This window comes from Plecotus auritus, assembly GCF_963455305.1.
Source record: "Plecotus auritus genome assembly, chromosome: 2".
In the NCBI taxonomy this organism is placed as follows: Eukaryota; Metazoa; Chordata; class Mammalia; order Chiroptera; family Vespertilionidae; genus Plecotus; species Plecotus auritus.
Window position 1 is genome coordinate 186,186,908 of NC_137771.1, and position 64,048 is coordinate 186,250,955.

Consider the following 64,048-nt stretch of genomic DNA (forward strand, 5'->3'; position numbering starts at 1 on the left):
ACACCCAGGTTGCAGGTTTGATCCCCAGTCAGGGCCCATATGTAAGGCAACTGATCAATGTTTATCTCTCCTCTCTCTCTCTTCCTCTCCAAAATCAATTTTTTAAAAATTGAACATACCATATGACAAAGTAATTTCACTACTGGGTACTTATCCAGTAGAAATATAAGAGGTATACCAAAATGTAGCATTGTACATAATAGATGAAAAGTGGAAATTATTCAAATACTTATAAATTGGTAAATAAAGAAAATGGGATATATTCAAACAATAGAATACTATCAGCAGTAAAAAGATGATTCTGTGTGGCACCTGCTTCTTCCTGCTCTCTTACAAATTGGAGTCTCCCTGGATTGAAAGCAAGTGAGGAGTGATCTACTGGCTTCTAAACATCAAGCTGAAGATTTTGGGTGATACAGACAATAAGTAAGTGGCCACTGGAATTATTTTATTTTATTTTATTTTATTTTATTTTATTTTATTTTATTTTATTTTATTTTATTTTATTTTATTTTATGTGTGTGTGTGCTAGAAGTGACAAGGGTGAACTGACCTTGAGGACAATGAGACTGTAGTGGTAGGCAGGACAGATTGGAGACCTGACTGGGGAGCTCAGAATGCCAAGTAAGTGGAGGCAAGGGGGTCCAGGAAGCTGGAGTGGAAAGGGACTTGGCAGAGCCATGCTTAGAAATTTTACTGCTGGGGGCCAGGGCACAAAGCTTGCTTTTGTGCATTTGGGGAAGAGGGCAGGTCTACACACAAAGCATTGCCTGCCTTTGACATTGGTATGCTTGTCCCATCCCTTTTCTTCAGCCCTGGAAATTTCAGTGTCCTGGGTCAGAGTCCCAAGTTTGTGACCCTAGATGGGGTCCTAAAGAGAACACAGTGGATATCTGTCGTGTTTTGTGACATCCAATAATAGTCATTGAAAATACTTTCTGTGTTTGGGGAATTTTCCACATGAAGGTTCCTACTGGAAGCCAGTAGATCACTGTCCTTGCTTGCTTTCAATCTAGGGAGACTCCAATTTGTAAGAGAGCAGGAAGAAGCAGGGGCCACACAGAATCTTTTTACTATGAATATATCCCATTTTCTTTATTTACCAATTTATAAGTATTTGGATAATTTCCACTTTTCATCTATTATGTAGAATGCCACATTTTGGTATACCTCTTATATTTCTCCTGGATAAGTGAAATTACTTTGCCATATGGTAAATTCAATTTAAAAAAATTGATTTGCGAGAGAGAGAGAGAGAGAGAGAGAGAGAGAGAGAGAGAGAGAGAGAGGAGAGAGATAAACATTGATCAGTTGCCTTACATATGGGCCCTGACTGGGGATCAAACCTGCAACCTGGGTGTGTCCCGGCACCAAGACACAAACCCTCCACCTTTTGGTGCAGGGGGCAATGCTCCAACCACCTGAGCCACACCAGCCAGGGTGGTAAGTTAAAAAAAATTTTTTTTGTGAAGATATTTTTTCCCATTGATTTTTAGAGAGGGAGGGAGGGAGGGAGGGAGTGAGAAACATTGATGTGAGAGAGATACATTGATAGATTACCTCCCTGCACATGCCCCCTTGGGGCTGAGGATGGATCCTGCAACCCAGGTATGTGCCCTTGACCAGGAATCATACCTGGGACCCTTCAGTGCACAGGCCAATGCTCTAACCCTTGAGCATACCAGCCAGGGCAGTAAGTTCAAATTTTAAGAATAATTTTCACAGTTTAAATTTCTATTTTACATTCCAATCTGCAATGCCTGAGGGATCCACTTTCTCCAGCTACTCACTCAAACTTCAGAAGGACTGTCTTTTTAAATTATAGGCATTCTGGTGGATATGCAGAATTATCTCATTGAGGTTTAATTGGCATTTCCCTAAGGACTGTTGATATTGAATTTCCATATAAAGTTTAGGATCAATTTATCAATTTCCATCAACTGCTGGCATTTTGATAGGGATTGCATTGAACCTATACAACAATCTGGGGAGAACTACCATCCTACCAATATTGAGTGTTTCAATCTATGGACATGAGTCTTTAAATCTTCTTTAATTTCTCTCAGCAATATTTGATAATATAAATATTTCACTTCTTTGTTAGACTTAAGTATTATTTTTTATGCTCTTGTGAATGAAATTGTTTTCTTAACAATTTGGATTGTTTATTGCTAGAATATAGGAATACAATTGATTTTTAAAATATTGATCCTGTATCCATTTGCCTTGCTGTATTCATTTTTTAATTATAGCAGTTTTGGGCAGAGGGTAGGGGAATCCTTGGGGTTTTTTTACATAGAGGACAATGTCACTGAGGATAGAGATGATTTTTACTTCTTTCCAACCTGGATGACTTAAAAACATTTTTTTGACTGGACAGAATCTCAGTACAAGGTTGATTAGAAGTGATGAGAGCAAATATCTGCATTTTTCCCATTTTAGAGACAAACATTCCATCTTTCATCATTAAGTATGATGTTAGCATCAGGTTTTTGTAATCAGGTAAGGAACTTCCCTTCTATCCCTAGTTTGTTGAGAATTTACACCAGGAATGGTTGTTGGATTTTGTTACATGCTTTTTCTGCGTCTGTTTAGATGATTGTGTGGTTTTGTCTTTTATCCTATTACTAGAGGCCCGGTGCACGAATTTCGTGCAGGGGGCGGGGGGTGTCCCTCAGCCCAGCCTGCACTCTCTCCAATCTGGGACCCCTCAAGGGATGTCCGACTGCCCGTTTAAGCCCGATCCCACCTAAACGGGCAGTCGGACATCCCTCTCACAATCCAGAACTGCTGGCTCCCAACTGCTCACCTGCCTGCCTTCCTGATTGCCCCTAACCGCTTCTGCCTGCCAGCCTGATCACCCCCTAACCACTCCCCTGACAGCCTGATTGATGCCTAACTGCTCCCCTGCCAGCCTGTTTTCCCCTAACTGCCCTCCCCTACAGGCCTAGTCACCCCTAACTGCCCTCCCCTGCAGGCCTGGTCCCCCCCAACTGCTCTCCCCTGCAGGCCTGGGTCCCCCCCAACTGCCCTCCCCTGCAGGCCTAGTAACCCCTAACTGCCCTCCCCTGCAGGCCTGGTCCCCCCCAACTGCTCTCCCCTGCAGGCCTGGGTCCCCCCCAACTGCCCTCCCCTGCAGGCCTAGTAACCCCTAACTGCCCTCCCCTGCAGGCCTGGTCCCCCCCAACTGCTCTCCCCTGCAGGCCTGGGTCCCCCCCAACTTCCCTCCTCTGCCAGCTTGGTCACCCCTAACTGCCCTCCCCTGCAGGCTTGATCACCCCCAACTGCCCTCCCTTGCAGGCCTGGTCCCTCCCAACTGCCCTCCCTTGCTGGCCATCTTGTGGTGGCCATCTTGTGTCCACATGGGGGCAGGATCTTTGACCACATGGGGGTAGCCATCTTGTGTGTTGGAGTGATGGTCAATCTGCATATTACTCTTTTATTAGATAGGATTAGAGGCCCAATGCATGAAATTTGTGCAAGGGCCTTGGCCCCACTCCCCACCCCCCATCGCCACCATGGCCTGGGGGCCTCTGCCACCTCTGCCATGGCCCCCACCCACTGCGGCTTTGTCTGGAGGAAAGATGTCCAGAAGGAAGGATGTCAGGAAGGATGTCCAGTCTAATTAGCATATTATGCTTTTATTATTATAGACTAGAGGCCCGGTGCACAAAATTCGTGCATGGGGGGGTCCCCTCAGCCCAGCCTGCACCCTCTCCAATCCGGGACCCCTTGGGGGATGTCCGACTGTCGGACATCCCTCTCACAATCCAGGACCATGGGATCCTAGCTGCTCACTTGCCTGCCAACCTGATTTCCCCTAACTGCCCCCCCTACTGGCCTGGTCACCCCCAACTACGCCCCCCCCCTGCCAGCCTGGTCGCCCTAACTGCACCCCACCGGCCTGGTTGCCCCTTCTTGCCCTCCCCCGCCAGCCTGGTTGCCCCCAACTGCCCCCCTGCTGGCCTGGTTGCCCATTACTGCCCCCCCCCACACTGGCCTGGTAACCCCTAACTGCTCCCCCCGCCAGCCTGGTCGCCCCTTACTGCCCCCCCTGCCAGCCTGGTCACCCCCAAATGCCCCCCCCATCAGCCTGGTCGCCCCTCACTGACCCCCTCTGCCGATCTGGTTGCCCCTCACTGCCCCCCCCTGCTGACCTGGTCACCCCAAACTGCCCCCCCGCAGGCCTGGCCGCCCCACACAGCCTGCTGTTCGGTCGTTTGGTCGCCCCTCACTAACTCTCTGCCGGCCTGGTCGCCCCACACAGCCTGTTTGGTCATCTGTTTGGTTGCAATGGTCACTTAGGCTTTTATTATTATAGATTACGGTATTACATTAATTAATTCTCAACTATTAAATCAACCTTGCATTCCTAGGTAATTGGTGATGGTCCATAATCTTTTTGATACATTATTTAATTCAGTTTGCTAATTTTTATTGTTGTTAATCCTCATCCAAGGATATTTATATATACATATATATTTTTTTCATTTTAATTTATTGATTGAGGTATTACATATTTGTCCTCATGCCCTCACCCCCCTGTTGTCTGTGTCCACTGGTTAGGCTTATATGCATGCATACAAGTCCTTTGGTTGATCTCGCCCCCTTACCCCCACCCTCCCCTACCTTCCCTCTGAGGTTTGACAGTCTGATCAATGCTTCCCTGTCTCTGGACTTGCTTTTGTTCATCAGTTTATGTTGTTCATTATTACCCATAGATGAGTGAGATCATGTGATATTTATCTTTCTCTGACTGGCTTATTTCACTTAGCATAATGCTCTCCAGTTCCATCCATGTTGTTGCAAATGGTAGGAATTCCTTCTTTTTTAGCGCAGCGTAGTATTCCATTGTGTAGATGCACCACAGTTTTTTAATCCACTCATCTGCTGATGGGCACTTAGGCTGTTTCCAAATCTTAGCTATGGTAAATTGTGCTGCTATGAACATAGGGGTGCATATATCCTTTCTCACTGATGTTTCTAGCTTCTGGGGATATATTCCTAGAAGTTGGATTACTGGGTCAAATGGGAGCTCCATTTTTAGTTTTTTGAGGAAACTCCATACTGTTCTCCAAAGTGGCTGCACCAGTCTGCATTCCCACCAGCAGTGCACAAGGGTTCCTTTTTCTCCGCATCCTCACCAACATTTGTCGTTTATTGATTTGTTGATGATACCCATTCTGACAGGTGTGAGATGGTACCGCATTGTCATTTTGATTTGCATCTCTTGGATAATTAGTGACTTTGAGCATGTTTTCATATGTCTCTTGGCCTTCCTTCTGTCGGTCCGTTGCTCATTTCTTGATTGGATTGTTTATCTTCCTTTTGTTAAGTTGTATGAGTTCCCTGTAAATGTTGGAGATTAAACCCTTATCGGAGATAACATTGGCAAATATGTTCTCCCATGTAGTGATCTTTCTTGTTGTTTTGTTGATGGTCTCTTTTGCTGTGCAAAAGCTTTTTATTTTGATGTAGTCCCATTTGTTTATTTTCTCTTTATTTTCCATTGCCCTAGGGGCAGTATCAGTGAAGAAGTTCCTTCGGCATATGTCTGAGATTTTGCTGCCTGTGGATTCCTCTAGTATTTTTATGGTTTCCCGTCTTATGTTTAAGTTCTTTATCCATTTTGAGTTTATTTTTATGTATGGTGTAAGTTGGTGGTCTAGTTTCATTTTTTTTGCATGTATCTGTCCAATATTCCCAACACCATTTATTGAAGAGACTGTCTTGATTCCATTGTATGTTCATGCCTCCTTTGTCAAATATTAATTGGGCATAGTGATTTGGGTCGATTTCTGGGTTCTCTATTCTATTCCATTGATCTATATGTCTGTTCTTGTGCCAGTACCAGGCTGTTTTGAGAATAGTGGCTTTGTAATACAGCTTGATATCTGGTATTGAGATCCCACCTACTTTGTTCTTCTTCAAGGATATTTTTCCATTGCTTTTTAGAGAGAGTGAAAGCGGGGGGTGGGGGGGGAGAGAGAGAGAAACATCGATATGAGAAAGACACATCTATTGGTTGCCTCCGCACTTGCCCAGACCGGGAATCGGGGATTGACCCTGCAACTCAGGTGCATGCCCTTAACTGGGAATTGAAACCACAACCATTCGGTGGGAGGTCTGATGCTCTCTCCACTGAGCCACACTGGCCAGGGCTCAGTTTGCTAATATTTTGAAATGGTTTTTGCATCTGTGTTTGAGGGATATTCACCTGTAGTTTCATTTTCTTTGATGTATTTTTGTTTGTTTGTTTTGAATCAGGAAAATACTGGTCTTGTGAGATTGACATCTGCCTTGCTTCTACAGACATGTGTAAATAAAAATTTGTATTATTGTAATTTCTGCATTTATTCAACTGTTTCTTTTTCCTTTTGAGAAACAAATTTCATAAGTTATTTTTAAAAGTAGAAACCAGATCTTATCTACTGCTTTGGCCACCAAAATAAAACCAATGTTCCATCTGAGAACCTGACCAGAGTCCTCTAGTCACACTATGTGTCTGTCTATTGCAGACATGAGCAGAGACAGATGGCATGCCAGGACCTACATATTTCAAACTGCTAAACTGATCACAGACAGGAGAGGAGGAAGTTGCCACCTTCTGCTTCTCTTCTGCAGCATGGGGGGATTGCAACATGTCTTCTGAGTATGCATTCACTATGTATTAACTTTGTATCATGGCCCTTTGAGATTTGGGGAAGAAATGTGATCACTGTGTGTGTGTGTGTGTGTGTGTGGCCAATCAAGCTGGCTCTACTGGTCAAAGTGTTTCCAGATGTCAGAGCCACATCAAGTGTCAGAAGAATCTGTGTTGATATGATGTTTGGAGGGCGCTGATGATCTAACCTGTGTTTGCCTCATCATGTAACCCTAATACTTATTGTGATCATGGCTGCTTTGGGTTATCTTACAGTCTATGAGATGTGAAGAGCAATCACAATGCTCTACTTGAGGGGGCTTTTTGATTAAAGAGACATCCAAATGTAACAGGAAAGAACTACTCCTTTCCAAACCTCACTACTTGTTCTGAAAACCAAGTCAACTCAGCTTGAGACTCATGGCTTGTTCACTCCTTAGCAGTCTGTTCGTATGAGCAACCACAGCTTGTCAAGTGCCTGTCTCATTTACTCTTCACACAATACCTTGAGGTGGGTATTTTACAGATGAAGGGACTGGGGCTCACATTAAGAAATATGCCAACATCACCCTCATAACAAATGGTAGAATTTGGCTCAAGCACAGATTCAGGCTATTCGAAGCCCATGCTCTTCTACTGCACACAGCCTCCCCTCTACCCATAGTCCTGCTGGGCTTCCCAGATGCAAGGCTTGTACAACCCTTTTCCACCTCTCATAGTTTCCACATTGAGTTCCTGGGGTGTGTGGGCAGGGATGCCGGGACTGTTTGGTTCTTTCACTGTATTCCTAGGGCTTCTTACTGTTGTGACATGTATTCACTGACAGGTGTTCAATGAATGTTGAAATAGATGACTGAGTGAGAACAATGATACTTCCTGGAATTAAAAATAATCTTTTTATTGAGCCCAGTCAGTGTTGCTCAGTGGTTGAGTATTGACAAATGAACCAAGAGGTTACTGGTTTGATACCCAGTCAGGGCACATGCCTGGGTTTTGGGCTCAATCCCTAGTAGGAGGCATGTAGGAGACAGCTGATCTATGTTTCTTTCTCATTGATGTTTCTATTTCTCTATCCCTATCTTTTCCTCTCTCTCTAAAATCAATCTATACTAATAAAAGAGAAACATGCAAATTGACCATCACTTTGTGATGCCCACCAGCCAATCAGGAGTGAGTATGCAAATTAACCCAACAAGGATTGCAGCAGCCCCGCTTCCCAGCCGCTCCGGGCCTCTGGGCAGCACGCATGCAGGTGCAGAGCGGCTGGGCGGGGCAGGACGTCTGCTATGAGGGGGGGGAGGGAGGCGGAGGGAGCTACAGGAGCAGTGTTCTGGCTGGAGCGAAGACTGAAGGCTCCGGCCAGAGCAAAGGCCTGGGTCCCGGGTGCCAGAGGAAAACCAGTGCCGGCAGCCAGGGGAAGGAAGGCCTATTGCATGAATCTTCATGCAATGGGCCTCTAGTAAAGACAAATTTTTTAAAAAATATTTTTTTTATTGATTTTTTGGAGAGAGATGGAGGGAGAGAGAGAGAGAGAGAGAGAGAGAGAGAGAGAGAGAGAGAGAGAGAAACATGGATGTGAGAGCAAAACATAGATCGGCAATTGAACCAGAAACTTTTCAGTGTACAGGATGACAGACTGACAGACACCTACCAACTGAGCCACACAGGCCAGGGCATATTTCCTGGAATTTTTAGGAAAGCTTACATTTGAATTTGGAAGCAAACCAAAAATTTATCTAATCCAAAATTTCCAGTCAGGGGAATTGAAGTTCAAAGAAGACAACACATATGTGAAAAGAAAATAGCAAGGGATCTGAACTTCAAATAATGTAAAGATAACATTGCATGAAAAAAATGTCAACTGCAGAAAATAAAATTAGAAACAAAAAAAGAAATGAAAAAAATTTTAAAGAGAAAAAAATGTCAACTTCAGGGACTTCATAATTGACTTAATATTATTTATTATTGCTTTTGAGAAATCATTCACCTGAAGGACTGGAATCAATTCTTAGACTCTTCTCAGAATCAACCAAATAACACACACCTGGCCCAAGAACCTGGGCTCTGAGCCATACATACATTTCACCCAAGGTATGTGGCCCCATCACATGTGCCCAGCCGCTCTGAGCGGGGTGTTTTCTTACACATTTCACAGCTACGTTGTTACTCTGTAGGGCTATATGCCATCCATCAGGAATGAAAATAATCCCTTCCTCTCCCCTGACCCCTCCCTCGGGGTGTTCTTTCCAGCCAGACCTGATCTGCCAATTGTGCTGTCACCAACACCTCCCCAGAGCTCACCTGTCCGGCCTGACCATAAGACCTTCAAGCTTCCTTCCTCTCCACGCAACCCCCATCCCACACACCCTGCTTCCAGGTCATGTCAACAAAATCAAGAGACCTCTTCAAATTCTCCCAAATTTGTTATTTTATTTTGAAGTAGTGATTTTTAGCCACAGCATTTTCCTTTCTTTCACGTTTGGTCCATTAAGAGCGGCCATATCACATTTTATCTCTAATGAACTTAGCCTAGTCATCTTCTTTCTCAAATATCCTGAGGGGTTCTCCCTGATCTCCAACAACAGATTGACCCATTTAGGCTTCATAATTAGATTCTTTCATTGACTTCTTCTTTCTGTGTATTTATTCTCAAATTGATAATCTCATAATATTCATATTTTGTTATTTTTGTCTTTCTCTTTCACAGTGCTACAGGCTAATCTGACCCTGCTATTAACTTTTTTAGTTTCACAATATTCGTACAGAAACCTTCTCTTGAACCAAACTCTTCTCTCTTCATCCATCCCAAATAATTTCTTTGAAAAGGGTAACATGTCTTAAAGAAAATGCCATTTACTTATTTACTGGATAACCCTGAAAAACACACCTCAAAACTCCAGAGTACCTGTGGGATATGTTTCAGTGCTTTATATATGTCTTATTTTGGTTGAACAATTCTTACACAGAAATCACATTTAACAGGAAGACATGTTCATAATCAGGCACATTATTGGTGCTTGGTAGACAAATTTGCACTGGTAATTTTCCTAGTTTGCTATACACACTGAAAACATTTATCCCAGATACATGTTTTCTCCAACTAAACTGCGCTAGTTTCCTGAATGCTAAATATTTTTATGCATACTATTGATTATCTGTAGATATCCCAGCTTTTCATTTATTTCCTGAAAGTAAGAGTACTTATTTACTCCCATTTGTTGAGCATCTACTCCAGGCCAGCCACTGCCCAGGCCTGTGCTGGTCAATATAGTAGCAAGTACCATATGTGATCACTGAGCACTTGGAATGTGACTAGTCCAAATGAACTTTAGGTGCAAAACGCACCTCAGATTTCAAAGACATGCTATGAAGAAAGAATGTAAGATATCTGAATACTATTTTATATTGAGTACATGTTGAAATGCTAGTATTTCCAATATCTTGGGTTAAATATTAAAAACAAAACAAGTGAAGCTTGTTCCTTTTTACTTTATTAACGTCACTACTAGAAAATTTTAAATTTCATATGTGCCTCACACTGTGGCTAGCATTATATTTGTCAGACAGTGCTTGCTTCGGTGCTTCATACACTTAAAAATGAATGAATGAATGAATGAATGAGTGAATGAGACAAGCTATTCTTTCCTCATCTTTAAGGACAGCTCATAATAGTCTACTGGGATAAAATCAAATAAACTTAGGGTTTAATAGAAAATAATACAATTCAACCTCATTTTGTAATTGAGAATACTGAGTCCCAGAGGGTAGCCTTATGCATTACCCTCTGAATAAAGAGAGAAAAGCAAGGTGTTGATTCAATACCAGCATTTTCTCTGTCATCACCAGTGAAAAATGCCTTGGTGAGGATACCAGAAGTATCCAGGGACAAACAGCCTGGATTTCAGAGTACTACTGAATCATCCTCAAAACAACCTCAAAGCCATTACGATTTCAATGAATTCACTCTTTGCAACTGATTAGAGCTGTCCACGACAGACAGCAGGCTGAGCCACAGTCTCATGTAGGAGGGACAAAGCTGGGCTGGGCAGGGAGGTCCAGGATGAATACCTTTGGACAGTGGGACATTGTGACATCATCAGTGATGGGCTTGGTTTCTCATCGCTGGCCCTCCAGTCTTAGCTGTTACCGCAAGTCCATTCCTCTACCATGAGTGTGGAGCAGCTAAAATCAACAGACCCACATGTACCTTGAGGTGACAGACTGGCTCTGGTAAATATTCCCATTTTCCTATTTAGAAGGTGACCCATTGAACACTGCTTTTGTTGGCCCTTTTGTGTGAAGAGGACAATGGTGCCCAGTTTCCTAGGGACAGTCCTTGAGGTTTATCCCTTTGTCCTGATTAAGGATTCCTCTTCAAATGGTTCAGAATGTGGGGGAGAAAGTCCCAGGCAGTCAGTCGTTTCTTCGGCTTCACCGGTAACGCTTGTCAGGAAGGGGAGAGCCAAAAGGCTTCCACTATTCTGGTGAGTTTGGCATGAATTTGGGACTCTAGCTCTCACGTTAGATTTCCTGCAGCTACATTGGGCTTACCCCTGCCCCCGAGGTCTGCTTCACCCTTTAAAACTTTTTACTCTTACGTATTTATAAATAGGCAAGCTTGACTTCAATAAGCACATTTATGTAAATGTTGGGCAAAACTGAGTTCACCCAAGTTAAGTGTGGGAAGGTGGTGGCTGTGCATCCCAGGATAATGCCTTTGAACTGTAACTATGTACACATAGTTACCCTGCAGGCTTAATTCTAGCTGGATGAACTACCAGACAGGTTAGCAGTCTGTCTTATCAGATCACTCCTGCTCTTTCTCTTTGCTAAAAGACAGATTTTAAAAGTATGGAATTCTTGGTTTTACACGGTTCCTTAAACAGAGCTGCAACAATTTTATCAGTGAATATATTTAGCCTAAATGGATTTTTAAGGATCTCAGGTAACAGTTATTTCAAATAGTTGCTTGTTTTACCTTGAAAAATTACACTCTACAAATACTTTGTACCAATTTGTTTATATAGCTAGAGGTGTACAGTGAATATATATGTGTGTATGAGCTATGTGATACATATATGTGTGTATATGGAGATATACAATATATATCTATGTCTATCTGTAGAGAGAGGGAGAATGAGGATAGTGGATTTTAGTTAGAAATTTCCCTCTTATTTCTTATTATTGTATTGAGCTTGTAACCATAGAAGATAATCTTTATGAGTTTTGTGTTTAAAACAATCTCAAAGCCTTAATTATCTGAAAATTCATGATGAAAAAAGTACTATGAACATGTTAATGAATAGTCTTTATTTAATCAAATCTTGTAATTTATGCTTTATCTTCAGGATTTTTCCATTTTAAAAATAATCAGGATAACTTTAATAAATGTTTCCCTCACTCAATAACAGTGATTGAGTAATAAGTCTCCATTTCACATTCACTACCATAGCTTGGAAGTGCAGTAATGGATACAGTTGCTACTACATTTACCATCTGACCATATGGTATAATATACATCTGCCAAGGAGGACAGACATTCCATTACAATAACAAACAATGTAGGCATAGTCTTAAGGCATATTGACAGACATCAGTTAGACATCTTCTTCCTTTTAATTTATGCAACCATTACCATGTAGCATGTATGTGTCATATATGCCAGGCATTCACTTTGACACTGAAAACTTGAAGATGTGTGCAACTGAGTCTCTGGCCTGGATCAGTACACAGTCTGGCAGGGAAGGTGGTCATGTAGGCAAATGATTATCATATGATGTCATAAGTGCAACAAAGTATATACAAGGTGTCACAGAAGTGCTAGAATCAGGAATGAGGTCAGGAGACACAGAGAAGGTGGTGTTTGAATTGAGTATGAGGACTTGGTAGGAAATACAGAGTGGTGGTTAAGAGAATAGACTGTAGACACACTACAGTATCTGGGTTTAAATCCCAGCTCTACTACATACCAGCAGAGGAGCCTTAGGCATGTTATTTAGTCTCCTATGCTTTAGGGCCTTCTCTGCAGAATAGGTATATTCACTGGGCATAGTTCATAGGATCAAAGTGAGGATTATGTGAGGTAGTCTGTATCATTGATTTAAATTAGTCCATGGTACATGGAAAGCCCTTGGTCAGTGTTAGCAAGTATGCCAAGGATAGCAGAATGAAAGCAAGGAGACATGAAGGAGTAGGGCACATTCGGATTGTTAAAACTGACATCTGAGGTGCTGTGGAAAGTGGTGGGAAATGGCCAGGTGAGTGGACAGATTATGGGGAGAAAGCCTTATAGGCCACACTATAGAGGCTCAAGTTTATGGAGCCACTGGAGTATTTTAAGGAACAAATTCAGATTTGTATTACAGAGAGGTGGGGAAAGAGTAGAGGCCAGGAGATTAGTCAAGAGGCTACTGATAAGATGAGAAGAGATATGGTAACAGCTTGGCTGAGGGATGGGGAGGGTAGAGTGCAGATTCAAAGTTATTTAGGCGGTAAAAGTGAGTCTTGGTGACTGATTAGATTAAGGAGGATGAGGTAGAAGAAGTTGTGGAGGACTCTTACATGTCTAGTTTGGATGATTTGGTAAAAAGACAGGAGGAAAAGCAGGTTTGGATTTGTCAATATTGATGGACTTCTGGAATGACCAAAATGAGCTGGAAGCCAAGATTTAGGACTTCTCAGATAAAGGCAGTAGTTGAGCCCTAGCCAGTTGCTCAGTGGTTAGAGCATCAGCCCGAGGACTGAAGAGTCTTGGGTTCGATTCCAGTCAAGGGCCTCTCGGTTGCAGGCTTGATCCCTGGTCTCAGTCGGGGCACGTTCAGGAGGCAACCAATCAATGTGTCTCTCTCACATCGATGTTTCTTTCTCTCCCACTCCTTTCCACTCTCTCTAAAAATACCAATGGAGAAAATATCCTCTAGTGAGGATTAACAACAACAAAAAGGTAGTAATTGACATTGTGGGAATGTGAGTGAGAGCACCACACAGGTTGTATGCAGGAAGAGATTCAGGGATGGTTCTGGAAAACCCAGCAGTTGAGAGCCAATGAGAGTTGAGTCAGCAAAGGACAGTGCTCACAGGGGAAGGGGGAAATGTGGAAGAAAGTGGATCATGGAAAATGCTGGAGAGGAAACTTGAGGAAATGTTTAAATGCAAGAGAGAGGTCAAATAGAATGTGTACTAAGGACTGTCCACTGGAGTTGGCAATTAGGCAAAAGCTTAAGAAAACTTATGAGCTAATATCTCAGTGAAATATAACAGTGCAGGGAAAGAGATACAGTGAATATTCTTCATTAAGACCCTAGGTATAGTTGCTATTTCAGGTCAAAGGCCATGGATGTGGCCCAGCTTCGGCCTTGTTGCAGGAGGCAGATCTGGCCTGTCCTCACAGAGCTTATTTCCCAAAGCCTAGCAAGCAGTGTGGTGTGTTAGGATGTGCCCACTAAAGATTGGTGGGAAGAATGGATGAGTGTCTGTGTTGGCAGAGTCCTGGGAACTCCTGATATTGGTTGGCTCCAGGAAGCATTAGGAGGCCCCCAGGAGTTGCCCAAGTTCTACTGCCTTAATAAGAACTTCAAAGTCATTTAGTTATACTGTTGATCTGGAAGCTTATACCTGGTTGTGTTGAGGGGTTGGGGGGGGGGGGGAGGTGTTAGAGATGAGGGTGGTAACACCTCCACTGAGGTTGATTCTGTTCTGAAACACCTTAACTTTGGGCTGATTCCTGGTTGTGATTTTCTGACGTTTGCTTTATTATCTCTTATTTCCTTCCTTCGTGTATGAAAGGTGTCTCATCTCTCCAGTAGGATAGCCAGTTTCTTACGGGCAGGGACCACTCCAAAGAGCCTTTTGTACTGCCTGCAGCATACTTGTCCACTTGACCCCAGCTCAGAATCCTGGCGCCCTCATCCTCACGAGACTTAGAACCAAGCCTGGACGGTTCACCCACCCTGACGTCCGTCAGTCGTCAGTGAAAAATGTGTTCATTACTTCCCAAAACTTATCCTAGGAAGGGTGAACTGATTGGGAATTTAGAGCAAACAGCTACGCTGATACTGCAACTTCCCCCACTAGCCGCATCCAATGCGTGGGGTGTTGATCGCCCAGTCCTCCTCGCCTGGAACCCCAGGACTCTGCTCACGGTCTCGCCGTGGCCACTTATGTCTGGGAAGAGCCTGCGCCACACTAAAGGGCATTGCAGCTCCCGCCCGGCTGGACTGAGGTCTCCTCCAGCACGTCCACGTGGGGGACCTGATGCCTTCCAGATACTGGAACTGGGGGTGGAGGGGAGAGGAGAACGTGGGGTGAGGCTTTCACTATTTTCTGCTTCTTTTGTACGGATGGGGTGGTTTGGGATGGAGCTAGCGCTTAGTCCGATCCCTTCCAGTTGCCCCCCGCTGCACAACTCATTGGCCGCGGCTCCCGCCTCCCGGAGCCTGTGTAGACCCGGCCGGGCGGTCCGCCGGCGGAAGGAGCGCAGGAAGCGGGTGCCCAGCGCCCCCTCCCCGCCGGAGCCCGCGGGCGGCGGGAGGATGTCGGCGCGCGGAGGGCGTGCGTCGCCCCCTGCCCCGCCGGCGTCCCCGTCCCAGCCCCCCCGCCCGGGAGACCCCGCGCCCCGGGGAACCCCCGCGCGGGGCTCCCGCCCCCCGCCCGTCCCTCCGCCTCCCAGGCCCCGGGCTGCCTCCTCGGGCCGCGCCGGGCCGGCCGCACTGCGCATGAGCGGGAGCCCGGCGAGCCCGTGAGAGGAGCCACCGCCGCCGCCGCCGTCCATTCGCTGCGGAGCCGGAGGAGGAGGGGAGAGGCCTGGAGGACACCAACATGGTGAGGCACCCGGCCGCCCGCCCGCCGCCGCCGCCGGGGCCGCGCCGCCGCGCACCCGCCCGCCCCTCCGCCCCGCGGCGACCCCGCCGCCCCGAGCCCGGCCCGCGGCCTGCGCTCCGCTCCCCGGCGGCTCGGCTCCCGCCTTCCCTGCCTCCTGCGCCCCTTCCCGCCGGCGCCGCCGCTACGCGAGAGCCGAGGAGGCGGAGCGGAGCCGGGCCTAGTCGGGAGCCCGGGAGTTTGGGGCGCGGAGCGGCCCCCGGTGCCCTCGCCGGGCCGAGCGCGGGGGGAGCGTTGGGGGGGGGGGAGGGGACGGCAACGGCCCCGCTCCTGCCGGGCCGCTGGCTCCATTGTGTCTGGCCCGGACCGGGTCGCGGTTCCGGGTGCAGAGCCTCCCCCCTCCCCGGCAGAGGGAAGGACTTTGCCGAGCTCCCCTCCGCCGGCGCCTGCACCGCGGGTCTCGGGCGGCTGTGATTGGGGCGGGGGGTCAGCCCTCTCCTTTCTCCATCACCTCTCCGCGCGTCCCCAGCTGGAAAAGGAGTTTCTCTGGCCCGTTGGCGGAGATGATATTTACTTCTCCGCGGAGAACCCTGGAGACCGCTGGGCTTGGGGGACCGGGGTGGGGGGGGGGGGCGGGGAGTACGGAAGTGCAACCTGTTCTAATTTCATGAAATGAGGAGAAACAGACTTGCTAGCTTTTGAGCACATATTTTATGTGCTTGGGGTGGGAGGAGTGATTGCTTTATTACGCCAGTTAAAAAGACCACTTGTGATTTTTTTAAAAAACAGTTTGTCAAGTGATCTCCCCCCCCCTCTTTTTTTGTTTTTGTTTGTTTTGGGGGAAAAACACAACACAATATTTAACGTGGTGGTCAAGTTATGTTTACATTTTGGTGGTGATGTACCTGACTCTGTGGGACTCTTTGTTTTTCAGAAGCGATGCTTGTCCTTAAAGCCTGAGCATGAGTTGAATTCCAGGCAGGTTACTGTATGAATAGACAGTAAAAATGATATTGTTGTCCGTGGGCTCATGGGCAGCATAAAGGCCTCTTTGAGGAGGGTGCATGCGTGTGTGTCTGCGCTAAGGGAATGCCCCAGTGTCTTTTGTTTTTAGTTGGTCTTATTTCTGCTGAATGACACTTACTTAGCCCCAGCTTCCAACTTGGCAAAATTTTGGTGTCATATAGATATGTCGCTTAGTTTGCCATATATTCAAGATTTATATTCTAGGGGAAGTTCCATACAAACTTACTGCTTATAAGAAAACTTAGTCATAAAGTACAGGTCAGTGTTGGGATTGATAATACAGTGTTCAAAGGTCCACTAGGGCGTCTAAACAGTTTCTAGTTTCTTACGTATTATGACTGTCATAGACATTACTCCTCAAGTTCCCAGACCCTTGGCATGTAGATGAATAGTAAGCCTAAAGCGAGGAGATGTAACTCCCTGTAAGCACTGAGAGGGCATTGAAAAGTGTTCTGTTCTTAGTAACCTCCCAGCCAGCAGCATCCTGTTGAAAGCCAAGGTCCTGATAATGCGCATCACCTGTTCAGGAATTCAGGTTTCTCGTGTGCTTCATCTGAGAGTTCAGCTTGGATTGGAGCTTGTAAGCTTCTGTCCTTTTGTTAATATTAAATAGCTAGTTTTGGATCTTAGCCATAACTCATCTAATTATACCAGTAGTGACAAGATATTACTAATTTAAAACACTTCTGTGGCTGAACTCAGATCATGTCACTAGAATTGTCTTGGTAGCTCTAGTTAGTTTAGAAACTAAATCACCGTGGGCCCTAATAGAAGTTAGGCCATAAGAATTTTCTGGTTAAAAATTGTTTTATAAGTTCCTTATAATTGTTTCTCAATGTAATTTTTGGACTCATTTTTTTTTGTTTTGTTCTGCTGTGTGTGTAATACAGCCCATTGCTAGGACACGTGTTGTCAATTTGGGGGCAAGCTTAAATGATGGGATAATCTGAAATATTTTGTATAAGAAAAAAAATTGTTCAGATAACTTTAAAAATAATTCAGAAAGTAGACAATATTCTGTTACTCCTGAAAATCTTTTAAAAAGTGGTCAGAATTTTTGGGTTTTCTTATTTGTAAGATGACATAATTGGATTTGATGATTTCTAAAGTTCCATTCAACTATAAAATTTTGGTTCTAATGATTTATATATATATTTTTTATTGATTTCAGAGAGGAAGGGGGGAGAGAGAGAAAAAGAATCATCAATGATGCCTCCTGCACGCCCCACACTGGGGATCGGCTGCAATCCGGGTATGTGCCCTGACTGGGAATCAAACTGTGACCTCCTGGTTCATAGGTCGAAGCTCAATCACTGAGCCACCCCCATGATTTTTATTAGAGGTGTGAGAAGTGTGTACTGTAGACTGTGTAACCTACTAGATTTTTGATTCACAGTATCATAGAATTTTTAGACCTAAAATGACTCCAGAGATCATCTATTTACTCCCCCTTCACAAAAGAAGAAATTGAGGATCAAGGATGTTTTGAAGTTCAAGGTTGCAAAATTGTTTTGTTGTAGAATTGAAACTATTTTCTCCTGGCTTACTATTTCCCCCAGTATTTGTGATACAATCAGTCTTCTGACTCACATGAAATCTGTAGAAATGGTTGAAAATTGGATTTGAAAATAAAATATATTAAACATGAAAACCCAAGTATTATTAATGGATATTTTAAATAACAAAATTTAAATGAATGAATGATTAATGATGTTAGTTACTGTTTTTTAATTTTTTTAAAAATGTGCAGACTTTGAAATTTAAGATTGTATTTTGAACAAATACCAGCGTTTATAAGTCCGAATGACTATAGGCCTGTTCAAGATTGTCTCTTTAAGAACTTGTTTTACATTTGTTTGACTATATATATAAAAGCAAATTAAAGAAGGGCCCTAATTTTGATGATTATTTATTAAATACCTATTATGTGCCAGGTACTGTTCAAGGCACTGGGGATATATATATATATATATATATATAGTTTGTGTAATTGAAAGATGATGTGTGTGTGTGTGTGTGTGTGTATGTGTGTGTATATATATATATATGTTTGTTTAACTGAAAGATGAAAATCCCTGCTCTGGTGAGAGCTACATTTTAGTCAGCAGAGACAGATAAACATAGTATATCTTTTTCTTCCTTACTATGTTAGAAGGTGTTAAGTGCTATGGGAGAAAAGCCCCGCGTAGGGAGGGGAATTGAGAGTGCTGGGATGCAGTGGAAGTGGGGTTACAAAATGGTGTCTTCACTGCTGGTGAGGTGAATTTTGAGCAGACTAGGAGGTGAATGAGTGAGTCCCACAGAAATACGGTGGGGAGAGATTTGAGGAACATTGAGATCAGTGTTGCTGGAGCAGTTTGTATGGGGCTCCCTCTCCCCCAGACAGTGTCATGTTAGCATTGGAGTAGATGAGGTCTGAGTGATGAGGAGTGGAGATGGGCATGGGTGGGCATTGAAAGGATATTGGGTTTTTATTCCAAGACAAATGGGAACCCACTGAAGGATTCTGAGTGGTATGATGGACCTTGTTTCTGCTGTTCCATAGTGTGCTATTGCAATATTATAATAATTATTTTTAAAGCAGTTTTTGAAGACAAAACCCATATTATAGTTTTCTTTACCATGAAGCTTCTGTGAGTTTTGAATTCTCTTTAAAATGACTGTCCAATATTCAGTAAAAAATAGTTGACTGTTGAGTTTCACCTAGTTAAAACAGCACAGAAATATCTTTCATAGATTGCTTTTGAATATGTTCTAGTAGTTTGTGTATAGTTTAATGGCTACATGCTGAAAACTGGGCCATTGGGGAGAAAGGAGGATATTAACATTTATTGAGAACATACTGTTTGCTGGTTTATTTACCACCGTTATTTTATTTAATCTCCACTCCAGTTTGTGAGGTATTTACTGCTACTTCCTCTTAACATGTGGAAATGAATATTTATCAGTTCTAAATGATATGACCAGCGTAAAGAGCGAGTATGTGGCAGAGCAGGGATTAGAAGCTTGGTCTCTCATTACACACTTTACCCCCTCCTCTTAAACAAACAACAAACAAAAAACTCAGCAAGCACCCTTTTGGTACAGTTGTGGAATTTTTTTATTAGTTTCACTCTGGTTTCTTCCTTATATTGGATAGTTGTTTCCATACATAATCAAGTTATCTCACTTAAACATTTAAGTAATTGAAAAATTAAAACTTTTGGTACATACAGTAAAAAAGTTGAATGTAAAATAAACTCATTGCAGTAGTGGTGTTCTTTTTAAATTTTAAAACAGCTGAGCTTATTTGAGTCAAGTGGCCTCAGAGATTAGGTCCATAGTGAAAATCTGTGAGAAATCCCCCTTTTAAGTTTCAGTATGTATTGTTCACCCTGTGATAGTGTTAGCCATGACATTTGAAGAAGAGAAATAGTTCCAAATAGGATTCAATTGCTTTGTGGACACAAACAAGCTCTTGAATAACCTGCTGACTGTCTAGTTTGCCTAGTCACTTTAGGTGTATACCCCCCACCTAAGAAAAAGCAAAAACAGAAGGGAAAAAATGTACCTAAATCATCTTTTATCACTATGGAACCCATTTATATAATTAGTGCGTAATCAGTGATTAGGCTGCTTGTTTTCATTGTAAAAATTTAAGAGATTTAAAGAGTTTTTCTAAAGAACTTAACTTTGGAAAAGCACTCTTATAATACACTTTTCAACCCTCAACACTGAACAAGTGTTCAGCAACAGAGATAAGTTGACATGGCCCATTCCTTTGTTATATTTTTCATTTCAATAAACACTTAGAGGCTTGTTTATTATTCATAGGATTCTTATATTTCTGGATTTACTAAATATTAGAATTAGGAGACTTCATTTTTTCAGGGATCATTTATTCTCTTTATGAAACATTGCGTGACTGTTGAGTGTTAGTCATTATAAGTTCTTTAACTATGGAACTTAAAACTCTCATTTAATTCTTTATTTTCTTGTTAGTAACATTGTATTTTGATTTTTTTTTTAATCCTCACCCGAGGATATTTTTCTATTGATTTCTTAGAGAGAGAGGAAGAGAGAGGGAAAGAGAGAGAAACATTGCTGTGAGAGAAACGCATTGATTGGTTGCCTCCTGCACGCCCCCAACCAGGGCCTGGGCCGAGAGGAGCCTGCAACCGAGGTACGGTGGGCCCTTGACTGGAATTGAACCTGGGACCCTTTGGTCTGCAGGCTGACGCTGTATCCACTGAGCCAAACCAGCTAGGGCTGATGATTTTTTTTTTTTTTTTTTTTTAAAGAAAAGATGTCTTCCCTGGCTGGTTTGGCTCCGTAGATGAAGCTTTGGCCTGTGGACCGAAGGGTCCCAGGTTCCATTCTGGTCAGGGGCACATGCCTGGGTTGTGGGCTCATTCCCCAGTGTAGGGTGTGCAGGAGGCAGCCGATCAGTGATTCTCCTCATTGATGTTTCTATCTCTCTCCCTCTCCCTTCTCTCTGAAATCAATAATATATATATATATATATATATATATATTTTTTTTTTTTTTTTCAAAAAAAGAAAAGATGTGTATGGAGAGGAGCTCCCTTGACTGCTTGTTAGAAGTTGAAGCAGTAAGTTTGGAGGAATCAATTGAAATGTGATAACTAACACAAGTATTTTAAGGAGGTAATTTCTATCCTATTATCGTAGATAATCTGGAATTAACAAAAATAACTTTTTAATAGTCAAAACAGTTTTCTCTGAACCAGAATCAAAACATTCCATTTACATGGTAGTCATCTTTTGAATAATCTAATTCTGTGAATGGGGAAGAGAAAAACCTTTAAATTTCCATTAACAGATTTTTTTTAAGCCTGTGAGAAAAGTTCTTTAAAAAAAAGTACAGATTGTAAGTTTGGATCTTACAAGTATACTTTCTGAACTTTTTCCCAGGTGAATTGCCATAATATAAAACATCATTGGGGATACTAATTGTATAGTATACAGTAATTATATATTATTCCATATTTGACTTCGTATAATAGTAGTATAGCACCTCTTAAAGAAGAGTTCATTTTGTCATTCAGAGTGCAGGAAGTTTACAGATGAACGATAAGAGTCACAGGCCAAACCATAAGTGATGTTTCTAAACTGCAGATTGTCATTTAAAAGAATATGGAGGGGTTTTGTCTTTCTTAATATTTGAAAATTTACACATTTGCTTATATTTTCTGGCCATTGCCTGTACATGTATTTGTATTTTCCTCTGGGTTTCAAGTCTTCTCATTGGAAAAGGAAACTTGACTCATTGCTTCCTCTGCACATTTAAAGCTATACATTATGGTCATCTTTTAAAAAACAGACTTACCGGACTACAAACACATTTTTCTTCCTGTTGAATTACTTATCTTAAAAATAACCTATCCCTCTCTTTTCCCACCCTCTTCCCTCCCAGGAAACTCTAAAAGGGAAGTTCCATCCTAAATTAGCCTTTTTAGTTAGGTTATAAGCTTAATGGGTACATTTTATTCAGAATGCAGATTGTTTACATTTGAAAGGGGAATGGTCAATTGAATATTTAACTTTTCTATAAAACTACGTGAAGAAATATTCCAATTCACCTCCTCCCCCCAGTGCACACACACTCAGTATTTGCACTTTTGCCCTTTTCCTCTTTTACTTGATGACAGTGTAGATAGAATAAATGGAAAGACCATGCCTTGAAGTTAGGCACCAGGCTCTGTTGCTTTTTAGATAAGTCTGTGTCCTTAGATAAATTGAGCTGTGAGGCTTGGTTTCCTCATTTGTAAAATGGAATCAAAGATAACCACCTTGCATAGTTGGTACACAGTAGGAGTTCAAATACATATTAGCTGCTAGTTTTCTGATTATAGTTATCATTCTTTCTTTACCATTTACACAATTACTTTTTTTCTCTGGAGTATTTATTATTATTTGGTCATGCACTTGTAAAGAGGACTTACTATGTGCTAGTTACAGTTCTTAGAGTTTAACCTGAATTAATGTAACCTTCACACCCTGTTTACAGATGAGGAAATTGAAGCACTCAGAGATTGAGTAATTTTCCCAAAATCACACAGCAATTAAGAGGCACAGGTAGGATTGAAATGCTGCCTGTCTGGCTTGAGCGTCTGCACTGTTCACTAACCATATACTGCCTCTGTACAGGTGAAAGGGAAGAGGATTTCTAGCTATTCCTCAGATTCTTAGCCTGGCTTTCTTGCAGAACTTTGCTTGTTAGTTGAATTGATTTTTTCCTGCACTTTTGACTTCAGACCTTTAATCTATGGGAAGTTTTTTTTTTTATAGATGAGTGGTTTGGGATATTGTAATACTTGGCTTTACTGAATACTATGTATCATATATGGAAAGTATGATTTTCTGGACTTAAACTAGTTCTTAAGTTTCAGATGAAGTTAAACTTAATCATATGGAAAATACAGAGCTTTTAGTGAGAATTATGAGTGGTCATTACAGTGTTTTGATTGTTAGAACATTGCCTTTTGTGAGCTATATTCATCAACTCCTGAGATAACTAGAATTAAGTCAAGGGTGAGAAGATGAAAATTTAGAATAATAGAAATAATAAAATGTGTCTTAATTTTTTGCTTTTAAAAGTATCACTTACCCATTAAAATTATTTCATTTCAAATTGTCAGGATTTAGTTAACTAGAAAATCATTTACCATGTTTATTATTTTTCTTAAGAGAAATACGTATGTGAGAAATTTAACTTTATGATCATTATTATTTTCTTACCATAAAGCCTTTCTGAGTCCATATTTTATCACAGTAGACTTTGTAGATTCAGTGGTAAGATATACTTGACTACTTACATGATTCTTGGCTACATTCAAAGTATTTGTCTGATTTTTTCCCTAGATAATTTTAAATGTGATTTTTACATTTCTTGAGTGAAAAAATTTACAAGCATGTGATAGATTTAAGTATTAAATTATATGTATTAACAACCTTTTTTTTTTATTTTGGAAAGATGAGCAAATAAGTGCTTTTTATTGTCCAGATTATGGTGGTACTTCTAATGTTGGTAATCTTTAATACAATTATAAGTAGCTTTCTATTACAAGAGACAGCATTTCTTTCCTCCCTCATTTCCTTTCTCCCTCTCTTCCTCTTCCCTTCTCCTTTTATTTTTCTAAAATAAAAAATAATCAGACTATATCCTGTATTTTATACATTTTACTTACCACTATTGAATTTCCTTGAAAATTTAATATCTAGATAGTTTTTATATTTGAGTACTGAATATTGTATTACCTAATTTTATTTAGTGACCACTCTAGTTTCTTTTAAATAGATCTTAAAGTAAGTGGCATATACTACAATTGAGTGCTGAATCATTGTAGTTGTCATATCTTTTTGGTCTTAGGAAGATTCCTCACTGGGTTTATAGTAGAAATAGAAAACATCCATCTGTTTCTTTTCCACTTCAGTTTTCTGTCCATCCTCTCATCTCCTATAAAATAATTATTTGCTGACTAGATACCCTTTTTCTCTTCTTTAAGTTGATAAAAATTACAGCCTTTGGTACCATACTCTCAAAATACCTTGCCTGGTGCCCCCATATGGCCGGGGAAAGGGGTGGGAGTGTTACAGCTCTCATAAATAGGCTTGGAGAAGGGCAGGTCAATGTAGTCCACTCCAGCTTTACTCGAGGACAACCTTTCAGATCACAGAATTGAATACATCCTCTTCAGTAGGACAGTGGGTGTTAAGATTTATTCTAGGCACAGAGAGTAAATAGAGAAATAATAAGAGTATATGATAAATACAAGAAGGAGGCAGAGGATACTGATCAGACTTTGAAGGACTGGGATTGCTTATTACTACTTGGCCTCGCAGGAACCCATATTATCAGTTCTCTGCCAGGTATCACTCACTAGCTTTTATGGTGCTAGAAATGGGTAGCTGCAGACTGTTTTCTGAAAATATATTTATATTGCCCATATACTGAAAATTTAAACCAGTTAAAATAGTTTATATATGTATATACATAGACATTATTTAATACATATACTTTTTTCCAAATAAAATATGACCTGGAATTAAATAATTCACTTGTATAATGTTGTTATTAGTTTGTGTGCGTAAGATGATTTTTTTATCTTTGTTCCCCCAACTTTCTAATACCTTGCTCTCTGACAGGAAGTCATTAGGAGAGTGAACAGCTCTTTTTGGAATTAACTTAAGCTGTGTTTTTCCTTCTCTTCAAAAAAAGTGATTCAAGTTCCAGGGAACAGTGCATTAGATTTAATACTTTATGATAAAACCCCAAATAATCCTGATTGTTTTGCTGCCTCCAACAACAATTAAGAAAATGGGGGGAAAGTTACACACCTTTTGGTGTGTGGGATGAGGCTCGAGCCAACCTAAACACTTGTATCAGGTTTAATTAAAAATAATTTCCAGGATGTGGCCAGTAATACTTCTCAGTTAATCTCCAACACTTTGTACACTATATAGTGGTCACTGATGACCATAGGGACCCTCAGTACTTCCCTGTTCTTCAAAGAAGGATTGAAACATATGTCACGATACTATATCTTCCCAGGGAGAAAGGTATAGAAATTTAAAAAAAAATAGTTTTTACTAACAAAAATTGAAATCAAAGTGGTTTCCTTTCAATTAAACAGTATATTAAATATCTTCCTTGGGATTTGATTTCATTGTGGGTTTGTTGCAATTGAATTATGTCTTGAGGAGACACTTTTCAAAAGGGAAGAATCTTAGACATTTAAGAGATGTGTTGTATAATGGGATATGAGTTACTGGTGTCCAGAGGTGGTAGTTATTAGTGAAGTAACAGAAGGTTATTGGAGTTATAGTTTCTCCAGTTTAATGAACAGAGGTTGAAATTTTAATCTAAATCTTAAGCAATAGCATATTTACAGAGGGGAGTATGGCTGGCAGGTCAGACTCCAGGGCATAAACGTTTTTCATGTTTGATTTTTGTATAGTGTTATTTTTACTTTGGGATAGGTGGAATTATATTTTTGGTAGTCTTTTTCCTGAAAATTTCAAAAGGCTTATAAATCTGTACATCAAATAATGTGGTTTTATAAGATTACCATGACTTGGATTTATAAGACCTTTCTGTTCTTGTCCCATTTCCACTAATAATACCCTGGATAAGTTTTGAACTAATTCTTTAAACTTCTGTTTTCTCATCTGTACAATCAGGGGGTTGAAGTTTGTGATCTGTCACTTTGGGTCAGATAAAAGATTCTGGGGTTCTCAGATGGTTGCTTATACCACAGGACTCTGTATCTATTAATGTATGCCATACATCCTTTTCCCTCCTTCATTTGCTGTAGTAGTAGCTCAGGAAAAACCCAAGTTGGTTTAAAAAAAAATTTTTTTTTTAAGAGAGAGAGAGGAAGGGGAGGGGGAGAGAGAGAAAGAAGCAAACAAACATTGATCCGTTGCCTCCCATACACACTGGACTGGTGATCCAGCCTACAACCCAGGCTATCTGCCCTGACCGGGAATCGAACCTGACACTTTTTGGTGTATGGGATGATGCTCCAGCCAACCTAACCACCTTGGCCAGAGCTAACCCAAGTATTTTGCTGAGAGATAGTATTAGGAATTCCATAGGAGACTAGCTTGGGTGGGAGAGGAGGGAGAACATGGTCCTTAATAGTGGGAGAGAGTGCAGGGCCTAATTGCCTTGTTTCATTTTGCTTAGGGTTCAGGCCAGATGAGAAATGAATCAGTATCAACATAAGGCAAGTGAGAAAAGGCTATTCTTACAGTAGAGAGGCTTTTTGGAGAGAGGCTGTGCTAGGCTCAGGCTAAGGGGAAGCAGTGGTTCTTTCAGGGGGAAAGGGAGAGTCCTGTTTACCTTTGTTGGAAGGATGCATGGTAGTTGTTCATATTTCAAGGGCTTCTGATTATGAAATTTTATTGGTAATTATCTTGGTTTCTGAACACCACCAAGAAAATAGAAGCTACTCATAGTCTGTTACTTTCTCACATTTGCTATAAAATAGCAAGAAAACAAGGGAGGAGAGAAGAGAGTTGGGAGGAGAATTATACCCTATGTTTTTTATAGTGGGTTTTAGGACTGCAATAAACACCTGTTTATCTCATTGTTACCCAGGGTCATTTGATTGTTCTGGCTGGCTAGATAATGTCACCTTCCCCACCAGTCATTATATGTATATCCCTTTAGAACTTTGTGCTTGGTCAAGGTTTTTAGAGTAGTTATATTTCCCTTCTACAGCCTTTATACGTGCTCTCAGGATCCACTTTTAGAAGAAATGCAGGATGGTTGAACTTCCTTTGCCTCTCTCCTAGTTTCTTTTAGAAAATGATACTAAATTTTGTGTTTTAGATTTCTTAAAGATTTGTCTTTCTGATTAATTGTAGATCAAAAATAAATCTTGAACTAAACTGTTTTAATAATTTATGAGGAAAAAGTATTGCTGAGTGATTAGTCAGGCATATAGAAATACCACTTTACTGTTCTGTGATTTTTACATAGTATTTCAGTTTATTTTCTGGTTTCAATAGAACAAGTTGAAATCATCGCAGAAGGATAAAGTTCGTCAGTTTATGATCTTCACACAATCTAGTGAAAAAACAGCAGTAAGTTGCCTGTCTCAAAATGACTGGAAGTTAGATGTTGCAACAGACAATTTTTTCCAAAATCCTGAACTTTATATACGAGAGAGTGTAAAAGGATCATTGGACAGGAAGAAGTTAGAACAACTATACAATAGATACAAAGGTGAGTGTTTACTTGTAACTTTAAATATTTTGAACCAGGTGTTCCAAAGTTACATGCTGCTTGTGAGAAATAATACATAGAACATATATATAGGTATTTATATATATGCATAATACATAGAACATATGATATATGTGGATATCTCAACAGAACTCTGTAGATCTTAGAATTACGTCAAAGAGATCTAAGATAAATTATTTTTCTCTTTCCACTATTATTTTTTCTTAGTCTCTTTATTTCTTCCCCCATAATAGAATTTGAGAATGGGGGCTGGGGGTCTCCCCTCCGCCCCCCCCCCCCCATTTAATGAAATTCAGCTGAACTGATTTTAAGAAAACCTGCATGATAATTTTAATAACCTTTAAAGAACTTAAAAGTAATATGCTCTTTAAAATATTTAAATAATACAAAATAGATGAATGAAGAAAGTTAATAGTTTCTCCATTTTTTCCTTATTTATTCTCCGGAGGGAACCAGTACTTAATTCTGGTGTGGATCCTTCAATGTCTTTTTTGTTTATGCAGAAATATGTATACAAAGTTTAAAATTTCTTTTCAAAAATGGGATATTTTATGCATAACTCATTCCCCCAAATCAGAAAAGTCACTTTTTTTTTGTTAGAGATGTTAGCAAAGCACACTTGGCAGCAGCGTATGAGTGCCTCTTTCTCCTTGTATTTGTCATTATTTAAAAGTTTTTCTGTCTGATAAGTAAATATTGGTAGTTGGTATTTTTCTTTAATTTGAACAACAGATATTTATATTGTTGAGATTAGGGTTTAATAGCTGAGTTTATGGTTTTTCTGATACTCTCAAGAAGTAATTGCTGTGGTAGAGTGAACTTAGTTTTAAGGAAAAAAGATTTTTTTGTATAGAATACTGTTAATTTAGAATGCTTACTTAAAATATGGATAGGTTCAGTAAAAATCCTTTATCACTATATAGACTGTCTGATTTTCTGAATGTATATGATTTGGGACATTTTTCATAGGAATAAATGAGACTTAAAAATTAAGTGCCCATCTGTATATAAAAATGGGTGGGGCAAAAGTAGATATGCAGTTGTTTGTATGGAAAATAACAATAATTAATACAAGAATGAACTCTGTTTTGTGTATTCACAACTGTAAACCTACTTTTGCCCCACTCTGTATTCTCCTGTTCATCTTTCTTTTAGAGTTTATGTTAGTATGTAGCATGAAGTGTGAATCCATCTTTTCACAATTTATTAAATTTGTTGGGGTGACATTGGTTACTAGGGTCGTATAGGTTTCAAGTATACATTTGTATGATACATAATCTGTATATTGCATTGTGTGCCCACCACCCAAAGTCAAACCATCTTCCGTCACCATATATTAGGCTCCCTCTACCCTCCACCACCTCCTGTTCATATTAAGAGTGCTATTTTGAGGGCACATCGGCTTTGAATATTACAGGGGAGATACTTAGTAATATTGCTTCATGTCTTTGGTCTATGTCAGTGGTCGGCAAACTCATTAGTCAACAGAGCCAAATATCAACAGTACAACGATTGAAATTTCTTTTGAGAGCCGAAAACCGACTTCTGCACATGGGCCTCGAAGTTTCAATCGCACTGTACGTGCACGCCCGCACGTGGTATTTTGTGGAAGAGCCACACTCAAGGGGCCCAAGAGCCGCATGTGGCTCGCGAGCCGCAGTTTGCCGACCACTGGTCTATGTGATCATTTATTAATGGAGCATAAAGCATTACCTTTTTAGTTTTAGAAATAGTATAATAAAGTACAGCATTAACTTAATATTGCATTGTTATTTGTGAAGATCCTCAAGATGAAAATAAAATTGGAATAGATGGTATACAACAGTTCTGTGATGACCTGGCCCTCGATCCAGCCAGCATTAGTGTGTTAATCATTGCGTGGAAGTTCAGAGCAGCAACACAGTGCGAGTTCTCCAAGCAAGAGTTCATGGACGGCATGACAGAATTAGGGTGAGTACATAATTATCAAAGGAAATTAAGTTCATTACTATGAGAATTACTATGGAAATGAATTACGAGTTTTTTAATGTAAACAAATTTGTCAGCCCACAAACATTGTTATAAATAGAAATGGGCTAATATGCTAATTCCTTCCCATGTTATCCAGTTTTCTGGGTTTGTCAAGTTATCTGTATAGTTAGAACAGCCTATTCCATTTGCATTGTACTTACATTAAAATAAAGTACTATTTTAATTACTAATAAAATTACTAATATTTAACATGATATTGAAATGAGCAAGTTTTAAGGTATTTCATAATGTGAGGCTGCAAATTCTGAATTTATGAACAGCTCTTAGAATTTAAAATTTTACAAGTTGCTAATCACTTTTTGTTCAGTTTATCTTGACATCTGATTAGCTTAAATGACTTGGAATAAATAAATTGAAAAGCCATGGGTAGAGGTTTTACCTAAGGCCTCTAGTTGTCTGTATTTAATGAGGCTGCAAAAGTACTCAGTCTGTGGATAGGTAACAGGCTGCCCTTTGTTTTCAGTAGGTGACTATCAAATAATAATAGCTAACATTTGTTGAACATTTATTTTATTTCAGGAACTGTAAGTACTTCACCTACCTCTTCACAATAACTGTGTATGAGAAGTATTTATATACCCATTTTAGAGATGAGGAAACTGAGGTACAGAGAACTAGAGTTAGGTAGTATTAGAACCAGGATTTGATCCCAGGCATTCTGACCTTGAGCCTGAGGTGCACTGTAATCAATCAGGGTCCAGACAAGACACACAAATATATCAGTACTTTGAATAGGTTAAATTTAAAATACTGTTTTACTATGTAAAAGGGTGAAAGAAAGCTTTGAGGTATAACAGAGGTTGCAGTTGCAAGAAACTGCCACCACCCCTGGAACTGAGGGAAATGAGTAAGCAAGGAACCTAGAAACTTAAGAGATCCTCACAGGGATCTCAGAGAGGGCATGGCTGCCGCAGAACACAAAGCCTGTGATGCCTGCCTTGTCGGCCACTCTGATGAAGAAAAAACTGGCTAGAGGCCATTTGCTGTGGGGCCATGTGAGCTGCCACCATGGGCAAACACTGCTGGGACCTTCCAGCACACTGGAACCCTTGCTCTCTGCAGAAAACAAACTGGGATAAGAAAAGTTCCTTTCCTCTTTCAGCCTTTCATTGCCCTCTGTTGGTAGAACCTAACAGTGAGCCTACTGGCAAGAAAAGAAAATCTCACAATTTATAGTCCATTACAGATAGTCACAATTTAGGGCAAAGAAGAGTGGGTTTAAAATTGAGAGGTAATAAATTAATAACTGGCCTAGACACTGTGTTCCACAGCCAAAGCCAGCCCCATCCTGAACTTGCAATTTTCTGTGCTAGGGCAGATGTTATGACGCACTTTTTTTTTTTCTTTTGAAACTGAATTTATAACATGATGAACTTCCAAATCAAAAATTTAATTTACAAACAATGATCTGGGAGGCATTATAAAGAACATAGAAGGAAAATAAAAGCAAAAAGATCAGAAGAAAAAGTGGAGTGATTACTTTTGTAGACTCTATATAAATACAATATTTCTATCTTAAGGCTATTATATGGAAAATAAGACTGGTACTTGGACCCTTTCAACTCCTTAGAAGTTGAATAGTTTGCAAAAAATAGAACTTACTGTGGATTCTAACTTCAGTTGGAAATGCTAGGGTGCTCAGCAGATACTTAAACTTTATATGTAACAAAAAGTAACTTTTCAAGAAGAGTGCATTCACCAAAATAAGAAATTATGCTTTCAGTTAGTTTGGAAGCTAGACATGTGGTTTGTTACCATCAAAGGAATATCTACTACAGTTTAAACTGGTGATTGTTGTTGATTAGTGTACATTCTCATCTGTTCACGACAGCTGACCTCTACATTTCAGGTGTGTTAATAGTCCAGTGAGTTATGTAATTAAAAGTAATGACCCATTTCTTTCCACAATAGTAATTATTTCTAACATTTAATCACTCCAGACCTTTTCTTCCTCTAACTAAACCCATACTTGTTTATGTAATGTAAAAAGAGAATGACAGCTGTCTGATTTTTAAAAAGTTCTATGAAATAAAGATAAGCTATCATAGGAATAAGTTAAGTCCTTAATTTATAGTGAAAAAGTTTATCTTTTATAAACTTAATTTTACAATGTAGATGTGACAGCATAGAAAAACTAAAGGCCCAGATACCCAAGATGGAACAAGAATTGAAAGAACCAGGACGATTTAAGGATTTTTACCAGTTTACTTTTAATTTTGCAAAGAATCCAGGACAAAAAGGATTAGGTAAGAATTTTTAAAAATTATATTTGGTGTTTCAAATACATTGACAGTGTCACTTTTGTTTTGTAATAGAAAGTTACGTGTTTTGAGCAAAAAATATGAAAATACCAGTTCCTGAAAAGCAGTGAGAAACAGTGAACTTCTGGTTACTTGACCAATACTGAGCACATTCAGAAATAGGGTTGGTTACCCTGGATATCACATGTGAACCACTGATTTTTTTTTTTTTTTAAAGAAATGTACAGAAAATAAATAGTTAAAATTCCCCTGACATATGTACGTCCATTTGTTTATTTCCCAGAAGATATTGTAGAAACTTAGGATCATAAGTTATTTCACTATGGATCTGTAAAATAGCATTATAGGATTTGTGAATCATAAAATGATTTATTTGGGAACCATAAGAAAGAATAAAAAAAAGATGATTATCATTCATAATCTTATCCTAAAATAACTACTGTTAACAATTTAGATTAATCTATACTGTATGTAATATCCATACATTTGGGGATGGCATAGAGAATATGGAACTAAAAGCTACAGTGTAATTTACAGTTTACCCAGAAAGATTGGACAGTAGCAGATAATATAAAATAACGTGTGTGAGGGTTTTAGATAAAAGTGGAAATGAGTAAAAGCTGGAATGGTTGGGACATGCTTCCGGGGAAGATGGGATGTGACTAAAGGGTTTGGCTGGGCAAGGGAAGATAGAAGGTGTTCCAGTGAGAGGGTAGTTGTGAATGAGGGTCTGAAACTTGAGAAATAAACTTGGCTTTGTGGAAGCCAGAAAATGTTGACTTGATTTTAGTGCTTGTTTGGAGATTAAATTGGTGAAACACATTAAGGCTCAGTAACCACAGGCTTCTTTTAAAAACAGAACAGAAAGGTTTAAATTGGAATCTGTGGGCAATGGGGAGGCACTGAAGATTTTGATGATGGCAGTAACTTGCATTTAACATGAGCTTTCAGTATGCCTGGCAGTGTGCTAAGAACTTTACATACACTGCCACATTTAATGTTTAACAACTTCATGAAGTTATTATTTCATTCAATAATTCACCACTTGCAGTGTCCCAGGTACATAATAATAGGACACTAGCCATTTTTTTATTCTTACTTTGCAGATAAGGAAACTGAGACTCGGGTAGGTTAAATAAGTTACCCATTGAAGTGAGTTTGTTTTTTTATTTTGAATATACAATAGTTGAAGAGGCTATTAGGAGTCTCTTGTACTAATTCTTCTTTATATTTTAGATTAGGGGGGTGGGGGAGAAAGCACTGAGAAAAAGATATGTGAATAGGGATTAGACTGAGGAAGTGATTGAACATTAGTGAGAAAGGGATGAATGTAGAACATTTGTATGGAAGAATTGGCCTAAAGAGTGACCAAACCTGAAACTGATTAAAGGTTTATAAAATATCTGTAAAGCAAAATTCTAAACAGTGAAGCCTCATTTCCAACTGATTCTTCAGTTTAGGTTGGATATTCTCACAGAAAAATTTCTCATTTTGCAGATAGAATAAGCTGGTATACCTAGGGTTGGTTTCTCTATCTTCTGTCTGTGGCCACCAGTTAACTGGGCTGTTCTTTCTAGTCTTTTGCTTTCCACATGTAAAAACCAATTAAAGTGTTTAATTTATATGTATACACTAAGATAACTATTTTTGTTATGTTTAGAAATATAACAATATTTTGGTAAGATTAAACAAAATGTGAATATCGATGATTTAAAGGGGATGAATCTTTTTTACTTATATCCCCTAACCCTTACTGGAGTACAAAATAAATAATATTTTTGGGTAAATATGTAGTTTTGTTATTGAATCTTAGTTTTCATTATATGATGAAAATAAAGCAAAACTAAACTTTTATAGCTAATTGTATATAATATGGTAAATTGGATTTTTAGGTTACAGAAAAAATTGAGAAAAAGATTATGCAGAGGAATTAAGTTTAAAAATTATGTTTATTCTTTTATCTAGTAGGTATTGAGCTTAAGAAAAATGTGATACTGTTTAATGAGTATAATGTTTTTGTTTTGCAAGATGAAAAGAGTTCTGAAGATTAGTTATACAACAGTGTGAATGTACCCAACACTACTGAATTGCACAGTTAAAAATGTTTAAGATGATACATTTCATGTTTTGTATATTTAACAACAATTTTCAAATTTATTTTTAAGCTCCCCCAAGCCATAGAATGTACAACAGAGTGAGCCCTAATGTAAAATGTGGTCTTTAGTTAATAATATACCTATATTGGCTTATCAATTACAAGATGTTAAAAATACTGGATATGGGGGGAAGAGAGGGAGAGGTTTTGGGGAACTCTCTGTACTTTTCCCTCAATTTTTTCCATAAACTTGAAACTAAAACTAAAAATGTCTTAATTAAAAAAAGAAAACTGAAATAAAAGTAAGTCATAGTTTCGCTTTTTGTTTTGCAGTGGTGTTGGGTATCAGAAAATGTAATGACTTGTTTAGTTGAAGAACTTGATTAAAAAGAAAACAGTTTTCTTGACAGCCTTTCCAAGGGTTTACAAGGTTCATATATTGAAGTATTTGGCAGAGAGTAATTAGAAGATCATAGGAGTGGAAGTGAGATCCAAAACAAATTGGCAAAGAGTAACAGTGACAGCATTGTGGTTTATTCATATGCTAGAGGCCCGGTGCACCAAGTTCGTGCACTGGGTGTGGGGGGGTGTCCCTCAGCCTGGCTTTGCCCTCTCGCAGTCCGGGACCCCTCGCTCCTTACTGCTCGCTGCTCCTTAACGCTGCTGCAGAGGCGGGAGAGGCTCCTGCCACTGCTGCTGCACTCACCAGCTGTGAGCCCTGTGGGAGCACACTGACCACCAGGGGGTAGCTCTTGCATTGAGTGTTTGCCCCCTGGTGGTCATTGCGCAACATAGCGACCGGTCATTCTGGTCATTCAGCTGTAACAGTCGCTTAGGCTTTTATTATATAGACTAGAGGCCCGGTGCATGAATTTGTTCAAGGCCTGCCCTGATTGGGGCCGATTGGGCCAGGCCGGCCAGGGGGAGGGGCCGCAGGTGATTGGCAGGCTGGCCCTGCCCCCAATTGGAGTAGGGGGTGCTGATTGGGGGCTGGGCCGGCCAGGGGGAGGGGCTGTGGGCAGTTGGCCGTCCATGCCCCCTGGTTGAACTCCCATTCGAGGGGACAATTTGCATATTAGCCTTTTATTATATAGGATTATTATATAGGACTAGAGACCCAGTGCGTGGAATCACGTGACCCCGCCCACCCGTGCGCACCCTGCCCACCCGCCCGCTGCCCTGCCTTGACACCGTAACCTCTTCATCCAGAGCTCAAGCGTGCCTGGCCCTGCCCCCGACCCCTCCAGCCTTCTCTGGCTGCTTCAAGTCCTGTCCTCGGTTCCGTGAGTTGCCTTGGACTGGTCCCGCCTCCTCCAGGCGCCTCCCCACTTCTGCCCTGTCTCTGGAGCAACACAGGAGCTCCGCCCCATCATGGCGCTGGAGTAGAGCGTGGAAGCCTCGCCTGCTGCAGGGTTTTGAGCGCCGCTTCCTGGCAGCGTGCGCTGTTCTCCTTCCCCTGGCAAGTGGGCGGCGGGCACGCTGAGTGCAAGCGGTGGATGGCGAAGGACTGGTGAGGGGGGTGCTATGGGCTCTCACCCCTGCCCTCCCCGCCACGGGATGGTCCCGCCTTCTCCGGGCGCCTCCCCGCTTCCGCCCTGTCTGAGCAATGTAGTGGCTCCGCCCCACCACGCACACACACACAGCCTTCTCCTGATTGGTTGTTATGGTGTGAGGGCATCATGACCATTAGCATATTAGCTCTTTATTATGTAGGAGAGCTGTGCGAGTGATAGTAAGAGCTGGTGTTTTTCATTTTTTGTCATTGTCTATAACCTTATTTCTTGTGACAGTAGGATGGGGTGCTTCCTTAATCACCATCTGCTTCAGTCACCTGCCTGCCATTTCTGATAGTCTTCTGAATCTTAAATTTTTGAAAGGGACTTCATAAGTCCTCTGTTAGATCTAAAGTAGCATTCATACCTGATGTTCATTTAACTTTTCCTTTTGAACATAGGGAAAGTGGGCATTTTATTTTAGGAAGTGTTCCATTCTCTTCACAGGATACTCTTATTATCACACAGTTCTTCCTTACAAGCTAACATCTTTGTCTTTATAACTTCCATCATTGGTCTTATTTGTCCTCTACTACACACAGAGGAAGTCTAACCTTAAAAGGTCACTATCACCCTTCTCCTTTGTTCCAGGTCAGTATCCCAATTATTTTAACTATTCATTTGAGGAGACCTTTATTATTCCTGTTACTGTACCCTGTAGACACATTTCTAGTCTCTCAGTTTCTCTCAGAATAGAGCTCTTGAAGCTGAACATAATACTTCAGACAGAGACTGTTTAATGTAGAATACTGTGGGTCTCTTATTTCTTGTGGGACTGATTATTTATTTGGTCAAAAATTACATTTGTTCTTTAACATCCCTGTCATTTTGAGGACCATCCTGAACTTTAATTAGACTAAAGTCTATAGGTTATTCTTGTAAACTGTGATTTTCAGTTAGAATCCTACACCTGTTAAATGATTAAAAAGTTTTTAACATTGTTAAACATTTACTTTAATATTTAGGAATAATTTTATTGATTGTTCTTAAAGTGTATTTCCATCTATAAAATCCTCTTTGGCTCTTGTAACAAACCTTTGTGCTAAATAAAAAGAAACCTGTTATCCTCTTTTCATGATGAGGAAAATCATGTCAGAGAATCTGACTTATTAAAAGCCCATAACTTTAGAGTTATGTGAGAACTATGATTCAACCTCAGATCTGACTCCAATTTCTGCATTTTTAAAATTACACTATGTTGTTCTAACTGTAGATAGTTCTAAGTAAATGAAAACATTTTGAATAGGATTTTTAATTACTATTCTGTCCTCCCTAGTGAGTTGGCAACATTTTGTTTGCTGTAGGGACAGTGTTTGGATCCGATCTTAATTCATTTTCAGGTTCTTCTGGCACTCAGTTGATCATCTTTTATGAAATCACACATTGGCCTTTTGATTCTATTTGAAAGAATGACACAGGGATTACCTCTGCATTTTTAATTTTACTGTAAGGGATTGTCTCCTTTTCTCTGCATTTTCCTTCTATTCTAACTGCTTTTATTTCTTTCTATCTTACTATTGAATTTGTTCTTTTCAATACTGATTCAGAATCTGTAATAAATTTTTTAAATTATTTTAAAAAAGTAATAGTAAGGAACTCATATTTACCAGGCTCCATTTAAAATGTTTTATATGTATTAACTCATTTAATCCTTAACAACAACCTGTGAGACTACATACAATTATTTTTATTTTAAACTGAACTAGAGACATGAATTCAGTTGCCCAAGATCATTAACTAGTGCTGGAGTTGAAATTTAAGGGGCTGAAACTATGTTAAATAAAGCACTTCTCTCTAGTTAGGCTCTTCTCTCTGTCACTCAAACATTTCTGTCTAAAGGCACTTTTTCCTGTGCTTGTGGCAGTTAACATTTTATCTCAGTTCAACTTAATTTTATCCCTGTTTCAACTCTTAATTTTAACTTCTTTTTGAGTGTTCCTTTTTCATTCAACATTTATTGACTGCTTACTCTGAGAGCATGGTGTCAGGAGCATCTTAAGTCTGTCTGTCTGGGTGAGTTTGCACAGTCTTCATAAAGATTGAATTACACATTTTCAAGGACGAAAGAAAAAGAAGTCATCTCTAATGTGGAGAGAGATGGAGCAACTTTGAGAAACTGCAAGTAAATTCATTTGACTAGAGATGGTAGATTTTATCTGACGGCAATAGAAAATGAAATCATTGTAGAGTAAAAAACATGTTTCAATAAAAATTTTTGAGCTGTTTTAGGCTTATAGCAAAATTGAGCAGAAAGTACAGAGATTTCCCATATGCCCCCTTTCACACATGCTTAGCTTCTTCCATTATTAACCTCCCCCCCACACCTCCCAAGCATTATCACCTAAAGTTCACGTTTACATTAAGGTTCATTCTTGGTGTTGTACATTTTGTGGGTTTGGACAAATATATAATGACTTGTATCCACCATTATAGCATCATGCCCTAAAAACACTCTCTGTTCTGCCTACTCATCCTTTCCTCCATCCTAACCCCTGGCAACCACTGATCTTTTTACTGTCTCCATAGTTTGCCTTTTTCAGAATGTCATACAGTTGGAATTTTACAGTATATAGCCTTTTCAGGTTGACTTCTTTCACTTAGTAATATTAATATGCATTTGTTTTCCTCCATGTCTTTTCACAATTTAATAGCTCATTTTGTGTTAGCACTGAATAATATTCCTTCATCTGTATGTACCACAGTCAATATATCTGTTCACCTTCTAAAGGACATCTTGGTTGCCTCCAAGTTTTGGCAGTTAGGAATAAAACTATTGTAAACATCTACGGGCAGGTGTTTGTGTGGACATAAGTTTTCACTTCATTTGGGTAGATACTACAGAGTGTGATTGCTGGATCTTATGGTAAGCATATATTTAGTTTTGTAAAAAACTGCCAAACTGCCCTAACCAGTTTGGCTCAGTGGATAGAGCATCAGCCTGCGGACTGAAGGGTCCCGGGTTCGATTCCGGTCAAGGGCATGTGCCTTGGTTGCGGGCACATCCCCAGTGGGGGGTGTGCAGGAGGCAGCTGATGGATGTTTCTCTCTCATCGATGTTTCTAACTCTATCCCTCTCCCTTCCTCTCTATAAAAGATCAATAAAAATATATTAAAAAACAAACAAACTGCCAAACTGTCTTCCAAAGTGGCTGTATCATTTTGCATTCCCACCAGCAATGAATGAGAGTTCCTCTTTCTCCACACCTTCGCCAGCTTTTGGTGTTATCAGTGTTTTGGAGTTTGGCCATTTCAAAAGGTGTGTAGTGGTATCTTGTTGTTTTAATCATTGAAGAATTTAACATGGAAGTGACACCAAATTAATATGCCTGAAAGCTTCATTTGAAAGCACTGTTGATCCTTTAAAAGGAGTAGGGGCAGAACTAGAGGGAGAGACTGGTTATGAAGCTGTTGCAGTGATTTAGCTAGACACGAAGAGGACCCTAGTATAGGCCCTTGCCAATGGAGATGGAGAAGTCAGAATGAGAGAGCTTCGACTGGAAGTATGTGATGAAGAAGAAAGGCGTTTCCCTACATTTCTCAACACATTTGACTATTTGGAAACGTGGGGGATGTCTGCTGGGTGTCATAATGACTGAGGGTTTCTGCTTACATTAGGGGGATGCTAAATGTCCAGCAATACGTAGGACAGTTCCTCAGAATGAGATGTTTCATTGAGAAACACTGTAGGGTGATGCTATTTATTGAGAGAAATGGAATAGCAGGTCTGTAGAGGTAAGATAATGAGTTCAGTCTGAGCCCTATTGAATTAGAGTTTTTTGGGGGCTACCCATTTGAAGATGTCCTTAGGCAATCAGATATATGAATCTAGAAAAATAGAGATAGAAATTTCAGATTTAGGAGTTGTTAGTGTGAAAAAAAGTAAAGGTTTGAAAAATCTGAGGGAAGTGGAAGTGGTTATTGCTGACATACAGTGTTACAGAACACCGACATTTAATGGATGAATGGAGGAAGAGGAGCCTGTAAAAAAAGTAAGAAGGCTAGAGAGGACAGAGGAAAGTCAGTAGGGTGCTACCATTAAAGCTGAAAGAAGTTCCATCTAGGAGGTGTGCTCAGTTCTGTCAAATACTGCAGAGAGCGAAGTAAATTAAGGACATAAAAGTGTTTACTTGGGAACCACTCCAGAGATCACTTTTAGTGGAGTTGCAGAAGTAGAGACTAGTTTATAGAATTAAATAGTGTGTGGAGGTGAGGAAATGGGGTAATGAATGTAGATTACAAAAAGTTCTTTACAACCTGAACTTTCAAACATCATACATGTATACTTGTCAGAGCCTTATGTTAGGTATTGGCTGACAAATGGGCATTTATAGGTGTCTCATGTTTTGCAGTTATTTAAACATTTCATTGTTTCTCATTATTTTGTTAAAATTAGTTAAAAAGAAAAAATTATAACACTAATAATGAGCTTAGTTCGTATACATTTAATGCATTTGAAGTGAAGAAGGAAATCATTAAGCATATTAATAACAGCAAATCTTATTCTGCTTGCTAATAACAGCAATTTTACTTAACTGCACTTAAAGCGTGACGGTTGGTAAAGAAAAGGACAAAATTAAAGAACCTGGAAGGAATTTTGGGTATAGAGCTTTACAGACTACAAAGATTAAAAAGGAATTGTGATTAGGAATTGGTGGTGTCATATTTCTAGTTCTCTTAAAACATGGGGCTCTGAGTTTGACTTTCAGACATGTTTTAGGAACACATTATGTATGAAAGTAGAATATTATCTGTGAAGGGAAGGAGAGTAAGGTAATGAAAGACCCAAGATAGACTTTTTAAACATAGCTGATAACCTGAGCTTGTTTCTTTGTGGAGGGGGAAAGCCAGAAGAAGGCAAAGTTGAAGATGTAGGAAGGGGAGGAAAATTAATCAAAAGACAATAGACAGGATTTCTTGAAGAGGCAGGGTGGTACTGGATCCAGAATAGTGGTGGTAGGGGCTTATCTTTGGATAGGAGGAAAAAAACTCCATTGAGTTTAAAGGAAGAGGGAATGACGGGTTTGAAGGTAAGTACATTTGCACGTGGGACCATAGGAAGTGCATTCATTCATTCAGCAGTTTCTCAATAATAGCTGTGTATTTCAGTCTGCCAGTTTGTGTATATGTAGTTCCTGTCCTTGAAGTGTTTGAGATCCTATGAAGATGGGATTTTTTTTCTCCTTATGGCCTTTTTATATTTTTCTTTCAGGTAGGATGTGAGTCTTTTTTAAGTCCTTCCTAGTCTCTCATGATTCCCCAGATTATCAATAGTGTTTTGGAGCTCATATCTAAAAGGACTTTTAACACATTGCGCACCAGTAATTTTATTGCTAGCTTTACCCAGTGGCCAGATAAGTTTCTATTGAACGAGTACAAAAAACACTTTACAAAGTATCATACTTTAAAAAGATATTAGCTTGTAAGAACATGTAAGAACTTCAAAATGCAATGGGTATTTATTTTTAAGGCGTGCCTTTAACATTTATGTAAAACACTGTGTAATATGAAAACATAAGAAGGCTCATGATCCGCCTGCAATGTGTTAAGTTACTTAGGATGTAATTTTTCCTGACCTGGAGATGTAAATTTACTCATTAAAGCTTGATACCTTGTTAACTGCTTTAGTTCCTTGAAAGAGATGATGGGTCTTTTTCTCTGTCATTTGTCAGGAGTAGGTCTTTGTCATGTGGCAGTATTGCTTCTTTACCCTTTTCTGCTACAATCATAATTAAATGGGCATTACATAATTTCATCAAATTTTTAAAACAAATCTTAGTTTATTTTAATTTTAAATAAAAATTAATAGTCTCCTTGAGGACAGGATCAGAGAACTAACATCTTGGAAAATTGGTTAGGATTGTGTATAGGAATTGTTTGCGTTACAACTTGTAGGTGTATGTCAGTGGCTGTCAACTAGGGTCAGTTTTGTCTCTCAGGGGACCTTTGTCAATGTCTGGAGACATCTTTGGTGGTCACCACCAGGGATAGGATGGAGCTGATATTGTCATCTGGTGGTTAGAGGCCAGGGATGCTGCTATTGCTACAATGCATGGAACATCCCTCCACAACAAAAAATTATCTGGCTCAAAATGTCAAAAGTGCTGAGGTTGGGAAACACTGGTATACATTGACATTTGAGTACTGATGAACTAGTCAAGCATGCTTATTACATTATCTAATTGAAACTTCAGAAACACCCTTTGAGGTAAGTGGTATTCTTCTTGCCCTGATGGGACCGTCCATTGGTGATGGAGCCAGGATACAAACCTTGGGCTTATTTCTTTCGGGAAATTTTAATATGTAAGTATTCAGAGCACAAGGGTTAGTGTTTTTTTTTTGTTTTGTTTTGTTTTTTGGTGTTTTTTGTTTTAAGTCTGTCTTTGGTCTAACCTGTTTTTTTTTTTTTGTTTGTTTTTTAAGGACAAATATTCATGGCATTTGACATACGTAATTTATTTTTAATATTACAGATCTAGAAATGGCCATTGCCTACTGGAATTTAGTGCTTAATGGAAGATTTAAATTCTTAGACTTATGGAATAAATTTTTGTTGGTAAGTTCATGTTTTCTGCAGTTCCTTGTTTTCTCTAACATTTTGTTTTGTTTGAAAATAAAGCATGATATATTTTAAAGCATGATTGACTTTTATCAGAGCATGTAATGAACATAAAATGAGAAATTTGATTAGTAAAATTTCTATACACAAATTGGTTTGCATTCTTGTATTTAGTATCATCTGGACTTAAAAAAAACAACAAACTCTTTTTAGTGATTTGGATTTTTTTAAATAGGAACACCATAAACGATCCATACCAAAAGATACTTGGAATCTTCTTCTAGACTTCAGTACAATGATTGCAGATGACATGTCTAATTATGATGAGGAAGGTAATAAAAAGTTTTGCCCTTCCAGTTTTTTGTTTTTACCTGCCTTCTTTTATCATATACTTTTGAACTTCTTGTCTACTTCTGTTTTTCTTGGAGTTGGATTTCCCTCTTCTGAGCTTTTATTTGTGCTCTTCTAAATGTATGGAATGCCTTTATTTCTTTATTAGTCTATAGTTTCTTTAAATACCAACTCAGTAGTCATATCTTCCAAACAGGTGTAATTTTCATTCATGTTTAGAGATTTTTCAGTTTATTTTAGGAAACCTGTTCTCTTAGCAAAGTACTTTTATACTTATATGTATATCTTACTATTATGTGTTTGTCTTGTCTGTGAAGTTGAATAGTAAACTCCTTAAGTATAGTGACTTTGTCTAATTTGAAATGTACTTCAGCTGCCTACTATAATACTATTGACATTCAATAAATATTCACTGATTAAGTGCTTTTCTGTTATTTCTTCCTGTAAAGATGATGATGCTACCATCTACTACCTATTTATCTAGAAGTGGCAATGATTTATATTGACTTCTTCATACATACCTAGTCCCCCCTTAAGAATTAGCTGGATCTGTTTTTGAGATTGTTGAACAGACAGCAGTGTTCTTTGAAAAATCTCCAGTGTCCTTGGCCTCCTTAAAAGTGTCTTGGAGCCATTCATATAATCTAACCAGAGATGATGTTATTTTATTCTTTTTGTTTTCATTGTAATTTATAGTGTTCACTAAAAAGTAAGAAATGCCTAATCTTGCATATGAATGATAATTGTGCTGCTAGGCCTTACAAAAAACTGAAGAACTTTCTGATTTAGAGGTTGGCATGTGGATGTATAGAGGCGTGCAATTCAAAATTTTTTAGTATTTATCATGAAAAAGGATAGATTTGGATACTTGCTGTTAATTTTCTTAAGATTTTTTGTAAGATTTCCAAAAAACGCCTGAAAATTTGTTTCCTCCTACCTATTATGCTTTAAGCACTGGCAGCATGCCAGTATATTATAGTTATTCCTTATGCTACTAAATTTGACCAAATTGCTGTAGTGGCCTGACTTCAGTGGCTTTCAGAAAATCATATTATTATTATTTAATAAATATTTTTATTGATTTCAGGAAGGAAGAAAGGGCGAGGGGGAGAGAGATAGATGAGAGAGAATCATTGATTGGCTGCCTCCTACATGCCCCACACTGGGGATGGAGCCCACAAACCGGGCATGTGCCCTGACCAGGAATTGAACAATGGCCTGGTTCATAGGTCGACACTCAACCACTGAGCCACTCTGGCCAGGCAAACTATAATATTATTGATGGATTAGCAGAAGAGTTATTTTTATCATTCAAAGAATGGTCAAGTGTTAGAATAATAGAGCAGAGAGAATACAAGAAAACTTCAGGTAGAAACTCTATAAAGCTTGAATTTTGAAACTCCTATCAGTGGGAATATTTATAATGATATACTTTATTATGTGGAAGATAGTTAAAATATAAAGGAACCTATTAAAATGTTAGTCTTACTTCTGTTTTTTTTTCTTTCCTTCCTCCCATATATTTCCGCCCTCCCCCCCCCCCCCCCCCCCAGGAGCATGGCCTGTTCTTATTGATGACTTTGTGGAATTTGCACGCCCTCAAATTGCTGGGACAAAAAGTACAACAGTGTAGCACTAAAGGAACCTTCTAGAATGTACATAGTCTGTACAATAAATACAACGGAAAATTGCACAGTCAATTTCTGCTGGCTGGACTGAACTGAAGATCAATCCTCGTAATTCAGACTGAGGGTTGAGACAAAACTTTAAGGATACATCTTGGACCATATCGTATTTCATTCTTCTAATGGTGGTTTGGGCTTGTCTTCTAGTCTGGGCCGCTCTAACCATTTATAATTCTACATTGTGGATTTCATCTTATATCTGTGGACCATCCTAGTTTATTCTCCCATGAGTCTTAGAAGCTTTATGGTGATTATTTTGAGGTTTCCATTCTTGCATAAAGCACAATGCTGTCTTCATCAGAAAACAGTGTGGCATAAGAATTAAACATGAACATCACAAACAATTTATAAAAACTTCTTAAATATATGCTTTGGGCTAGTTGCAAAGACTATGCTAATAGCACTTCCAATGAGAGTGATATATTTAAGTGTACCAGATCTGGAATAGTGTTTTGGTTTGGGGGATTTTTTTTTTTTTTCCTGGAAAATCACATGTATTGTTGATGTGAGTAGAGAATCTGAAGAAAAAAATGTCAAAATAACCAACGTGAAAAATTTTTAGGATAACTTCTTGTGCCTACCTGAAAAATTTATTGTGTTTCAGACCCTCAATTTCAAAAGGTCACACAGACCTACTCTACTTATCTTACCTATGTTTATATATAGTTGTCCTACAGGGAGCTTTTATTTAGAAAATGTCTGCATAATGTTAGATTCTACTGTCTACATTCTGCAGCACATAATTGGATTTCATTATGATTTTGAAATGCTTATATGCCTGTTGAATAACTTAAACTATTTAATTTGTTTTGAATGTTTTAGATTGCTACACAATACAATATTCTAAATTTAGGCATGAGGGTTTATTTTATTTTATTTTTTTAGCACACCATGGAACAAAAATGAAATTTTCTTAATTTATAAGAAGATAGTAGGAATTAAATTTTGAAAATGGTTGTGATGAGCCATGACGTTCAATCCTCATAGGTACTGCTTTTTCAGACAAATAGTCCATTTTTGATGACCTTATTTTGTTGAAACTGCTTTAACTGCTAATCACTGTGGTTGCCAAAATACTTCAGGAGCAAAGATTTTCAAGCAAGCATGCACTTGATGCAAAATACCAATCTGGCTTCTATTTTTGTAAATTATCCAGTCTCTTTACTGTTTTTGTTTCACTCAAATTTGATGTTTTCACATCAAAGCAGAATTCTATCTTGTATGTATTATATTCATTACAAGATCTATGAACTGCTTTTATGCTGAAAATGCTGATTTTCCTGTTCACTTCCTGACACATGAAGGAGGATTAATTGCTTTTTTAAAGATTTCTGTAAGGTAGGTTAAAAATGTAAAACTTCAAATGTTGGATGCCTATGGACTCTAACAGGAATAGGTTTTGCTTGGTGTATCCAGGTACTCTCTAAGATCTAATGTTGAAATTATCAAAGGAATGTACTTCAGATTAGCAGTACGTTTTAGATGTGGAAATGATTTTAAGAACAATGACATATTAAGACCACTTTTTATTTACATGATTTTGAAATTGACTAGAAAGGTTTCCCACAGATCTTACATTAATATTCCAATCATATTCTTCCAAAAGAAAAATATGAAAATTTGTATTCAGGTTACTGGAATTGGTTATTTGGAAAAAAAAAAAAAAAAGGAAGAAAAAAGAAGAATCCTGCTGCTTCCCTTTCAAGTATTTCCTGATTTTCCTATTTGTAAATATAAAGAGGAACTTCAATTATGAAAAAATTTAAAATATATATGTATTATTTTGTTTCCTGTCTTGAAGATTTTGAGTTATGGTATTGTTTTCAGATAGATTAATTCAAGTATGCGGTGTCTTGAAATGAGATCCCATTCGTTTTTTCCCCCCATTATAAATTGTTTTTCATAAAAGTCTGATATTGGTTCATGGCCTAGTGCCTTGGGTTTTACAGACTTTTCCTTTTAAATGTAAGACCTTTTCAACAAAATAGTATTTGTCATCAGTTTGGTACTAAACATTTATAATTACTGTGTAATTATAAACAAAAATACGTAATCTTTGAATATAATTATGTAGCATAAAAGTTAAGGTTGTTCACTCTATGATGGCATCTTAGAATTAAACAATATTATTCCTAGGGCTGAAAAGAGAAGACTGATTTAATGTGGTATGATTACTCTGAGGATAAATGTCTGGTTACAGGGAATATTCTGTACTAAAAATGCTTACACGTATGGTTGTGTGTGTGAGTGCATGCATGTGAGTGCATGTCTGTGAGAAAGAGGTTGAAACACACACACACACACACACACACACACACACACACACACACACACACACACACACACGAATTGCTTTAATTCATTAGTGTTTCCATCTTCATTCTGGTAAACTCCCCATGCTGATTCTTTGTTTTAAACTGAACCACAGGTACAGTTCCCTCTTTGCCAAATGTCAAAACAGGTACACATTTTAAAATACAATGCTTTTAAAATACTAAAGTGTATAAAATTAGAAGTGCCCACATATAAAAATACTTGAGATCAAGATTATCTTCATTGACTATCATCGGCATATCTCTGTAAGTTCAATTGTGTTTTTTACAATCCCTGTCATATTACAACAGAGGCAATAAAAGCTTCAGTGAAATTGCCATGCCTAAATCTTTTCACACATTATTTCAGTGTAATATTTTTAAAGACTAAAATATACCTGAAACTTATCCAGGAAGAATAATTTCCCTGGAAAGAGCATTGTAATGGCAAGTTTTAGGAAGAAAAGACATGCCAAGTCTTGTTTACTACATTTAAAATGTTTACAGCTATACTGGGCTGCTTTATTTAATTAACAGTACTGTAGTTGTATAATACGGCATTGTAAGTATGTGTTCTTCATTAGACTTTTTAAGAAAAGTTTTAATGAGAGAAAGTAAACTTAATAAAATACATGGGAAATCTTTTATATAATATCCTTACTGGGGAATTCTTATTTAAGCAAGGTATACTATTTTTTTCCTCAGACTTAAGTGAATGAAGTGTTCTATTTTTTATTTGATAAGTTTGAGTAGTTGTAGCTAGTTTAATGTGCACTTTGCTTAGATTTTTTAAAAACGTTACTATTCAAACTACGTATTGTAAACCTTCTGTAACTTTTACTTATGAATGACAGAAGAAAGTTAAACCTAATGAAATAATTTTGGAATAAAAAAAAAGTGGTGCTGGGGAAATTTATTATAGTTCACAAAGTATGCCTTTGTAAACCTGAATCAACTTTTAGCAAGAATTAATTTATGTAGTTCTAAATGTTAATTTGTGTATATTTAATAGAAAATACTTATTTGGCACCTCAGCAGTTTTCTTTAAATGTTTATACTTTTAACAATATGATTTATATTGAATACATAGATGTTTTGATAAGATTTTATCAAATTTGGTAATGTAATGCTAAAATGTTTTTAAAATGTGAACTATTTAACATATATCTTAATAATTGAGGACACAATACCTGGATTGTGATTTCTACAAAATGTGATAATTAGGGTTCAAATTATGGCTAATCATTTAATTGATTATAAACAAGTATATTTCTGAACTCTTTACTTGCCTCCATTTTTACAACCATATAGTAATAATTTCTATTTTTATTTTATAAAAATGTGAAGTCCAATATTACAGTACCTTTACCTTTGATTTCTGAGGGGAAGGGGTTTATATTTGACAGTTTAGATAAATTGGAAAATTCATAATAGTACATGCTCCTTTTCCAGGTTTATGCTTACTATTTGTTGCCATTTTGGTTGAATATTTGGCTTGATTTGTATCTGATTCTGGAGGCAGATAATGCTGGTTTTTGTTTGTTTTTTAACCTTATAACACAGTTACATAAATGGTTTTACCAGAGCATTCTTGCCATCCTATTTTCTTAATGGCCTGTTGGATAATTGGCATTTCCTGCTGACCAGCTAATTTATATGACAACTTTCCACTAGGCTCAATGTTTTGTGTTAATGTGGCTTTTGACTTCTTTGGTTGACTTTTTTTTTATGTCATGAGGGAAATTCTGATAAAAGATGCACAGCGTTTGTTGTAGTAGATGAAATTCCTGAAAGCAATGTCTTTATTTATGGAATTTTAAAGGCATATTATTTTGTGAATCATTATAATTATCTATTTTTAAAACTGAGATTATAAAATGTGTATTTTAATTTATATATCCAAGTTTTTCTTACGAGTTTTGCTTAAGTATGTTTTGTTTTGTATTTGTGCTGTGCAGAAATCAATGTTGCTTGTCCTAGAACATTGGTTTTTAAGCCATACCTTAAGGCTGCTGTATTTCTTGAGGTTGGGCCGTAGCAGGCAGGCTGGCTCTTCTTCCACTTCATCTGTAGCTTTTTACTTTAATCCTTGTAGAACTTGGCATTGCATATGAGATTTTTTTTTGGGGGGGGGGGGAAGTGTTTGGTTAAAAAAAATGTTTTAATGCTGGCTTAGAGGGAAATCCTCTTTGGCAGGTTTTTCAGTGGACTGGAAAGAGATGGAATCAAACTGAAATTAAAGCTGGCCTGGTCATAGAAGACAGCACTGCTCTAAAAAGAAGAATCTGTCAGATCAGTTTAAAGCAAAAAAAATGATTTGAACCAAAATAATGAAAAGAAAGCTTGATTTGAAATAATAAAAAATTTGAAACTTATCAGAGGCAGCATGTGAGTAGCTTAATCACCAAATAAAAAACAAGGATAATGCTTATTTTACATTTAGAATATATATATATATTAAAACTTTATTTCAGATTATGAAATATTCTAAGAAAATTTGTATCTAATGGAAAACTTGGGCACTAACAAATAGATTTTTCACTAAAAGGAATACTGTAGGGCATAAGATTAGGGGAAAACAGTGGCAAAGAGAAAAGGCTAATGTAGCTGAGTTTTATGCCATAAAACTTACCCCATGTAAGCTGTAGACAATGATTTGTTAACATTACACATAGCTAAAAGAGTAATATTTTGCTCAGTAAGATTTAGAGATGTGTGTACTTGGAATCCTTTAAAAATAGCATGTTTAGTTATTAAACAAATGCTAATAATATTCTTATATTAGAATTTATTGTACTTAAGCTACAATAAATAGGCTGTCAGCCAGAGCTTTAAAAGAGTCATTCCTAAGTTAGTTGTAATGGTACTATAAAAATATAGCTTTATTGAAATATAATTTATATGCCATAAAATTCACCCCATGTAAGTATAAGATTCAATAGTAAATTTATAGACTTTGTACAACCATCATCACAGTCTAGTGTTAGAACATTTCCATCAGCCATAAAAGTTCCCCTCATGCTCCTTTGCTGGCCTCAGCCCTAGGCATCCACACTGATCTGTTTTTATAGATACTCTCTGTCTAGAAACTATAAGTGAAATTAATACAATTTGATGTCTTTTGTATCTGGCTGCTTTCAGTTGGTATATTTTTGAGGTTCATCCATGCTGTAGTGTATACCTGTATATAGTGTTCCTTTATATAGTGTTCCACTGTATGGCTATTCTACATTTTGTTTATCCATTCACCAGTTGATGGACATTGGATTGTTCACATTTTTGTTAAGAATGGTAAGAATGTTTATGTACATGTCTTTGTGTGGACGTATGTTTTCATTTCTCTTAGGTAGATTTCTAGGAATATAATTGTTACATTGGTTGGAAAATTTATGTTTAACTTTCTAAAAACTGTCCAACTGTCTTCCATGTGTCTATTGGATGTGCAGTTTGGGTGAGTATGAGGTGGCCTGGGGGATTGCTATAAAATTACTTACAATAGACATGTATTTACCTGAAGGTAGTAATTTTTTGTAGCCAGTGAGGGTAGTTGTACTCTTCAGTGGCAGTTCTGGTCCTGTAGTGAACTCTAGTGAGACGGACTGCGTAGGTGAGGAGTGGTGCTGATGGCTGGTGCTTTGTGCTATTGTGTGTATCATAGTTGGTTGATACAGCTACTTAGCTAGCCTGTGACTGGTGGTATTACCTAAACATTGACAAATAATTGCATGGGTATGTCACACCCTCATTACTAAGTTTCCCAGAGCTCTTGCTCTGAGATGACTGGGAATTCTTTCTTTCTTTCTTTTTTTTTTGGTGGTTTTTTAAATCTATTTTTATTTTTTATTTTTTTTGAGTTTTTTTTTTAAATTTAATAAATCTTTATTGTTCAGATTATTACAATTGTTTCTCCTTTTTCCCCCCATAGCTCCCCTCCACCCGGTTCCCACCCCACCCTTTGCCCTTACCTCCCCTCACACTGTCCTCATCCATAGGTGTACAATTTTTGTCCAGTCTCTTCCTGCACCCCCCATACCCTTTTCCCCCTGAGAATTATCAGTCCACTCCCTTTCTATGCCCCTAATTCTATTATATTCACCAGTTTATTCTGTTCCTCAGATTTTTAATTCATTTGATTTTTAGGTTCACTTGTTGATATGTATTTGTTGTTCATAATTTTTATCTTTACTTTTTTCTTCTTCCTCTTCTTAAAGGATACCTTTCAGCATTTCATATAATACTGGTTTGGTGGTGATGAACTCCTTTAGCTTTTTCTTATCTGTGAAGCTCTTTATCTGACCTTCCATTCTGAATGATAGCTTTGCTGGGTAGAGTAGTCTTGGTTGTAGGTTCTTGCTGTTCATCACTTTGAATATTTCTTGCCACTCCCATCTGGCCTGCATAGTTTCTGTTGAGAAATCAGCTGACAATCGTGTGGGTGCTCCCTTGTAGGTAATTAACTGTTTTTCTCTTGCTGCTTTTAAGATTCTCTCTTTGTCTTTTGCTCTTGGCATTTTAATTATGATGTGTCTTGGTGTGGTCCTCTTTGGATTCCTTTTGTTTGGGGTTCTGTGCGCTTCCTGGACTTGTAAGTCTATTTCTTTCACCAGGTGGGGGAAGTTTTCAGTCATTATTTCTTCCAATAGGTTTTCAGTATCTTGCTCTCTCTCTTCTTCTGGCACCCCCATAATTCTGATGTTGGTACGCTTGAAGTTGTCCCAGAGGCTTCTTACACTATCTTCAACTTTTTGGATTCTTTTTTCTTTTTTTTGCTTTTCTGGTTGAATGTTTTTTGCTTCTTTGTATTTCAAATCTTTGACTTGATTCTTGCATTCCTCTAGTCTGCTGTTGGGTCTCTGTATAATATTTTTTATTTCAGTCAGTGTATGTTTAATTTCTAGTTGGTCCTTTTTCATATCTTCCAGGGTCTCGTTATATTTATCGGCCTTTTCTAGGATATTCTTGAAAAGTCTTATAACCGTGGTTTTGAATTCTATATCCAGTCGTTTGTTTTCCTCCATTTCTTTCATTTGTGATCTGTTTCTTTGACGCTGCATTTTCACTGCTTCCCTGGGTTGGTAGGGTAGATTTGTGTGCTAGGTTTCCTATATGGCCTAGTGGGTCGGCCTTCCCAGTTAACCTGAGGTGGACACTCTTGGTGCACCCCTTTGTGAACTGTGTGTACAGCCTTGTTGTAGTTAAGTCTTGATTGTTGTTGGTATCACTGGGAGGAATTGACCTGCAGGCCAGTTGGCTGTGAGGATCAGCTGTGTCTACACTGGGAGATTTTCAGTGCTGGAGACAGCCTTATAGGATTAGCCTTGCCAGATTACAAAAGCCTCTGTGCTCAGCTTGGAAGGGGTGGAGTCTCAGGGCAGGGCAGACAGTCTTGGCTTCCCGTCAGCCCTGCCCTTGCGCGAGTCTCCAGACCTCTGCCTTCCGTGGTTCCCGAGTTTCCGCCTTACAGTCCAGATTTCCCCGGTTAAGAGCATGGGTCCCCAAGGGCTCGCCCAGAACTGCGGTTCAGTGCAGTCGGAACTGGGGTTCAGTGCAGTCAGGAGCTTCCGACTCCCTTCTGCTAGGGATAGCCTGTGGTAACCTATACAGTCTTTGTGCACACTCGCGCCTCCAGACCCCTGCCGCTGCGGCTCTCCTGAGTCTCCGAGTCTCCGAGTCTCCGGGTGCCTTTCTCTCTACCTGACAGTTTAAACTCGCCCTGTATGAGCCTGGGTCTACAGGGTTTTGCCCGGAACTGAGGTTCAGTGCAGTTGGAACTGGGGTTCAGTGCAGTCGGGGGCTTCTTTCCCCCTCCCACCAGAAAAAGCCAGCCAGTTACTCCGCCACCCTTCCTCTCTGCGCGCGCATGTCTCCGTACCTCAGCTCTTTGCCGCTCCTTCTCCGTGAGATTTCCTCTTTCCTTCTAGTTGTAGAATTTCCACTCAGCCAGCTTTCCTGTGGTTCTGGATGGTGTCCGTTCTATCTTTTAGTTGTAGTTTTGAAATTGTTGTGTGGGGCAGCAGTTTAGTTGCTTACTTATGCCGCCATCTTGGTTTCTCGACTGGGAATTCTTAATAAAAATTTAGTTGGTAGTGTTTTGTTGCTGCCAGCTTCCTGTGTTCTTACACATAGTGGACATTGCATAGTGCTTTGTAAGTTTTAAATGGAAAATTTCAGACATACACAAAAGTAGAATGGTTTAATGAACCTACTTCAACATGATCAGTTCATGGCTAGTCTTGATTTATCTATATGCCATCCATCTTCCCAATTGGATTTATTTTGAAGAAAGTCTTAGCAATTGCTATGTATGTCTAAAAGATAAAGACTCTTAACATAAACCATAATACCATCAGTGTTAACAATTTCTTAGTGATTAGTTAGTATTTAAATTGTCTCTTTTTTTTCTCCAATTCAAGTTAGGTGTCAAAGACGGTCCATACATTGCATGTATCTCTAATCTTTTAACCTAGGGGTCCCCATACTTCCCACTCCTTGGCTTGGAATTCATTTGTTTGAAAAAGCAGTGGTTGCTTTTTAAATTTTAAAATATGCAATTTATATTTAAGGTGACATTTGATATACTTAAAAATGTATTTTAGAAAATATTTTCAGTTAATGAAGTATAATATAAAAAGCTGTGATAATTATATCAACAAATATACCACTAATTAAAAAGTATAATGGGACTTATATCCAGAATATTTAAAGAGCTTTTATAACTTAATAAAAAGACAATTCAATTTACAAATGAACAAAGGATTTGAAAGACATTTCTCAAAAAATTATACAAATGGCCAATAAGCATATGAAAAGATTCTCAACATCATTAGTAATTAGAGAAATGCAAATCAAAACTACAATGAAATATTTCATACCCATTGGGATTGCTTTAATAAAAAAGATAAGTGTTGAGGATTTTGACAAATTGGAACATTGATGAGACTGAACTGGTGCTGCTGCTTTGGAACAGTTTGGCTGTTTCTCAAAAAGTTAAAATTAGCATATGACCTAGCAATTCCAGTCTTGATAATCCTCCTATATAATAAAAGGCTAATATGCAAATTGTCCCTTCAACCAGGGGGCAGGGCTGGCCGGCCAGCCAACTGCCTTCTGCCCCTCTCCCCAGCTGGCCCCACTCCCATTTGTCCCCCACCCATGCACAAATTCGTGCACTGGGCCTCTAGTATAAGAGAATTGAAAATACATATTCATACTTCAGATCCTGATAAACACCATTCTATTTTGTGTCTGAGTTTAACTATTTTAGCTATCTCATATAAATGGAATTACACTGTATTTGTCTTTGTGATTGCCTTATTTCACTTAGCGTGATGTCCTCAAGTTTCATCCATGTGGTAGCATGTGACAGGATATAGTCCATTGTATGTGTATACCATATTTTATCCATTTATCTGTTAGTGGACATTTGGCTATTGTGAATAGTGCTGCTGTAAACTTAAGTGTGCATATATTTCTTGAGACCTTTTAGTTCTTTTGTATATATATCTAGAATTGGAATTGCTTGATCATATAGTACTATTTTTAATTTTTTGAGGAACTGGCATGCAGTTTTCCATAGCAATTGCATCATTTTATAGTCCTACCCACAGTACTCAAGGGTTCTCATTTCTCCATATCCTCACCAATTGTTTTGTTTTATCTTTTTTCTGTTGATACTAGCCATCCTAATGGGTATGATGTGATATTGTGATTTTGATTTGCATTTCTCTGATTAGCAATGTTGAGCACCTTTTCATGTGCTTGTTGGGCATTTGTATATCTTTGGAGAAATTCTATACAAGTCCTTTGCCCATTTTTAAATTGGGTCATTTGATTTTTTTTTGTTTTGTTGAGTTGCAGGAGGGTTTTTTTTTTAAAAAATTCTAGATATTAATCTGGTCTAATATGTCATTAAGTCCAATGTTTTCATATTTTCTGTCTGGATAATCTATCCATTGATGAAAGTGGGATAGTGAGAAATCCCCTACTACTACTTTTTCTCACTTTAAGCCTGTTAATATTTTCTTCTTATAAAAAGGTGAGGGTTTTGTATGTGTTATCATAAAAGATTTTCTACATAAAAAATTGTAATCTGAAGACATAATTTTACTTCTTTCAATTTAGATACCTTTTATTTCTTACTTGCCAAATTATTCTGACTAGGACTTCCAGTAGTATGTTGCATACAAGTGGCAAAAGTGGGCATTCTTGTTTCTGATGTTAGAGGAAAGGCTTTGCATCTCACCACTGAGTACTAGTATAATGTTAGCTGTGGGCTTTTCATATATGGTCTTTATTGTGTTGAGATTGTTTCCTTTTGTTCCTAGTTTGTTGATGTTTTTTCTTAATCTAAAAGGGTCTTGTCAAATGCTTTTCTGCGCCAATTAGAAAGATCGTGTGGTTTTTACCTTTCATTCTGTTAGTTTGGTATATTAGAATAACTGATTTTCCTATGTTGAGTCATCCTTGAATTCCAGGAATAACTCCCACTTGGTCGTGGCGTATAATTTTTTAATGCGCTGTTGGATTTGATTTGCTGGTATTTTGTTGAGGCTTTTTACATCAATATTCATTAAGGATATTGGTCTGTAGTTTTCTTGTTTCTTTGGCTTTGATATCAGGGTAATGCTGGCTTCACAGAATGAATTGGGAAGCTTTCCCTTTTCTTCGATTTTTTTTTTTTAAAGAGTTTGAGGATGATCAGTATTAAATATTTGGTGGAATTCTCCAATGAAGCCATCTGGTTTTCTGAGCTCTTCTTTGTTGTGGGGTTTTTCACTACAGATACAATTTCCTTACTAGTTATTGGTCTGTTCAGTTTTTCTATTCATTACTCAGTTTGGGTTGTTGTGTCCGTTTTTACATTGAATTATTTGTCATTGTCGATTTGTATGAGTTCCTTTTTCTAGATCTACATCAGATGTATGATTTACAAATATTCTCTATTTTCTAGATTGTCGTTTACTTTTCACAACGTTTTTTTGTGGCATAGGACTTTAATTTGTATAAAGTCCAATTTATTTTTTTCTTTGGTTGCTTGCACTTGAGGTATCAAATCTCAGAATCCATGACTTAATCCAATGTCAGGAAAATTATGCTTGCATTTTCCTCTAAGAGTATTCTAATTTTAGCTTTTATCTTTATATCCTTGACCTCTTTTGAGTTAATTTTTGTATACTGTGAATATCCAGTCGTCCCTATACCATTTGTTGTAAAGACTACTCTCTTCCCATTGATTGGTCTTGGTACCCATCAGGAAAATACAGATAAATTTGTGTGTGTGTGTGTGTGTGTGTGTGTGTGTGTGTGTGTGTTAATTCTCAATTCCCATCGATCTATATGTCCTTATGTCAGAACCACATAGTTTCATGTAACTTAGTAAAGTTTTGAAATCAGGTAGTGCAAACCCTTCAAATTGTTCTTTTTAAAAATTATATTGGCTATTCTGGGGCCTCTTACACTTCCATACAAATATTAACATCAACTTGTCAATCTCTGCAACAACAACAAAACAGCTGGGATTTTGATGGTGGTATTGAATTTGTAGACCAGTTAGGGGAGCCCTCATCATTTCTCCTCACTATTTCATGTGTCCATATGATGTCCTTGATTCTTAGTGTGTCACTTTCATTTAAGTTTTCATCATGTATTGTCTAAGTGCCTGCTTTGGCTGATACGTTCTTTCTGCCTTTAGTCTATTTTTCTTCAATTACTTGTTCTGTTATCAGGATGATTTATCTAAAAGGCTTAAGATCCTTTGGTGACTCCCCAAAGCTTTCACAATTTATTCAGTCATTCACATAAATGCCTCTAATTCCCTATTGTGTCAGTCATTATCCTGGGAATACAGCAGTAACAAAACATACAAAAGTAATTGCCCTCATGGAGGTTACATTCTAGTGTGTGGAGATGTAATAAAATAAATACAATATCCTGCAATATATAATGAGAAATACTTTGGCAGGGAGAAAAAAGAAAGGGGATAGGAGAATGTGCAGTTTTAAATAGGGTGATCAGCAAGGGCCTCACTGAGATAGCTGAATAAATACCTGAAGAAATAAGCCGTGCATATACCTGAGAAAAGTTTGCAGACAGAGCAAATAGCCACTATAAAGAAACAGTTGGTACCATGCTTGAGGAACATCCAGGAGGCTAGTAAGCTGGAGAGGAGGCAGGGAGGTAACAAGAGATGAGGCCAAAGTGGCTTTGTGGACCATTGTTAATGCTGTGGCTTTTCCTTACAGTTGGGAAGTTGTTGATTTGAGCAGAGTAATAGGCTGTTACATGAGTTCTAACAAAACTGCTTTAGCTGATGGGTTGAGAAAAGACTGTGTGTGTGTGTGTGTGTGTGTGTGTGTGTGTGTGTGTGTGTGTGTGTGTAGGGTTAAGGTGAAAGCAGACCAGTTGTGGTTGGCAGCCTCTAAGATACCCCTAATTATTCCTTTCTTTGGAGTTTCACACTGGTGTGTGATCCCCTGGAGTGGGCTGGACCTAGAGACATGTTTCTAATAAATAGAATATGGCAAAAGGGGTGGGATATCATTTCAGAAATTGGGCTATAAAGAGACAGTAGCTTCCATTTTGCATATTCTCTCTGGCTCCCACTTGCTCACTGTTGGAAGCCAGCTGACATTTTGTGAGCTGCCTTTAAGAGGCCCACGTGGCAAAAACTGAAGGTGGCCTCTAACTAGCAGCCAGTGGGGAACAGGCTATTGGTCCAGCAACCCACGAGAAACTGAATCCTGTCAGCAACCACGTGAACAAGCTTCAAAGCTGATCCTTCCAGGTGAGCCTTCAAATGAGACTGCAGTTCTGACTGACAGCTTCACGGCGGCCTCGTGAGGGACCCTGACTGAGGTACCCTGGTACTCTGGTCCCACAGAAACTGGGGGATGTCTATTTTAAAATGCTCAGTTTTGGGATAATTTGTTATACAGCAACAGATAACTAATGTTAACTAAGAAGTTAAAGCAATTACCTTTTTTATTAAATATATTTGTTGTTTATAGTTTTACAGATATCTCCTCCCCCTCCTCCCCACCCTTACCTACCCTTCACTCCCAGGTATTCACCACCCTATTGCCCATGACCATGGGCTATGCATATAAGTATATAAGTTCTTTGGTTTATTTCTCCTCACCCCCCAAACTCACATCAAGGTATGTTAGTCTGTTCCATGCCTCCATACTTCAGGTATTACTTTGTTGGTCAATTCATTTTGTTTATTAGATTCCACAAATAAGTGAGACCATGTGATATTTTTCTTTCTCGAGATTGGCTTATTTCACTTAGCATAATATAAAGAGGGATTTCTTACCCATTGGGACAGCATGGATGGACCTGGAAAATATGCTAAATGCAATTATTTTGATGAGAGATGATGGTAACCTAGGCCAGGGTAATAACAGTGGAGTTGACAAAAATAAGTTGAACTCTGGATATATTTTAAAGGTAGATCTAACAGGATTTTCTGAGGAATAAGACATAATGGTGGGGGCGTGGGGAAGAGGGCTGGTGTGGTTATCATAGTTAACAGGAGAGTTCAAAGATGATTCCAAGGTGTTTGGCCTGAGCAACTGGAGGAATGGAATTGCTATTAACTAAGATTTAGAGGATATGAGAGAAGCAGGTTTTAGAGGAAAGGATCAGGAGCTCAGTTGAGGATACACTTGTATGATTCCTGTATGATTTAATAAAATTTTGAGTAGGTATTTACATGTATAAATCAGGTGATAAAGGGTGAGGTAAGAATTGGAAGATACACATTTAGGAATTGTCAGATTTTAATGGTTAAAGTTTTCAGACAGGATTAAATCACAGAGTGAATAGGGACAGAAAAGAGAGGTTTAAAGGCTGAGCCCTGAAACATTCCAAATTAAGACATGAGTTTGGTGTGGAAGAAACAGCAAGGAAAACGGAGATGAGCGACCAGTGAGGCTGGAGGAAAAACAGAAGTGTTGTAGGAGCGGAGTGAAGAGCCTGTTCCAAGGAGGAGGAATGATGTCAAAGGTTGCAGACAGCAGAAAAACACAGACCTCAAACTAAATGCTGGATTTAGCAACATGGAAGCATTGCTGACTCTGATGAACAGATTTCAGTGGAATAAGGGAAAGGGAAAGCCTGATGGAGTGGGTTCAAGAGAGAATTAAGAGGAATGGGATAAGGAGTACAGACGGCTCTCAAATAGTTTTGTTATCCATGGTAGCTGGAAGGGGAAGCAGAGTCAAGGAAATACTTCATAAAGGTGGGAGAAAGAATGGTATGGTGTGTGCTGGTGAGAGATCCAGTCGACAGGGAATTGAGGCTGCAGGAGAGACAGGCTGGTGAGTAAGCGAGAGCATTCTTACTGATAATATCCCCACCCCCCGCATAGCACAACCTGCTTGCTGCCCAGCTCATGGCACCCTTTGTGTGGGTGGGTGTTGGCACCTTGGGGGCTTTTCACAGTCTTTTCCTTAGAGTTTCTGCTTTCCACACCCTTTCCTTTAAATGATTCATACTAATTTTTACAATAGCAACAGCAACAAGCCCTCTTCTTGAGTCCGCATCCTGGGAAGCTTTTCTCTGCTGCCTCAGCCTGATGTGGATGGCTTTCCTCGGTGCTTGTGCGCCCCCTCTCTCTACTTACTATTTTAGTAGCAGTTACCATTACACACCATGGTAATCCTTGTGTGTCTTCCATCCATAAGGACAGCATTGGTAACAAGGCTATGCTTTATTTGATTCTGAACTCTTCAGCACACAGAGTGATTATACATTACATCTTTGGTATTGATTTACCAATTAAGAATGTTAATTGCTGATTTTGTATTGAATTTGCCTTCTTTCTAAAATCTATTTGTAACCCCCAAATCAGTACTGGCAGCACCTAAGCAGTCATGTGAGGCTGCATGTCGAATGACAGAAGTTTGCATTGACTGCCGTGCACATTCCTAGCTGAAATTGGACAAGGTGATGTTCTGCCATCAGGTTTCAGCTCTCAGACTGTAAACAAGTGTCTTTTCGTGATATATTCAGTTTCCCACATTTTTGTGCTATGTGTGGGTGATTTTGCTATTTAAAATAGCCACCAAGTATAGTGCTGAAGTGCCGTCTAGTGTCCCTAAGCACAAGAAAGCTGTGATGTGCCTTACAGAGAAAATACAAGTGTTAGATTAGCTTTGTTCAGGCATGAATTATAATTCTGAGGCTGTGAGTTCAATGTAAATGAATCAACACTATGTTAAATGAAGTGTCTTTAAAGAAACATAAAACAAGGCTATATATATATTTTTAAAATATGTTTTATTGATTTTTTACAGAGAAGAAGGGAGAGGGATAGAAACATCGATCAGCTGCCTCCTGCATGCCCCCTACTGGGGATGTGCCCACAACCAAGGTACATGCCCTTGACCTGAATCGAACTTGGGACCCTTCAGTCCCCAGGCTGATGCTCTATCCACTGAGCCAAACTGGATAGGGCACAAGGCTATATATTGATTGGTTGATGGAAGTGTGACCAGAGGCTTGCAGGACCTGTTTTTCCCTGGAAGTAATGTTTCAGTACTTAACAGCAACTTTATAGACCATAACTACTGTGAATTACTAGTAGAATTGACTGTAGTTTGACCTCATTCTAAAGTTGCTGGTCAGGCTCTCTCTACTCCCTACAGACTGGGAAGCGGGTGGATTTAGACTGTCACTTTTAAAGTAACCCTAATCAAATGACTTTTTGTTTATAACTTTCTATTAATGAGAAATCTTACAATGAGAAAAAGTGAGGCTCCAAGACAGTAACTTATAACTAGCTAATAAGTAGTAGAGCCAAGATCTGAACCATGACTTAATTCCAAAGCCTTTAAACACCGTTACAGTTTTCCTATTTGTAAGCACCTGATTCTACTTCTACAATCATCCCATAAGTAACAGTCATTAAGGACTAGAATACTACCGCACAATAGCTGTTTCATACTGTATTTGTATATAATCTTCAATCAGTATTTTTTCTTCTATGGCAAGATTTTTAGAAAGGAATAGATTTTACTTATGGTTTTTATTAACTCAACAGAATGAGGCATACTGCTTCCAGTGTATGGAATAGAGACATCATGGAATGAACTCAACAATGTCTCAGCAGCTTAGAGGTGGTTGTATGACTAGCCAGTTATTTAGTGTGTACATCTTTTGTTGTTAATCCTCACCCCAGGATATTTTTCCCATTGTTATTTTTAGGGAGAGTAGAAGGGATGGGGAGAGACAGAGAGAGAGACATCCATTGGTTGCCTCCCACATGTGATGTGGCCCGACCGGGGCCAGGATTGAGCCTGCAACTGAGGTACATGTGCTTGACTCTTCAGTCCGAGGCCAGCGCTCAATGCACGGAGCCAAACCAATTAGCGCAGTGTGTACCTCTCGATACTAGATTAGAGTAGGCACTTGTGGGAATTGAGAACGTGCAAGTATAAGAAAAATTCCACTACTGGTCACTGTGACTTGGAGGGTTAGTCTGTTTTCACATCAGTCAAATGAGGATTCCTTATATATCAACAATCTGATTCCAAAATGCCTTCATGTGAAATATATGCAAACAACTAGCTCCAATCTGTTGGGTCATTCTGCGGTAGAACAGATGTCCTTGAGTAACCTTAAGTGTTAAATAAAACTTGCTCCACATACACTGGCAGAATCCATCAAATCTGCTCTTCCCTGCTTCCACAGTTGTAGCTGGCAAGTGGTTACCTGTTTGGTTCCTGCCTTTAGTTGGGTGTAGCATATGACTAAGTTCTTACCAATAGAATAAGCAGATTTGATGAGTCTTAATTCTGGACCAATGTCTTAAACAGCATGACTTCTAAATTATCTTCTGTCAATTAGAACCCATCAACTGGCTAGTCTCATCCTTAGAACCCATTCAACCCAACCTCAACCAAATAGGTCAGGACGAAAAAAAAATTGTGAATCCCTGGATGACATCATGGAACAGGCTGGCTGCTGACTGCAACTCTCTATGGAATGTAATAACAATGTTACACCTCTCCTCTTTAGGCCTATATATTGCTGTTGGAGTGATATGTGGCCTTATCTACCAACTACATGCACTGAATGTAAAAAGTATTTCTAAGGGAAACAAGAAAACTTATTGGATACTCGGATGCTTTTTATTTCCGGGTTCATTAACAAATCTGTAACTTCTAGACATAAGGAAAAGAAACTTTAGCTTATTGGTTCACAAACTTTGGTGTATCTGAGTTTTTTGGTTTACTAATTTTTAATCTATCTAGTCCTGTTTCTAGATTTCGAATTGGTTCAGCAGGCCAGAGCTCCAAAAGGAAAGAAGATATAGCTACATGATATAGCAGAGAGAAACATTTCATGTACCAGGTGTACCGGTTAATAATGCAGATTTTTTCAATAGATGGAGTTACACATATGTTGATATATATGCGATTTGATATGTATGCTATTTTGTTGTATTGCCAACAAGCTTCAAAACTTCATATGTCAAATTTTCTGAAGGTGTTAACATCATAGATATTTTTACGCTTAAAAAATGTTGAATTTTGTGCCAAAAAGCATTTGCGGGAAGTTTTAATTCATTCTTTATTTTGAAGAAAAGTGCTGCTGAAAGTTATCGTATACTTCGGGAAATTTATGGTGAACATGCTCCATCTCAAGATACTTGTGAACGCTGGTTTAAATGCTTTAAAAGTGATGATTTCGATGTGAAAGACAAAGAACGTCCAGGTCAACCGAAAAAGTATGAAGACCAACAATTACAAGCATTATTGGATGGAGATGCATTTCAAACTCAAAAACAACTTGCAGAAAGATTAAATGTTGCTCAGCAAACAATTTCTGATCATTTACAAGCAATGGGAAAGATTTTGAAGGAAAATGGGTGCCACATCAACTGAACGAAAGACAAACGGAACACCGAAAAGTCACCAGTAAAATGTTGCTTCAACGGCACGAAAGAAGGTCTTTTTTTCATCGAATTGTGACTGGCAATGAAAAGTGGATTTATTTTGAGAATCCCAAATGCACAAAATCATGGGTTGATCCAGGTCAACCATCAACATCGACTGCAAGGCCAAATCGCTTCGGAAAGAGGACAATGCTCTGTGTTTGGTGGGATCAGGAAGGTGTGGTGTATTATGAGCTTCTAAAACCAGGTGAAGCCGAAACCGGTTTGGCCTGCGGACTGAGGGGCCCAGGTTCGATTCCGGTCAAGGGTATGTACCTTAGTTGCGGGCACATCCCCAGTGGGAGGTGTGCAGGAGGCAGCTGATCGATGTTTCTCTCTCATCGATGTTTCTAGCTCTCTATCCCTCTCCCTTCCTCTCTGTAAAATATCAATAAAATATATTTTAAAAAAATTAAAAAAAATAAAACCAGGTGAAACCATTAATACTGATCACTACTGACAACAAATAATCAATTTGAACCACGCTTTGATCGTGAAATGACCAGAATGGGCCAGAAGACATGGCAAAGTAAATTTGCTTCATGATGACGCACCATCACACACTTCAAAACCAGTTAAAGACATGTTAAAAGATCTTACCTGGGAAGTATTAACCCACCCGCCGTATTCACCAGACCTTGCTCCTTCAGATTACCATTTATTCCGATCGATGGCACATGCACTTTCCGAGCAGCACTTCAAAACGTACAAAGAAGTGGAGAATTGGGTCTCTGAATGGTTTACCTCAAAACAAAAGAATTTCTATTGGGACGGTGTCCACAAATTACCTGAAAGATGGGGAAATGTGTAGCTAGCGATGGACATTGAATAAAGCACTTTTGATGTTTCTCTTGAAATTATCCTGTTTTCTTTTATTACAAAATCCGCATTATTAACCGGCACACCATAGTGCAAAGTCCCTGAGGCATAAGTTTGAGGAACAGAAGGGAAGGCAATGAGGTGTCAGTGCAGTGGGCGAGGGGGAGTGGCCTGGGATGAGGTCAGAGGGATAGGCAGGAGCCACATCTCTTAAGATTTTTTGAGCCAGCACTTTAGTCTGAATTTCTAAGTACAGTGGGACACCTTTGGAGACATTACCAGGAAGCAAACTTAATTGTTTGGTTTTTAAATGATGACTGTGTGGAGAATGATCCCCACAGTTAGTAGGTTGCTCTCTAGGTTAGAGGTGATGCTGGCTTGAACTGGTGTGACAATGGTAGAAGAGGGGTGAGCAAACTAGAGATATACACTGAGTGGCCATATTATTATGATCTCTGAACGCATAATAATCTGGCCACTCAGTGTATATCCTCCTATATAATAAAAGGCTAATATGCAAATTGTCCCCTCGACCAGGAGTTCGACCAGCAGGTAGGCCGGCCAACCACCCATGTCCCCTCCCCCTGGCCAGGCTGGTCGGATCCCACCCATGCACGAATTCATGCACCAGGCCTCTAATACACACACACACACACACACACACACACACACACACACACTGAGTGGCCAGATTTTTATGCATTCAGAGATCATAATAATATGGCCACTCAGTGTATATTAAAGGCGGGTTAAAAATTTAATGGTGGAGTCCTAGCTGGTTTGGTTCAGTGGATAGAGCATCAGCCTGCGGACTAAAGGGTCCCAGGTTCAATTCTGGTTGCAGGCTTGATCCCCAGTGTGGGGGCGTGCAGGAGGCAGCTGATCAATGATTCTCAATCATTGATGTTTCTATCTCTTCCTCTCCCTCTCTGAAGTCAATAAAAATATATTTTTAAAAAATTTAATGGTGGATTATATATCAGAGGGAAGGAGAGAAAATTTTGATTTGAACAATTGTATGGATGATGGTGTCATTTACTGTGATGGGGACAATTGGATTATCTCATTTTTGGGGGGGGTAAATGTAATTGGTATTGTTTTCCATTTCAAATCCACTTGTTCATTGCTGGTAAATGATTGACTTTTGTATTTTAACCTTGTGCCCTGCAACCTTACTATAATCATGTATTAGTTCCAGAAGTTT

General features: G+C 38.9%; 1 protein-coding gene across 4 annotated transcripts; it reads left to right on the forward strand.

Annotated features, from left to right (window-relative positions):
• The first annotated feature begins 338 nt into the window (after positions 1-338).
• Positions 339-44,340, forward strand: DCUN1D1 (defective in cullin neddylation 1 domain containing 1). 4 transcript variants are annotated; one of them, XM_080656918.1, is made up of 7 exons: positions 339-426; positions 27,004-27,220; positions 29,023-29,191; positions 31,388-31,518; positions 41,652-41,734; positions 41,973-42,069; positions 43,642-44,340. In XM_080656918.1, exons 2-7 carry the CDS (start codon positions 27,046-27,048, stop codon positions 43,719-43,721), a joined length of 735 nt encoding a protein of 244 aa, XP_080513044.1. In that variant the 5' UTR covers positions 339-426; positions 27,004-27,045; the 3' UTR covers positions 43,722-44,340. The 4 variants fall into 4 exon arrangements, with proteins under 4 accessions (XP_080513044.1, XP_080513042.1, XP_080513045.1 ...); XM_080656916.1 differs by lacking the exon at positions 339-426 and adding an exon at positions 15,324-15,463; XM_080656917.1 differs by lacking the exon at positions 339-426 and adding an exon at positions 21,610-22,563.
• Positions 44,341-64,048: the final 19,708 nt, after the last annotated feature.

Coding starts and splice junctions, on each gene's coding strand:
- DCUN1D1 (XM_080656916.1), top strand. Junction 31,519..41,651: donor TCCAGGACAAAAAGGATTAG/GTAAGAATTTTT, acceptor TTAATATTACAG/ATCTAGAAATGGCCATTGCC. Junction 42,070..43,641: donor GTCTAATTATGATGAGGAAG/GTAATAAAAAGT, acceptor CCCCCCCCCCAG/GAGCATGGCCTGTTCTTATT.